The following is a 60,948-nucleotide window of genomic DNA, read 5'->3' on the forward strand; positions in this document are numbered from 1 at the left end:
TAAAGAGCTGTCATTCAATACAAGGCGCAAGAATTAGGACGCGTAACCACCAGAAGAGAATGGTCAATGAGCTGTGACAAAACGATAGGTTTCTTTCCAGTGAAGAAATAACAAAAATTGGAAAATAATTACAAGCGGGAGAACTCGCTCCTTTGGAAAGCGAAACAATCTAATCCTGCACCCTCTGTGAAAAACAACGACCTTTGTTAAAGCAACGCTCCTGCAATACAATGGTTGCCGTTTTAAGCTATTCTTTACATCTAATACAAAATGATAACTAAATAAGGGTCTGAACTATCTGCTCAGCTGAATCTTTTTGGTTGTGAATTTGTAGCAAGATTACTGAATACTTTTGGGATAGGACCTGGTTTCACTTGTATCTCAGAGGCCTTAATGTTTCAATATGACTGTCTCTTACATAGCGTACGTAACTTCTGAATAAGTGACTGTCTAAAGCCTCGAACTAAGGGTGCTGTTGTCTCCTAGTAAACACAGAATTGAATAAGCTCACAAAAATATCATTAACCTCTTAGCTATTTGCAAGTGGTAGGTATTCACCCTTCACTCTAGCATGCCGAAAGAAAAGAAGATTTTCGAGAAGTTAGCAAATCAAATTCCTCCTCCAACTTTGCATGGTGCTTGTTCAATGTTCAAACTTACTCGTTCCGGCCACATTCTGCCATCGCCGACTCAATTAGGAAATCTGTTGTGTCGACGAACATGACGGTACGTTTCACCAGCACAATCAGCTGCCAGAAAAGATCACTGAAGATTTCAAAACAGGTGCCATAAGCTCGCTTAGCCGGCGTGCTATTTTCGCTCAGATCAAGATTGTTTCAAAATTAGCAAGCTATCCCCCGCTGGGACTTCACTTAGCGACTCGTTCCCAGTGTTAGCCGAGAGAGCAATCTCAAATCAAACGTCTTCCTCCTTAATTTTTTTAAGCTATACAAAATGATATGCTATTGATAATAGTGTGTACAGGTCGAGTTTTCTTCAATTCATAAAATGGATCTTCGTCAAAATGAAGATCTACATCAAAATTTATCCCACGGAAAGGTAAAACTTGTTATGGGAAAGTACATGGTTCGACCCGCACTTGATAAAAATTGCACGTCAGTGTAATGAGGTTAGACACATAAATCTGAAATTAAATTTTTTCAGCTGAAGAAACGCGCGACAATTTGACCTTTCGCGAAATTTCCAAAGGAACTATGCTTATGTGGGTACTTGTATGTCGATATCCTAATTAATGGTTTTGATTTTCGGCCGTCAATTTAAAAAAAAAGGTCATTATCCGTTAGAAAAATTATCCTGCCCCAAATCCCTCTCAGACTTGTTGGTTAAGAGTCCGGGCCAATTCATTTGCTGAGTAACGCAAGTTACCTTGGTGGCATTATGATCATTCTCACTTTAGAACTAAAAATTTATGACATATGCAGGGATGCATATTATTCTCTGCATTAATTAACTTAATCCCATCTAGCGAGGTTATCACTACTTTGGTTTAAGAAACAGGCGCCTCGTAAATGGATTTCGAGTGATTTAGATCGGAACGCGCAAAGCAGGAAGTTTCTTCTTGCTGTTTGCTCTCTTACGCTCGTATTGCTCGCATTTTTCGAGAGCCCGACAGGAAGGTTTTCCATGAATGTCTTGGGAAGGTTCGACCGGGATATAATAAAAATTTATACATTTAATTTCTGGGCTCATTCTTCACTTGATTCTTTTATAATGTAAAACCACTAATTAAATTTTGTTTTGGTGAGCCGAAAATAGCCCCGATTTCCTGACATTGGGTTGTAGCCCTGTCCAACTGTTTTATCTTGTTATCTGAAACTGCATCGGAAAAACTGAATTCCAGCACGTAAAGATGGGTCGCAAATATATCAAAAGTAAAAATGTAAAGGAACTTCTGAAATTGAAATTTTTTCTCCTAAAGAAAAAATGAATCACAGTAATGCATGCGAGTATGATTAACTGATCGACGTATGCTATTTCGAGGAATTTTAGAGACCTTTGTGGTGGAGAGAATATTGAAACTCCCTACGCAAATCTTGTTAGAGGCCTAAGGCTTGCGTAGGAGGCGACAGAAAGAAGAATCTGGACTTGATCTTCGTTAATCAAATTGATAAATTTCATCACAGCGTCGACGAGAGCACAGGGTCAGACAGATTTAGACGATCTTTTTCTTACACAATGAAACTCAATTCCGGATGACTGTAGACTTCGCTGAATTCACCCATTGTTCATGGCTAATAATTTTCATTCTATTAAAGACTTACTTATCATTTCTTATTTTCGGACTTCAGCATTTTGTTTTAAATAGAAGTAAGGTTTCAAGCGCGGAACTCGAAGCGGCAGACATAACAAGAACTTACGCTTAGATTATTTGCATCGTCTCCGCTCTCATCAGCCAATCAGTGGCAGTTCTTTCATCTTATATTGATTTTATCAGTATAACGGTGCGGTCAGAATGAACACCAACCGGGAATGAGATTTCAATTAAAAATCTGAGAACGCAAACTCAATATTGAACAACTTATTCTGATAAATCGAATTTTTATCATGTGTCTATTTTAGAGCTTAAGCACTAATCACGTAAATCTGGCTCACAACCAGTGACATTTTACGTGAAAAATTAATTGTTAAACTCTCCGAATTAAAGTTTTAGATTTGTCATCTCTGCCTGAAATATTGAGAAATATATTTTTTCTAAGGACACAGAAAAATGCACCCTGCATCGAAGCATTGAAACTGATGAGCCCATAGAAGGGAAAAAAAAGAAAACCTCAGTTCTTTATAGATTTTGATTTTGAAGCGTAAATATGATGCTTTTGTTTTGTGGTCTGCGATTCAAAGTTCATTAAAACAATTTGTTTTTTGACAGTAACAATAAAGTTATTGAGATGGAAGAGACTCGCTGAAGAAGCGAAAACTTAATTAAGTTGCTTTAGTTTACAGCTAAGGTGGCAATTGTCGATACCTTTGATACCACATTTCCCCGAAAAAATTTCAGGCATCTTATTCCACACAATAACAAGACTCACTTTTGACTGCTGATGATTTTTCACCAATTCGAGATGAAAGATAAGCTTATCGGAAAACTGTCTTTACTCCATAAGCGTGATGTATTTTGAATTACGATAACACTGGACAAAATCAAGGAAGAGAATTTTCAAAGACAGATAGTTTGTCAGAATGAGGTGCGATGAATGCCTACATGGAAATTTATGAATTTTTAAGATTTTGTTCTGAAACTTAAATGTCTGACTCGAAAATACAATTTTCAAAATAAAACAACAACAAAGCACAGCGGCGAACCCGTGATTGATTTATTTTGTTCAACAAAGAATTATTTTGTAAATGTTTGAAAGTTCACGTTCATCCCCTTTCAAATACATGTGTGTTATTTAATCATATTCCTCTTTAGGTTCTACTAGAAATACACCATTACATTTCTATCAAAAGAAACAAACATGGATGTTATTGCTTTTCGCGAGATGGGGAGAAAATTCAAGCATTAATTATTGTCCTGCCCATTCGAAAAAGTTGTTTAATTATTAAAGTAAACATTCATCCTCAAATTGCTTAGAATGTTTTCTCAAATCTTTCATGTCTTTGGGGTATGAAAAGAAACGAAGATTGTAACTACGTTTGAGAATCCTTTGAGAAATTGTGTCACTAAATCTGAAAACTTTTGTTATTGAAACGGAGCTTGAAAAGTTCGGATTTGTTAGTGGTTGAAGTAATCGTCGATACAAACCTAATAAATTATTAGTGTTTTCGTGTAAAGTGCACTCCACAAAATTTCACTCACCTATCTTTTGTTCACTGTTGCCCCAAGCTTCATCGTTTACCCAAAGATGCTGAATACGTGTTCTTGAAAATCTTTAATGGTAAAATGTCCTTTGATCGCTGCTTGAAACAGATTTATGCCGCAAACACCGCAGACACGCTAAAGTTCAGCGAGTTCCTTCACATCGCAGTAAATTTGCGAGACAAAACACTGTTTTTCCCTTTCGAGAAGTTATAACTTGGTCAAAATTAACATATGAACTTGAAACCCTTGGGGATGCCTCCGGGATCATTTTGAACCAATAGGACTTCGCAGTGGCTCGCGCATGGCAGTTGAACTAGAATAATTGGTAGCGGGGTCCACTGATGTAATACGACCGAATTCACTCTCTCTGCGCCAGAGGTGACGTAATAGCGCAGTGCTAGTAGTTATATAAAACAAATTGAGAAATGCTCAGGCATAAATAAGGTGAAGGAAGATTGATGCAGCTCCTAAAGAACAAGAGTGATTGCATTCGGTTACGAGTATGGAAATTGAAATTCTTGTCAATATATTGTTTGCGATGATCGATGAACTGAATGGAGTGCAATTTTTATCTTTATGCTCCTCTGGAAAACTCATTCAATGCCCTGAAAAGTTAAAATCAATTGAAATAACTAAGATGTTATTTTTACAATACGGCAAACATATTGACAAGTTTTCATCCGGACACAGTTCAACTTAGTTAATCCTTTCAACCAAAAAAGGGCTCAAAATTCATTTACTTGGAAAAATGTAACTGAGTCAGCTTAAATGGACTTGAATTCGTCTAGTCCTTGCAAATGGACGAGGCTAGTGTTGCTTTTTATTTCGCATTTCGAAATACCAATTCTTTTGCTAAGAAACGTATCAGGCAAAGTGGTAAGCAAATTCTCTCGACTATTGACATGAATGTGTTTTTGCTTAAAGAGAGAATTGCGAATCAAATCTTGAATGTTAAAGGGATACGTAATGTTATAGTGTTAAAGATAGGACAATAGGGAACATGATTAGGTGCAAAAGTTACGTAAGGCATGTTACGTAACATATGTTTCAGAGCGCAACTTTAAAAAGTCAAGTTGCATGTATGTTTGTCAGTTGTAGCTTTAGGATTTAGTAGTGAATATTAAAGTTTGGTCGGCCGTTTTAAATCCACGGTGTATTGATGTTATTCCGCGCTTAGACACAACACGTAACACTAAAGTTCTGTCTCAAACGCAACCTTAGGTATACACCTTTTAACCCAATTATTAAGTTGTTATTAACATATTTTGAACCTTTCCAATAACAGGTCTTTTTCCAATTTGGTTGACTCACTGACGCTCGTTGGCAAGGTCTCTAGTGCTTGATTCTAACCTGAATACCCCACGGGTAAAAAACATTCCGATGCATTCTGTGGAACATCTATGAAGTCTTTATTAAAACTTAATCAATTACAAACCTTTGCAGGATCACTCAATTTTGATTACATTTGACTCCACATGATCATGTGTGTCTTGAATTTGTTTGAATACATGATTGAAATATTAACGCTCTTACAAAAAAATTATAAAGAAATCTTTCAATATGAAAAGTTATTTTGCACTAAGCAGTTTTTCATTCAACTTTCTTCATGCTTCTTTTCTGTTAACTGAAGTCTAAGTATAAGGCGATCGCCAGACAAACCTCGTTAAAATTAAAAATGATAGTAGTAACTTCTTAATATATAATTCCAAGTACCAATGTCAATCAAAAATCGCGTCTACAAAACCTTGAGTTTTGCACCCTAACAATAATGGATTCGTAAGCTGATATTTGCCTTGCTTATCAGGGCTTTCACTTTCATACCTCTATTTTTTCATCTCAATAATTTTAGTATAATTCTAAACCTGTCAGTTTGAAAAAATATAGCAGAAACAAAACTTCAGCCGTGGAGTTCTATCATGAGTTGAATTCTTTCAGCAGATTGTTAAAACTCAGCAGCCATCTTCTGTTGGAGACTTATACAAAACTACGGCAGCGAGAACGAGAACGAGGTGACACAAAAGTTGTAAGGAGCAGAACAATTGCTCTGCACGTGCGTTTTAAAACTTTGTACATTTCCAGGCCTTTCTATGAAAAAATAATATGGAATTTCACAATTATTTAAAATCATTTGCAGTCTGAGCCGCAAAGCCAAATTTACACGTTTTCAGCCCGAACTTAACACTTCATTCATATGTTAAACCGCAGGGGAGGCCTAGCGTCGGTAGAGACGGTTAACACATCGAGGTACTAGCAAAATGCCGAAGATAAACTGAACATCTCTTTTTAATCAGCTCTGTCATCAGCCTCGCTGCCGTGATATCTCAATTCCTCCATTATTCCTTACAGGACTGTGCATTAATAAGCTCTCTACTGATTTATTTCCATGAAAAGTAATGATTGGAATATTTGATTCAAAGCTCTGCACTCTGGCTCTGCTAAGTCTTTACGTCAGTCACAGGTCTTTCCAATAAGTGGTCGGATGAAACCCAAAAGAAAAATACTAATATCGAGATTCTTCGAGAGGCACCTAAACACTCCGCTTACAAATACTTCATCGGATCGGATTAAAGTCTTGCTCACACTATATAACCTATTAACAAAGGTAACAAAGGCCACGAAGACACGAAAAACTAAGCTAAGAAAAAATGAAATTCATGAAAAAATAAAATTTCGTTATAACTTATAATCCTGTTTGCAATTAATAATCACTGTGCTCGTTTTTCTAAGGCGCTATACTAAACAATGAGTCAAAGCTCCTTTGGGGATAAACCGGCAGATTGATGAATTAAATCATAGACGAAGCGATTCCGATAAATGCGTAGTCACTGTCACCCTTAAAGTTAAAAATTGATTTTGCTGCTGCATGACATTACACTTACTCTAGTATAGATATGTGGAGAAAGACGAAACGACAAAAATCATACTGTTTCCATTAAGATGTTCCTTAGAGTGACACTCGATCTAGTTCTTTACACTCTTCACCAGCTCTAGCCTTAGGGTTTAGGGTTTAGGGTTTACCTGGGGCTGTCATGGCTGACAGAAGCTTGCTTGCTAGCTTTCGAATTAAACATTTTTCTTGGATGGTTTTCTTCTGCTTTTCCAGCCACCTGTCGACGTAGTTCTGGTCTGTTCCTTCGGTTGGAATGGCGCGAAAATCGGTCCTGACCTGTGGTGTAACCGCGAAGAAGCCGTCACAAAGGTTCTGCACTTCTCTTGCTGATTTCTTCATCATTGTGTAGTACGCTTTCATTTCGCGGCTTTTGGCTTTCTCAGCTTTTCCTTCAAAGCTTCTTAACTTCTTTTCCATTACGGCGAAGAAAGCGGCTGCTTTTTGGAGACCAGTGATAAAGGCTTGCAAGGCATGGATCATGCCGCTAACTGCGAGTGCGGCAGCTTCTTGAACTTCTGCTTCGCTGCCTTTAGCAACTGCATCAGCCAAATCGTATTCAGCGGCATTACGCAAAAAAGGAACTACTAAGAAGTTCAGAAATGGTATAAAGGCAAATACAATCGCCCAGCTGCGTTTTGTCTCTGCCTTGTCTTCCAGCTCTTTCTTCATTTTTTCAAATTTCTGTCTAAGGCTTCTTAATTCACTTACAATTACGCGGGCCTGGTCCTCTCTCACTTTGAGTGGTTCTATGATGTCTTCGTGCATCTGCAGTAGCGTTTTGCACATTTCCCTGTGGCAAATAGTTTCTTCAAGGATGTCAGGTAGAATCTCACACCATTCTTCGTACTCCAGGGCTTCATAATACTCAAAGTACTCGCTGACAGATGCAACAAACGTGACTGAAAGCGGGAAGAGACCGTTCAAGTACACTATTGCGTCGTTTCTGGTTTTGTCTCGGAGTTCCCTAAACTTTTCAGCAGGCGCAGTATTGGTGCCAACAGCCACGTTTGAGTAAAGAGCTCTCATGCTCATGGAGAAAAATCGTATGTCGACTGGCATGCTGCGTAATTGTTCGAGAAGTTCTGTGATGAAGCCCTCCGTTTGATTTTCGGTGTCACTCATCTTTCTGCCAGAAACCAAGAAATAAATGATCAAAATGTTGTTCTCCTTTATCACCCCATGGATGATTTGACTTTTTCTCTTTTCATTTAATAAAAGATCAATTGCTTTAAAAATGTCATACAAAAGGCTTTAAAATTAAAGGACAAAGGAGCAGTACTTCTCTAGGCCGGGGTTTTCGACACAGGGGAAGGAGATTAGTTGTTTAGATTTCATGAAACGAAAGCTGCTGTTTTGTTCATCAGTTCTTGATGCATTAGACATTATTTAAAGATGGCTTAGGAAAGAATGTCATCACCATCATCATCATCATCATTATCATCATCATTTTTATGTATGAGCCACTTAAGATATAATATTTATACAGGTTTAACAGTATGGTTGGGCGGGGAGGCCACCTCGGTTGTAAAAAACTTAAGAGCTAATGTCAGCATCAAGCAAACAGCGGCAAGTCACCCAAATTTGTTTTCACTCCTACTTTCATATTTTTTAGCCCAATATTTCTAATAATTGTGGTGTAGTTATTTTGTAAAAATATATTTTAGTTTTCGAGAAATAATTTTTTTTGTTCGACCGCTTAAATATGCAAATTTTCACCGTGAATATTACCCGAGTTGTGTGACCTCATGTAACGAATGTACTAGACCTATGGTATTTCTGTGAGCATAATCCTTTGTTTTATTATCTAAACTTAATCCCCTGTCGTTATTGAAGCTGGCAAAGAAATATTTATTTTTTGGTGAATATTTTTGTCCGACATACTTTTCCTATGTCGAAAAGTAGCATCAAAACAAAGACAGTTTTAACAATGACCGATACGACAGAATCTACTGAGCTTCAAGCTTTTAAAAGACCAAAGGATAGTTATAAAGTTACTGTAAAAATTTCCTTGTGTATTTGTGTTGTTCTTTCTTGAGACGAACTCAAAGTCCGGCAAAATTTACTTGATAGCGACTATGGAATATACATGATGCGCCTAGTTGTTGCCACCGTTAACTGGCATAAATCACTACAATTTGTAAAGAAGTCTATCATAACACTCTTACCTTGTTTATTTATGATTTTATTAGCCGTTTCGATTATTATATTACGCCTGGGTATTACATTTTGACAGGAGCCCAGGTTTTGCGTTCTGTTTTCCCCTCCCTCATTTATATCATAAGCTAATCACGCAATAATTGATACCGACACAAATGAATATTTACCATGTATAAAGATTTTTGTTTACGTTGAATTGAAAATATTAAAATATGTGCTTTCTACCCTAATCATTGTTTCAGCGGAAGCGAAGCAGTTAAAAGTGGGTTGTTGCTTCAACGCTACTGAAATTGTAAGTATTCAGACAGGCGAGCAAAGCGTGATGCTCTGGGAGTAAAAACTTTTAGGGGTCTTTTACATGATATCCGAATGAGTTTTGTACGAGAACGAGTTCATACCGGTTGCCACATAATAACCAGCGTAAAATTTATTCGAAACGAGTCATTTCTGAGTGAGTTTATTGGGGTTTTCATTACAGAACGAAACACTCATTCTGGACGACCTTTTCTACCTGTACAATGTAAACGCGGCACGGCTCTCATATTTGAATGAATCCTCTGCATGACAACAGTTAACTAGAAAAATCTTTCAGGAATTACTGCATTCAGAAAACTAAAATGTCTAGATCCATCAATGATTCCTTTGCCAGCTGCAGTCAAAGTATGGCTACAATAGTCAATTTGATTGACAAGCTACATACTAATTTTGCTAACTGATCTGTTTTATAAGCGTCTCATCTTACATGCTAACATGGAGATTTTCTGTTTAGTTAAATCGTTCGCTGGTGGAACTTGTGGGTTTAGTTATCGAGAAGACCAATTCGTTTTCTTGCGTGATTGTTATAAAGACATTTCAAGTCACTTGCGGAGTTGCAAGTTTTCAGATCCAGAAAATGAAGTTGATCTTGTTTTGTCTCGTGCCGGTGTCCCAGCGGATTTGGACCCCCCCGGTCCAAATCCGTTAGCGGAAATGGACCCCCCGGTCCAAATCCGCTAGGGGATATGGACCCCCCTCCGCGGATTCGAACCCCCCAACAAAACTGAGTGAAAACATCATCCTTAACGTTCTAATAAAAATGGATGATACTTTATGTTCCAGAGCGTACTAAAGTATGTTTTCAATTCAAAACATGCGTACCGTTAATGCATACAAACTGGCATCCCGTCGGATGTTTCTTTTGACCAAGGGAAAATGGGCAAGAATTTAGTTTAATGTCTGGAGAGGGGTCGTTTTTGAACCTTTTCCGCGATAGTCGAACACCGTTAGATTCAATAAGAAACAAACTTGTGACACTAGTTTGACACCAAATCCGCTGTGACACCGGCATCTTCGAGACGCCAAAAGATATCGATGATTTTACTAATTGCCCCACTCACAGATCAAATCTCGGTGTTGGGTGGAATCGTGGTTCCAATAGCAGATGTAGGGTACCAAAAGAAATGTCCGGCCATGTTAAAGGTATGGTTAAGTCGATTCCAAAAGCTGATGGGGAATTGGCAAGCGTGTATCACAGATAGTACTCAAGATGTCTGGAAAATTCGTACAATCTGGCTTCGCTAAGTGGGCTACTTACCACCGTGAGCAAAATTACGCGTGACATCAGACTTAAGTTTCGATTGGGGATTGGTCAATAGGCTACCAAAAATTCAGACAGAGGCGGAATTTTCTGAACTAATGTCTGAACACTTTGTTGGCTTTCTACCGTCTGGGGGGACGCGTAATTATGTACACGGTGGTAAAGGGCCCTTCCGCACTAGCAACTAGACGCTGACAAAACTTGTTTCTCTTCGCCAAAAATCACATTAGAATTTGTCCTTGCTAAATGTCAAGTGTGCTGCACCTATCAGCATCCCCGGGGGGGCCCCTTTACATAAGAGGGCGGGGATGCGCGCCTAGAATTTCGAAAACGACCGCTATAAAATCATAAAAGGTACTTAAGTCTTATCCGTGTGGGAGTGGCAACAATTAGCCTGTAAAAACAAGTGTTTATGTCCTTTTCTGTCTTTTTCAATGCTTCCCTCGCTCCTACAGAGGATTCATTCAAATATGAGAGCCGTGCCGCGTTTACATTGTACAGGTAGAAAATGTCGTCCAGAATGAGTGTTTCGTTCTGTAATGAAAACCCCAATAAACTCACTCAGAAATGACTCGTTTCGAATAAATTTTACGCTGGTTATTATGTGGCAACCGGTATGAACTCGTTCTCGTACAAAACTCATTCGGATATCATGTAAAAGACCCCTAAAAGTTTTTACTCCCAGAGCATCACGCTTTGCTCGCCTGTCTGAATACTTACAATTTCAGTAGCGTTGAAGCAACAACCCACTTTTAACTGCTTCGCTTCCGCTGAAACAATGATTAGGGAAGAAAGCACATATTTTAATATTTTCAATTCAACGTAAACAAAAATCTTTATACATGGTAAATATTCATTTTTATTGTTTTCTTAGAGGGCACGGTAACGAATCTTGCAATCTGATTGGTTCTTTACCCGGTCAGTATTTTCCTATCTCTGCCCACGGGCCACGGTAACGCTTTCGTGAATCGCCGAGTACATCCCAACTTTCGTTGTCATTTTTTCATAAATATACCTCGTTTTCCGGCTGGGCAGTATTTTTAAGCAAACACGTCGGTCACTACCTCAAGCCGATAAATAACTTATGAATCCTCTCTTTTCTCTCTATCAAATCACTTTGGTTGACAGAAAAATATTGGTTTCAGAATGAATTTGTATAAACAATAGTGTCATTACGTTGGTTGACAAGCGGCCTAAAAACCGTCTGCAATTAATTTTAATCGTTCACAAAAAGTACCCAGAAAGTTGAAACGTGAGGTATTTGGTTACAGTTAAACTGAACGATGGAACTTTCATTCATTTAATATCTGAATTTTCTCGAGCAATTTGTTCATAGTGAAAGAGCGAGCGAAGTTTTAATTTAAGTTCTACAACAAATATAAGCTCCTGTTGAGTCTTTCCAATTCCGTTCAATTTGGACATTTGTACCTTAAATTGCACAACAGAAATTGAAGGAATTTTTTGAGAAAAGGCCGCATTACATTCCCTTGTGTCTCGTTGGAGTGTGCCGTTCGAATTTAGTTTTTGTGAAGGAAAGATTAGAGTTAAACACGCCATTACAGCAAACAAACGAGCAAACTCTCACAACTTCAAAATAAAAAAATTGAATTTACTCACATTTATTTTCCTCGCCGTTTACTTAATGAACAGAGGTAAATCTGCGTACATGAATGAATGGTCGATGAGAGTGAATAATACTTTCCGTCAGATCATGAACTAATTTTGAAGAAAACATTGTCGTGACAGTCCTTGCCAAACTAGTTCTGTTGGTTTTCAAATGTTCCTACGCCTTTTTTTTTCTTGTGCGCTCTCTAATTGACAGGTGTCAGATTGTGACAGATACTTGTAAAAATAATGTTTCAAAGTTTGTTTGGAAGCCTTTTAAATCACCTTTATCGTTACGGAAATGAAAATGTTTCACTGAGGCATCTCTCTTAAATTTGCATCACCTCTATTTTAACTACCATTTACTCACTCAAAAATTGTTCAGTTTATGGAAGATCTTGCCGTATTTACGGCCATAAATCATTCGGGTTCTTTCGGAAAGAATTTCGTCAAGTTTAAAAACAATAAATATGTTATTTACCGGCTAAGGGTCGGTCCGTATGGTGAAAAACTGTGACCTCGGTCTTGAAAATGCTGCCCTCGGCCTACGGCCTCGGGCAGTATTTTCAAGACCTCGGTCACAGTTTTTCACCATACGGACCTCCCAGCCGGCAAATAACATATATGTGTCGGTATCAATTATTGCGTGATTAGCTTATGATATAAATGAGGGAGGGGAAAACAGAACGCAAAACCTGGGCTCCTGTCAAAATGTAATACCCAGGCGTAATATAATAATCGAAACGGCTAATAAAATCATAAATAAACAAGGTAAGAGTGTTATGATAGACTTCTTTACAAATTGTAGTGATTTATGCCAGTTAACGGTGGCAACAACTAGGCGCATCATGTATATTCCATAGTCGCTATCAAGTAAATTTTGCCGGACTTTGAGTTCGTCTCAAGAAAGAACAACACAAATACACAAGGAAATTTTTACAGTAACTTTATAACTATCCTTTGGTCTTTTAAAAGCTTGAAGCTCAGTAGATTCTGTCATATCGGTCATTGTTAAAACTGTCTTTGTTTTGATGCTACTTTTCGACATAGGAAAAGTATGTCGGACAAAAATATTCACCAAAAAATAAATATTTCTTTGCCAGCTTCAATAACGACAGGGGATTAAGTTTAGATGATAAAACAAAGGATTATGCTCACAGAAATACCATAGGTCTAGTACATTCGTTACATGAGGTCACACAACTCGGGTAATATTCACGGTGAAAATTTGCATATTTGAGCGGTCGAACGAAAAAAGTCATTTCTCGAAAACTAAAATATATTTTCACAAAAAAACTACACCACAATTATTAGAAAATATTGGGCTACAAAATATGAAAGAAGGAGAGAAAACGAATTTTGGGCCACTTGCCACAATATTTCAAATTTGTTCGATGGATGCTGACATCCTCTCTTAAGTTCATGGTAAGGATCAAATAAGAGGAGTTGTTGGAGTTTGCATGAATTTCTTTCAGATTTCTGTTACACCTATGTAATCGCCACGTGCTTAGCCTCCAGTGAGCTTAAAAGGGCTCTAAAAAACGTATCCTTTTTCCTTCGCCAAACTTCACTTCTAGCCGCATAGCATAATATCTTTCACACCACTATAATAATATTCAGACTTTATTCCCTCCCTTAAAGAGTTCTGTTCAACAAAGGAAAAGCTACCTTTTGTTTTTCAAAATATTTTAGTTTCGATCACACGTTTCCTCGGTTCGAAAAAAATAAGATACCCCGAGGAAAATCTCATCTAGGCAGGTTAATTCTTTGACAAACGATTCATTTAGTAGCGCTATTCAAATTAACCTTCGTTTTGCCAAGTTTTTTTAAAAGCATCTCGAGTTTGCTTTTCCACTTTTTTGCACAGCTTTTCCTTCCCTATGTGTTGCATGGAATCGATTAACGGAATTCTGCTGTAGACGCGCCAAGTAAGTACAGTAGCAGTCTGTCATCACTAATGCGCTACAAGTGCAGATGGTTTGTCGCCACTTAACAAATTTTGGTCGAAGCGGACAAATCTTCAAATGCACCCCCGACAAAATCAGTCTCAGGTTAAAACTAGACAAAATCGTCCAAGTAAACAGTCATTTGTCTAAAAAGCTTTTAAGGGGTAAAAATTTAGCATCTAGAAGATTTAAAATTTCCACAGCGGACAAATTGAATCCCAATAGTTGGAACTTACATCCAACGGCAAACTATGCCGGTCATCCTTATGAATTGCCCAACTCTGTATGAAGCTGGAACGTCCCACCTTTCGACGACCAGTTTGGCCATCAATATACAACCGGGAGAATTTACGAGAACGGAGCAGTATTCCAGTCACAGTCACGTTTTCCCTCCGACGAAGTATAAGAGATTGCTCAAGAGGCACAAGCTTAAGCGCCTGGAAAAAAGGACAATTGAACACGCTCCATTATTCCGCCAAACTGAGTCGATGTTTTAGCGCGTAGAAAAATGCAATAAATTATAGTGAAATACGATACTGACAGTGTCGACAGAATGAGACGACTTTCACCGCAGTCAATGTGGTTGCAACAGACGAGACAAAAATATTGTCACAACAAAATTTGTTGACGGATTTTCTCACGGACAATGGCAATTTTGTCTGCTAGTAGTGATCGGCCTCTAGAATAAGGCGAAAAAAGGCAGCATTTTAGTCTTAGTAAAAAGCAATTCAATTTATGTCGATGTTACCTTCAATTGTGGTGGTGGGTCTGTAGGATTCGTTTTCTAGTCACGTTTTCTTACAAAGGTTGCTTTATGTTTCCTAACAGACTGAGCAAGGAACAAGTAGGTAAGGTCTTACTCAACTGTAATTATTCCTAACAATCGTGGTTCAAACCCTCTTGCATAGCTTCCAATTGCAGAAACTACTTACAAGAACTTTAAACGAGTGGGAATCCATAAATTAACGGTTGACGGGTGTATCGGAACGACGTTCGATTGGAGGTTTACGTAAAATATGGTAACAGACCCATCTGCATTCACTAAAACCTATGCCACCTACATTCGGCGAGGAGCTCCGAATCTTGTTTGCTCGGAATCCAGTTGAACTGGATGCGGTTGTTATCGACAGAAAAGAAGTAGAAGTTGTAAGTGTCGCCGATTTGCTGGAGCTTACTATAAGCGCTAATCTAACTCAGACTGTACACATTGAAGAAGTAGTTAGGAAAGTTAGTAAGCGATTGTATTTCCTAGTACAGCTCAAACGCGTTAAATCATCGCAACAGATCTAATTCTTTTCTACAATACGTGCGTAAGGTCCGTGGTCGATTATGCCGTTAAGGTATTTTATAACGTCTTGCCGCAATATCTCATCAACGAGCTTGTTCGTATAGAGAAAAATGCGATCTCGATGAAGATAAATACAATATATAATAAAGATCATACGCTGAACAGCTTACTTCTGCCATTATATAAGAATCCAAGGTACAATTTAAGAAAGCATAGCCTTTACAATATGCCACATGTCCTCACCTATCAAACTTGGAATAGTGTTTCAATCGCGTGGTAATTATGACAAGGCACAAGATTATTACAAGAAAGCACTGGCGATTAGACTGGAAATTGCTCACAGAGAAGGAGAAGCAGCGGATGACGGAAACTTAGGGAGACTGTTTGATTTACTCGGTGAACATGACAAGGCTCGAGAACATCTAGAGAAAGCATTAAGGATTAGTAAGGAAATTTGCAACAGAAATGGAGAAACAAGTTGTTATGCAAACCTAGAAGCTTTTTTCTGTTACTCGAAATATACCCTAGAGCAGATAAATATCTAGTGCAAGCACTGGCAATAGCAAAGGAAATTGGCGATAAACGTGGAGAAGCAGTAGTTTACAGTAATTTTGGGAGAATTTCTCACCGTCTTCATGATTATGAAAAGGCTCAAAAATATCAAAAGAAAGCCCTTGCAATCTATGAGGAAATTGGCGACAGAGATGGAGAAGTAGTCGAATACGCAACTTTGGGGGTATGTTTCCAATCGCTTGACATATAATGTTGCCGAAAAATACATCAAGAGGGCCCTATTAATAAGCAAGAATATTGGACACAACTAGAAAAACTCTTCTGTGAACGATTAGTGTAACAATATGGAACACGACAGTTCATACACCATGTGGAACGGGTTGGATGCTCGACAATAAAAGCGGCAGAAACTGGCGACATACCCAGACTAACTTCTAATTTCTCTTGGATCAAATAGATTTTGTCGAAGGTCTTCAATTTAGAATGTCGAGATATGTTTCCTGATGGCCACTGATGTGTGAAAATTCTTAGAGACGAGAATTCCCAGAAGAAGTTTCGACCAAAAACATTTAACTGACCGACTTCGAGTTACTCGAATGTCATCACGATGATTTTGTAGGAAGTGCCTCAATCTAATGTCGATGTAAGTTCCATGACAGCAAATAAGAGTCTGAAGAATTAGTTGCCTTGGCGTGCCTTTTCACGAAGGTTCTTCCATGAATAATTTTGGAGGGGATTTCAACCACAGGTCCGACAGAAAATTATCAACGATCCCTTCCCAAGCTAGAAAACCAAATGGAAACCTCAGTCATCCTAAATGGCGATAGGAACGCTTGGGAAGGAGAGACGAAGCGACAGCAGTCTACCATGTTGAACGGGTTGGATGCTCGACGATAAAAGCGACAGAAACTGGCGGCAATGCGATCTCTTAACAAAGCTTAGACAACCAACTGAAAAAAAATTAGATCCTAGCCTAAAAACGAAGACAGTCCTCAAAAAGATAGTGAAATACCAATCCACATTACTTTTCTCTCCGCTTTCAATAGACGGTAGAAGTTGGTTAGGAAACACAGCAAGCTCACACAAAGTTTAAAGGTAAAGTTGTTCACATGCCTAGAAATGAAGTAGCTGGTGAACTAGACCTGAACTAAACTAAGCTATAATTATGTGCACTTTAATTTCTCTCCTTATGAGTTTCAAAGCAGCCTTAATGACTTTATTCATATATACACAAACTAACCTCCAATTCCTCTCAGATCAAGTAGATTGTGTAGAAAGGGCTTCAACTGATGGCGTGCGAGTGCCTTTTGAATTAGTTCATGTATCCTAACAGAGAGCGCTTTGTGCTTCTCCTAGACCTATCCTTCTTAGGGCATTGATAATAAGTTGAAATGTAAAACCGGTGTAACCTGACCGAGAGGCTGATATCGATTTCAAGTTTCCACGAATTGTAGGGGGCAAGGAATTGTCAAAGTCCACCTTGTTATGTAACTCGAGTTTCTCGCTTAGATTTAAGGTTTCTTGGAAAAAAAAAAAGACATATAAACGATATAGGCCCATCTACTCTTATTATATTTGAAGGCCGGGATCCGGGAATTTAGGGTAACTTAGTGGGAAACTGCTATCTTATTTGACACGTAAATAAAGTTTATTATTATTATTATTATTAAGGGAGAGAGATGTGGGATTGTTATTATAAACGGGACACGGGAATCGGCGGTTTTGAGGAGCGGGATTCGGGGAATAATCACTAAAACGAACCTAGAACCGGGGTCCGTTTACGAGACTTTAAAAATCTAAAACTCCAAAAAAGCCTAGCCTCCCACGCAGCCGTTTTTAGGAGATCGCGTTTCACTTCTCACGCAAAAGTGACACGCGATCCCCTAATGACGCTTGTGGGAGAGGCTAAGAAAAGCCGCACAAAGGCTTGTTATGACAGTCTTATCTGCGCTCGTGCCGGTCACACGGCCTTTTCCCTGCCCTGTTGTTTTATTGCAACCCATTGGTGATATCTGGACATTCTGAGCCTTGCTGTGTCCTGTAATAGTGACCCTGGATTTCTTGGTGACCGACCAATATATCAATCGGGAAAAAGAGCGGTACGTTGCTCTGTGAGGTTGTCAGCTACTATTGAAAATGATGAGTCAAATCAAATCGACATAATAAACATTATGAGTTGTGTCGCTATCTCTTACGAGAAGGGGAAGAGCGGATGATGCTCTCTGCGGAATAAAAATTTCGTGCTCAGCCTCCACGAAAGGTGACCACTTTAAAGGCTCTTAAGGAAACAGCATAACAATATTGTGTTCAATTAATTTTTCTATATTTCCCTTGTTATGGAGCTAAGGGATCACCATCAGCTTTTTTTGTTTTATGCACTTGATATTGTTATTGTGTCATTGATACTGACCTGTACTACTACATCTTATCGTTATCGAAGTTAAACGGAAGGAAGTCGTTACCCTGACTAGCGTACGTTATTCTTGCAAAACTTTGGAAACTTCTCAAATGAACGATGTCATCGTTTTGGTGCAAAGAGATAAAGTTACGCCTTACAGTGAACAAAAACTTGAAAGGATAAATGCTGGTTGAGAAAATTATCACCCACCGAAGAGGGCCTTTTAAGTTGAGGTAATGAACTGAGAAAACTTTTATGATCGGGATCGGGATTGGCCGGTATAAACCGTCGCGATTACGGGATTGTGAGAAAATTTTAGTCTGGATCGCGGGATAAAGAACCCTCTATTGCATAGCCTCCAATTGACTAAAACTGTCAACAAAGTCTTAAAACGATTGGGAAGCCATAGACTATTGGTTAACGTGTTGTTCGGACAGACATTCGATTGCAGGTTCCCATGAAATATCATGGGAACAGGCCCAAAAAGTGTTCACTTAAATTCCACCTAAAATCACGGTTGGATAAATCAGCATTACTATTTCTTTTTCTAGAATGAACCGGACTAACTGTATGACGATGGGGCGAGAAGCCAAAGAGCACATAGAAATTACCAGAAACATAGAAACGTTATGAGAAAGAATCTTATTAGGTGGATTAATTCCTTGAAAAAGGAAACTGTTCCAAAGAAGGTTAAAATTGTTCCATTCGTTTTATTTGGAAGAGATAATTCTAAGAAACATCTCCAGTGTAAGGCAAATTGTTTCTTTCTGATGCCTCCGGTGCTTATGTTGAAGGCAAATTATACAAAAGAAACATTTGCAGGTGCAAATTGTAAAACAATTTTACAAGAAGAAATAAAAGCAAAACTATTTCCCTGAGGAAAATTTCGAGGTACCAGCAAAATACTGATGATAAACCGAAAATCTCTTTTTAATAAACTCTTTCATAGGCCTCGCCGCCGTGATATCTCAACTCCTCCATAACTTCTTACAGGACTGTGCATCAATAAGCTCTCTACTGATTTATTTCCATGAAAAAGTAATGATTGAAATAGTTAATTCAAAGCTCTGCGCACTGTGCCTGCTAAGTCTTTACGTCACTTAGAGCTCTTTCCAATGAGTGGTCGGACAAAGCCCAAAAGAAAAATCCCAATATCAAGATCCTTCGAGAGGCACACTCCGTCATTAAATACTTCATCGGATCTGGTAACAGTCTTGCTCACACTACATGACTAATCAACAAAGATAACAGAAGCTGCGAAGACTCGAAAAACTACGCTAAGCAAAACGAAATCCACGAAAAAATAAAATTTCCTAATAACTTGTGATCCTTCGAGAGGCACACTCCGTCATTAAATACTTCATCGGATCTGGTAACAGTCTTGCTCACACTACATGACTAATCAACAAAGATAACAGAAGCTGCGAAGACTCGAAAAACTACGCTAAGCAAAACGAAATCCACGAAAAAATAAAATTTCCTAATAACTTGTGATCCTTCGAGAGGCACACTCCGTCATTAAATACTTCATCGGATCTGGTAACAGTCTTGCTCACACTACATGACTAATCAACAAAGATAACAGAAGCTGCGAAGACTCGAAAAACTACGCTAAGCAAAACGAAATCCACGAAAAAATAAAATTTCCTAATAACTTGTGATCCTGTTCGCAATTGATAATAATTGTGTTCGTTTTTCTAAGGCGCTACACTCAACAATGACTCAGAGCTCCTTTAGGGATAAACCGGTAGATTGATGAATCGAATCGTACACGAAGCAATTTCGATTAAATTCGTAATCAGTGTCACCCCTAATGCTGGATTGAATAACGTTAGATAATGGTTTTGCTGTTGCATGTGGATTATGCTTACTCTAGAATACGTATGTAAAGAAAGAAAAACGAAAAAAATCAAACTGCTTCCATTAAGATGTTCCTAGAGTGACACTCGATCTTGTTCTTTCCACTCTTCACCAGCTCTCATCTGGGGCTGTGATGGCACACAGAAGCGGGCTCGTTAGCCTTCGAACTGAACATTTTTCTTGAATGGTTTTCTTCAGCTTTCTCAGCCACCTGTCGATGTAGTTCTGGTCTGTTCCCTCGGTTGGAATGGCGAGCAAATGGGTCCTGACCTGTGGTATAGCCGCGTAGAAACCTCGGCAAAGGGTCTTCACATCTCTTGCTTGTGCCTTCATAACTTTGTAATACAGTTTCTTCCTATCGCTCATGCGTTTCTCAGCTTTTCCTTCAAACTTTTTTAACTTCTGTTGCATTACGGAGAAGAAACCGGCTACTTTGGAGATACCACTTAAAATACCCATCATGGCAGGGATCATGGTGTTGCTGACTGTGTTTGCGGCAGCCTCTTGAACTTTTGCTTCGTAGCCTTTAGCAGTTGCCTTCAGCAAATCTGAATGAACACCATGCAACAATACAGGCACTATTAAGAAGTTTAGCAGTGGTACAAAGGCAAATACAGCCGCCCAGGTGCGTTTTGTAGCTGCCGTGTCTTTTAACTCTTCCACCTCCTTTTCAGATTTCCGTTGAAGATGGCTAAATTCTTCTACAATTACGCGGACCTGGTCCTCCATTGCTTTGAGTGATTTCATGACGCCTTCATGCATCTGCAGTAGCGTTTGGCACATCTCCCTGTAGCCAATAGTTTCTTCAAGGATGTCAGATAGCATCTCACACCATTCTTCGTACTCCAGGGCTTCATAATACTCAAAGTACTCGCTGATAGATGCAAGAAACGTGATTGAAAGCGGGAGGAGACCTTTCAGGTACACTATTGCGTCGTTTCTGCATTTGTTTAGGAGTTCCATAAACTTTCTAGCAGGCGCAGTACCGGTGTCAAAAGCTGTGTCTGAGAAAAGGGCTTTCATTCTCATGGAGAAAGTTAGCATGTCGACTTGCAATTGTTCTAGAAGGTCTTTGATGGACGTCTTTGCTTGATTTTCGGTGTCACTCATCCTTCTGCTGGAGACCAAGCAATAAATGATCAAAGAGAGTTTCTTCTTTATTATTCCATGAATGGCTTCTATCAACGCAAAGTGTTTTTTATCTTTTCGTTTTATAGAAGACCAATTGCTTTAAAACAGTCCCACAAAAGGCTCTAAACATAGAGGAAATAGGGGCAGTACGTCTCCAAGCCGCGGTTTTCGTCACAGGGGACTCGGAGATTAGTTATTCCGTAACAGATGAAACGAAAGCTACCGTCATCACAAGTTTTCTTAGTTTGAGAAAGGTAAGTTACCCGAGGAAAATCTCATCCGGGCAAGTTAATTCCTTGACAAACGATTCATTTAGTTGCGCTATTTCAGTTAACCTTCGTTTTGCTAGGATTTTTTTAAAAGCATCTCAAGTTTGATCACAGCTTTTCCTTCCCTATGCGTTGTATGAAATCATTTAACGAAATTCTGCTGTAGACGCGCCAAGAAAGTATAGGAGTAGTAGGCCCTTCCCAAAGCAGTTAGACTTCCAACCGACTTGAATTTAAGAATTTTACACATCAACCTAAATAGCGGCGAGTATATAGTAGCCGATGCCAACAGGCGAGACAAAAATTGTCACGACAGAATTTGTCAACGGATTTTCTCCTGAACAATGGCAATTTTGTCTGCTAGTAGTTCAGGATGACTATTTTCGTTCTCTCGAATATACCAAGCTCACGGCGACGGAACCAGAAGCCAAAGTGCACGCAGAAATACCAGAAAAAGAATATCATAAGGTTGGATTAATTCCGTGTAACCGTTCCAAGGAATTTTCAAATCATTTTTTCCTTTCGTTTTTTTTGTAAGTGATTTTTTGAGAAAATAATAGGAATTGTTTCGTGCCGATGTCTCCAGTACTATAAAAGTGACAAGAAACAAACCAGAGACAATTTCACTCATAAATGAAATGACGTTTCAGAAGCAAGGGAAAAAACGACAGTATTTCCCTGAGGGAAACTTCAGTTAACAGCGTTGAGCTGAACTGCTTCGCATATTCTCTTTCATCAGGTAACTTTGTATAGAGCGCCTCACTTGACGTCTTACTTTGGTGTCGATACCCGCCAGTGATAGCGGGAAAGTGCTCCTCGGCGTATTTTCTAACGAAGGTTGTTTCATGTATCGAAAACCGATCGGGAAAACTTAAATACTTATTTACACTTTCATTGCAACGAAGAGGTTTTAACGCACCGTATGGAGACTAAAAATATCATACACGGACTAACCTCCAATTTCTCTTAGATCAAAGAGATTTTGTAGAAAGTCTTCAATTTAGAACGTCGAGACATGTTTCCTGATGGCTACTGATATGTGAAAATTCTCTAAAACGAGCATTCTCTGAAGAAAGTTTCGACCAAAAACATTTAACTGACCCGCTTCGAGTTACTCGAATATCATCACGATGATTTTGTAGAAAGTGCCTCAGTCTAATGTCGATGTAAGTGATAGCAAATAAGGGTCTGAAGAATTAGTTCCCTTGGCGTGCCTTTTCACGAAGGTTGCTACGTGAATAATTTTGGAAGGGATTTCAACCACAGATCCGATGGGAAATTATCAACGATCTCTTCCCAAGTCTAGGCAACCAAATGGAAAACCTCAGTCATCGAGATCATCCGCAATGTAGATAAAATGGTGACAGCAAAACTCAAGAAGGAGCAATTTTACTTGTCGAAATTTGTTGCGAATTCGGTAATAAAAGCGGCGGAAACTAACAGCACGCTTCTTGCAAAGCAAGCAAAGACAAACCAACGGGAAAATGACTCTGGTTCACGGACTAGAGACAAAAGAAGCTCCCGAAAACATGTAAAACAGCCATTCAACTTTTATCTTCATCTTTAATGCTCGGTAAGAAATGGTTAGAAAACAAGTCAACTACCCACAAAAAGTAATGTTGCATACATGTTCAACAACAAAATAGCTTACTTTTAACTGTTTTTCCTCATGTATCCTTATTTACACTTTCATTCCAAAGCACAGGTTTCAATGCAACCCTAGAGACTGAAGTTTTTATCACGTACAGACTAACCTCTTATTTATCGTAAATCAAGTAGGTTTTGTAGAAAGGGCCTCAGTTCTGAATGTCGACTTCTTTTCTTTAATTGCGTGCAAGTGCCTGTAGGATTGAATGAATTACTTTAATTACTTTTGTTTTCCAAAATAAACCATATGGTGACCGAACGAGAAGCCAGATTAAATATCGCGTGCGCCAGAAAGATAGCTATGGAGGATCTTGCTGGCCTAGTTCCTATAAAACCTTTGCAATAACTAGTCAGAAAATAGTGTCATTCAAAATATTTCTTTCGTTTTTTGAGATACTTTCTTAAGATTCTTTCGCCGATGCCTTAAAAAGATGTGTTGGATGCAGATTGTAGGATGCAACTGACGTGCATATAAGCAATTCCTTCTCGAAGCTTGGACATTCCATTAGAAAAAGAAATGTCTTCTAACCCTAAATAACCACAGAAATACTTAGAATAAGCGAAACAGTGTCAGCTTTCCCTTTTGAAATCTTTAATTAAAAAACACTTACTTGGCTAGCCTCGAATTACTCTAATATTAAATAGATTTTTTAGAAAGCTCCACAATTCATTTGTGAAAGTTGTTTTATATATCTATTTCTGGCCCTTTCATTTCATATGGGATGTTAAATTCTTTATAAACCGCCAAAATAATTAGCGCCATGCTAAGTGCTCTTTTCGCTATGCAAGACATTTTTCCGAGAAATATCTCGAGTTCGATATTCATTGTTCCCTGCCGATGTCAAAAAATGGAAATGTTGGATTGAATTTCTACCTCATTTTCGTCAGTAAATTATCAACAATCTCTTCCCAAACCCTAGACAACTGACTAAAAAATCACAGGAAAGCTCGGGAAGGAGCAACGACGCGACAACAATTTACCATGAGGACAGCTGTTGCAAATTCGACGATTAAAGCGACAGAAAACTAGCGGCAAGCTTATTTCAAAGTTAACCTTATACCACAAAGTAGAGACGACGGGAAAAATGTGAAACAGCCATCCACATTACTTCTGTCTTTATCTTTAATGGATCGGTGAGAGCTGGTTAAAAAACTCATCAAACGGTCACAAAGCATAAAAGTAATGTTGCATTCGTGCCCAACAACATAACAGTTAGATCATATAACTTTAAATGAACTGTACTTATTTACACTCGCTTACCTGTGTTCATAGGGGATTGATTTCTGGTTAAAACTTGATAATGTGAAACCGGCCTAACCTGACATCACGACAGTGAATATAACGAGTAACAGAATTATTCTTATTTGGTAGGCATAATTCATTGAAAACATTTGCGTTAAATAGTGTCATTTCAAATATTTCTTTCGTGTTTAAGATGGTTTCCTACCATATCTTTGGTAATGTCTTGCATTGTCAAAGATTTTGGATGTAGATTATAAGATAAAACTGACTTGCAAATATAAGCAGTCTCCTCTCGAACTTGGACATTCATTACAAAAAGAAAATGTCACTCAACCCTGAATAAGCAGAGCAATACTAAGAAATAGGCGAAAACACGGCAGCATTCCCTCTTGAAAATTTTAACAAAAATATTGAAATGGCCTGCCTCAAATGACTCTCGTATCAAGTAGGTTTTGTAAAGAGTGCCTCAATTCATTCTATAAGCAAGTTCCATAATGGCGAGTAAGTCGCTAAAGGACTAGTTCCCACAAATTGTTTTCCACAAAGGTTGTTTTATGTATGTAAATGATCCATTATTTCTCATCCAGACATTTTAATCCCTTATAAACCGCTACAATGATCAGCGACATGCAGAGTACCTCTTTTGTTTTGCAAAAAAATTTTTCCGAGAATATCTCGAGTTTGATAGTCGTTGTGTCCAACCGATGTCAAAAATAGAAATATTGGATGTAAATTCCACCACAGATTATCAACAGGAACTTATCAACAATCCCCTCCTAAGGGTAGGTCAGCCGATCGATCATCGTTTTTGTAAACCTACATGGCGATAGGAACACTAAGGAAGGAGAGACGAAGCGACAGCAGTTTACCACGTGGAACGGTTTGAATGCTCGATAATAAAAGCAGCAGAAAACTAACGACATACACAGACTAACCTCCGATTTCTCTTAGATCAAATAGATTTTGTAGAAGGGTTTCAATTCAGAATTTCGTGACATGTTTCCTGATGACCACTGATGTGTGAAAATTCTCAGAAACGAGCATTCCCAGAAGAAAGTTTCGACTAAAAACATTTGACTGACCGACTTCGAGTTGCTGGAATATCATGACGATGATTTTGTAGAAGGTACCTCAATGTAATGTCGATGTTAGTTCCATGACAGCAAATAAGGGTCTGAAGAATTAGTTCCCTTGCGTACCTTTTCACGAAGGTTGTTCCATGAATAGTGTTATCAAAAATCTCCTCCCAAGCTTAGAAAACTAAATGGAAAACCGCTTTCATCCTAACTGGCGATAGCAACACTCGGGAAGGAGAGACGAAGCGACAGCAGTTTACAATGTTGAACCGGTTGGATGCTCGACTGTAAAAGCGACATAAAACTAGCGACAATGCGATCTCTTAACAAAACTTAGACAACCAATTGAAAAATAACATTAGATCCCAGCCTAAATACGAAGATAGTCCTCAAAAAAAAAATATGGCAAAAGTTTGTTGGGAAACACATCAAGCTCTTACAGAGTAAAAACATGCCTAGAATGAAGTACTTGGTGAACTATAAACTTGAATAAACTAAGCTCTAATTATGTGCACTTTCATTTCTCTCCTTATGGGTTTCAGAGCAGCCCTAATGACTTTATTCATATATACACAAACTAACCTCCAATTCCTGACTGTAGACTGTGTAGAAAGGGCTTCAACTAATGGCGTACGAGTGCTTTTTGCATTAGTTCGTGTATCCTACTAGTAACAGAGAATGCTTCGTGGATCTCCTTGAACTATTCTTCTTAGGGCATTGATAATTGGTTGAAATGTGACATGTGAAACCGGTGTAACCTGACTGAGAGGCTGATATCCATTTCAAGTTTCCACGAATTGTAGGGGGCAAGGAATTATCAAAATCCGCCTTGTTATGTAACTCCAGTTTCCTGCTTCGATTTCAGGTTTCTTTGAAAAAGAAAAGACATAATGATGATATAGGCCCATCTACCCTTAAAGGGGATTCGATAACATTCCCCCACCCCTCTTTTCATGGAATGTCAACTAACCTTACTAGAAAACTTCATCCCTTCTTTTTCTTAAGCAGAGTAAGCTTATCGAGCTCATCCTGAACTTGTCTTCTCAAAAACAGAGGTATAGTCCTCTTTATTGCATCGCTCGGCGAAGTGTTTGAGCCATTAGAGGATACAAACATAGGCATGCGTGACATGCAAGAGTTATTTTTTGGCTGAGTGGGTTGAGATGGGACAGTTTGGGTTCTTAATGTTTTTATTTTTGTCACTGAAAAGAGCATAACTTTCAAAAAACGAAAATATCGCAGAAATACAAAAAAAACCGAATTTATCTGAACTCACACAAACATTATCTGATCTACTGTCTCTATTGTCTTGATACTTCTAGGTTAAAATGAGATGCATCGATACCACGTTTACTGCAGTCTCCACTGCAGCCGTTGTTTGGTCTTGTCACACAACTCCCTCTATTTCCCATTTGAGAGAGAGCGCGTTGCGTGACGAGACCAAATAACGGTTCCGAATGAGACTACGCTTGCTGCCGTTCCTCCAACAGAGAGAGAATCAAAACTTTTCTTCTACAGTTAGTTACCTCAAAAATATTATTCCGCGTAATTTTGTTACAAAAAGCAAACTGAAACTCTGTTATACCTTTAATAGACCCTAACCAAATATACATTGCGATCTCGAGTAAGTGAAGATACATTGAACAAGACGATCTAAGATCGTAAGTCGGGCTACAGGTAGACGCGCTGTTACAAGTGTTGACCATTCATGGTGCGCTGTGGTTCTATAAGAAATACAGAGGTACCATGGTCCTGGTTTGTGGGCGTGGCGTAGCTTTTTTTCACCCCTGAGAGGTACCAATTCTACAACAACACACTGTCACATATTTTTGGTGCAATACAGGTATCACAGAGGCTGCTTCTATGGACCTTTTGAGGCTGAACAGCCCAAGAGGTACTTAACCCGCCCTTTTTAACCTCTAAAAGCTATGATGAGCACCTCAGTCCCTTTTTAACAAAGCGTAGTCAGAACGGGTCAATTTTTCGGTGTTTGTTCAAGCGTGAAATATTCAACTTTGTCTAGACAAACTGTCGCGCTCTATCATTTACAGTTATGGGAAATCCGTACTGTCAAGCACCGAATTTAATTTGGGCTGTGACTAAAAGTGGGACGGGGACGTGGGACTGGGACTCGGGGACGTGAGACTAGGGGACGTGGGACTAGAGGAAGAGGGACTAGGGGAAGTGGGACTCGGGGACGTGGGACTCGGGGACGTGGGACTCGGGGACGTGGGACTCGGGGACGTGGGACGCGGCACGCGGGGACTCGGGGACGCGCGGGAACTCGGGGACGTGAAAAACAAACAACACCTGAATTTGTAAAGTATACTTTTCGGTGGTCTCGAGAAAGGTGCAATATGCTGGAGAGCTTGTCGGGTGACTTTACATCGAAGGCGTTCGTCGAAGGTAAGAGTGTTGAAGGCCTAAATGTAATAACTGTCCTAAATGTAATAAAGTCCTAAATGTAATAACATTTGGTCCTAAATGTAATAAAGTCCTAAATGTAATAACATTTAGTCCTAAATGTAATAAGCCTCTAATGCAATCGTTTAACTCCTTCAGTGCATTATTGTTATGGCGGACATCCACCTTGAGATGTTAAAGTGGCAGCTGTTGCACCAAAAAACCGCTGACCAGTATACATATCACACTACGGGCTCGCTGATATCAATGGGCGTCCTTTTACTTGCTGGACATAAGAAATATCAGCAGTCGAAGTATGGTCCTTTGAGCGGTTTATTGATCGAGTTGGAAAAAATTATTTCCAGCCTAAAGTAGGCTTGTGCTTGGCTGGAAGCTCAATAGGATGGAATCGATTGGTACGTAATCATTAGGACTTTTTGGAAAAGAAATTTACTACAATTGATGATGAACTAGCATGTTATTGTTGATGTTATCGTTCGTGTGAAAGTCCTAAGTACTGATGTACCATTTTAGAGCAGTCTGAATGATTTCGCTGTCACATGTTAATCCAAAAGAAAAGTGTTATCATCAATAGTGTTACTGAAATTTTGCACATCTATGTTATTCAGTGTCAATTGATTTTAATGAAGCATTTGAGTTCGTTTTTAAGAATGACTACCTTGATTTATTCAATTTTGAACCTGGGATATTGCATTTGTAGCCCTCTATGGCTTTACTCCACCTCAGTAATCAGTTCATGTACCATATGACTATAAATGGAAACTGTTGAGCTTTCCTTTTTCATTCATCTATTTATCTATTCATTTTCTCCCCTCACGGCAGGGAGAAGAGATGAAGTCAAAAAATGAAATGTAGACTTGAGATCAACTGTAAAATATATGTTTTCCCAATATTTCGGTTCGGGAACTGATGAACCTGTCATAAGGGGATAAAGGAAAAAAATGAATGGTTTATCAGACCATCAACTGACCATCATGCGTTGAATGTTGTAGCTCAATGCTCTTGCGTGGAAAAAAGGCAACATGTCGAGACCTGTGATCGTGAAATGGAATAATATATGATTGGTCAGTAGATATCTTGCTCTGTAAGTCACTTTATCATATAGCTAGCAGCGCGCGCGGGCAAGATGAAGTGAATCCTGTGTTCTGACTGGCTACCTGAGCGGGCATGATGGGCCTACCCTCACCCGCTTTGGATTCCCCGTATTGACCCCACGCAAGAAAACTTACAAAGTTCGTAACTTTTGGACAATTTCGGCATATACATAGAAAAAAAATAAACGACCCTCTTGGGTTTATTGTGTTGCAAACACAGTTGGCTTTCACTATCGGTTCTCGAAATAAACAAGCCATTCTTGATTCTTATCAAAGCGAGATCTTTTTCTATACAATGAATCCTTTAATGATTAAGCCAAGAGAATACAAACTCTCTTGACCAAGCTTGTTCGGTCAAGATGACTGGATGTTAGCCTCGTTCTTTTTTTACCTTTTTTACGGACCGAGACTTCGTCTCAGTCCATAAAAACGCAAACAAAAAAAAAACAAAAAAAAAAAAGAACTCGCCCAATATCCAGCCATTTTGACCTCACGCTTGGTCAATAACACTCATGAATATGTTTTATGCAGACCCATACAAATCTGGTAAGGAAAGACAGTACAAAAAATGCACTTACGAGCCCGGAATTTGTCTAACGTATAGGTCAGTGGACTTCCTTTTCCTTGTAATTTGGTTCATGAAGTGTTAACTCCAGCACTGATCACACAAGTATATCGTCAAAATCTGTTACACTTAATTAAGAGTCTGAGCCCATGATATAGAGAGAGCTATTGATCAGCGTTGTCATTGCTTTTGCGTCCGTCAATTTGATGCCAAAAGCACATCAGTATAAGGTTTTGTAGCCAATGCTTCTCAACCTACGTCTTTAGCAAATAAAAAGACCCTGATTAATATCAGCGAGCCCGCAATATGCCATGAATACAGGTCAGAGGATTCTTTGGTGCAATAGCTGTCACTTTAACATCTCAATGTTAGCACAGTTAAACGATTGCATTGGAGGCTTATTACATTTAGGACCTAACGTTATTACATTTAGGGCTTTATTACATTTAGGACCAAATGTTATTACATTTAGGACTTTATTACATTTAGGACAGTTATTACATTTAGGACTTCAACATGAGTACACGGTAATTTTGGTCGGCGGGGAAATTATGAAACCTGCGAATAAAACTGAAGGCAATCTTTGAATAAGACATTAGAATGCGTAATGATGGCGGCGACCAATCAATCTTCTTTAAACAAATCGGAGATTGACTTCCTTGAGGAAAACCCTTTAAAATTGTTCTGTTGAAAACCGGTACTTCGTGGGTTATTTCGATGGAAAAAGAGATGAGTTCGAGGATATGCTCGAGATTTTTCTTCTTAGTAGTTCCACATGCTTTTTAAAGAAGTCCTTGCACTCAAAGAAAGGTAGCGGCAATCTCTTCACAAAGCTCAGACAACTACCTCGAAAATGACATTGGTTAGGCATTGTATTTTGATATCTGATATTTGAAGAACAAATTTAAATTTAATTGTTTAAACTGAACAAATCTTAGATGCTGTTTAACAAACTTTGATTATCATTTTTGTGTCCTTGATATAGCCTTATTGTAAAGCGCCGATAAAATGCATGATTCCTCTGCGGAAATTGAAGTTAAACAGGAAGCCAGTTTGATTCTCATCGTTTGCTCTGAGGGAAATGTTACTTGACCAATCACCTCTGATTTAGCCGATCATAGCGCTCGAAAAGCATTATTCTCTTGCTTGGTATATACTAATGAGACACAAGACAACACAAAATGGGATTCACATGAAATCTTCATTTTAATATAGAACTGAGAATCCAGCATTTCAACAAGAAGCTAATTGATGCCTCTTTTACTAGCTTCCGTACTTAAGGCATTTATGTACAACACTCCACCTTAGTCCTTAAATCGAATATAATTTTTGTTTAAGTTTATAAAGTCAAACTATTCCTGCCTCTAAAATTGCGCTTACTGGCGAAGCTTGGTCCTGAGATTCTGGTGACAAATCCTGAGCCTGCGGATTACACACCGTTCGGCGGTACTTCGCTCGAGCGTTTTGAAACCAAACCTGTAAAACCCTTTTAGAGAGGCCGGTTTTTTGTGAGAGTTGTTTCAAGTCTTTTGCGTCAGGATTGTGATTCATTGCAAAATACGCTTTCATTGCTCGAAGTTGATGGTGCTTGAACGATGTGCGCATGCGTTTGGGTTTTGTGTCTCCATTGTGCTGACCGAGATGACTTTCATTGTCCGAAATTGTAAATCCTGGAAAAAAGAAAATGACGAAATTTTTGTTAATACAAAACTATTTTATTTGGTGACTAGTCAAAGCTAAAATATATTTAAGCGAAAGCGGGTGAAAAGTCACAGTATATATTTGCGCAAACGCATGCACAAAAAGTTATTCTGATGTTTGAGTCTTACGAATAGCACAAAAATTTCAATTCATGTCTGGAAGAGTACCACTTGCGCCGTACATAATGAGTATTATGTATAAAGTTTAGTTTGTTTAGTGGCGAAGCATTCAAGGCCATCGTCAGTTAGTTACCCCATTCACAAAGCAAAACATTTTTTAAACGGGTTTAACTAACATAACCTCTGCCTCAAAGAAAAATTACTTGTCATCTGCCGACCTGAATTATCATCACTCAATAAACGTAATGAACTCGTGTCCTCATGCCATCATAGAAACAAAGCGTTACTGCGTAACAATTGGACGAAACATTTAAATTTACCGCCACGCCTATTATGCAAATTTGTAAATTATATATACAACGATGGTTACGAATATTCTTGACAATAAAATCCCCTGATAAGTGAGTAATCACAAAACAGGCTTGTAGGGATGAAAGTATAGTCTCTTTGTTTTTTTCCCTATCTCAATATATAGATATGTTGTGTACATTAAAAAATTACGCTTTTCTAATTGGCTGAAAACGAGTGCATTCTCATGTAACACCGATGCGAAGTTGTGACATGAGTGCAGAGTCGCAACAAGAGTACAAATTACAAATAGCACGCACGCTTTAAAAATTTATTTCGTCTTGCCTTTCTGTGATACTTTTTCATGTAATCAAAACTTTTCGTGGGAAGTCAGTCATTGGGGGCCTACAGCAAATTAAGACGGCAACAGTTATGGGAACGTGGCAAAACAAAAGACTTAATGGGCAGAACAATAGCTCAGCACGTGCGTTTTAAAACTATGTACATTTCTTAGCCGCCCTCTGCAAAACGACAACCTAAAATCACCAAAATTTGCGTCGTTTTCGAATGGAAACCGTAACGGCAAATTATTTCAATTTCCATTTGGAACTTGTCGCTGCTTACATACGTTAGACTGGAGTTGAGATGTGGCACCGTATGAGAAGTTTTTCACATGCAGAAATTTTCGAAATTCGACGTCTTCCTGAGTGTTGCTGTCCTAACTGCTTGAGCTTAACCTGCTGTTATGATACGCGGACTTACGTCGCTAAGACCTGTCAATGGTACGAGGCAGAAGGATATCAAAGTATACCCAATGGTTTTTACTCTTCTAATGTGTAGTGGTGTAATAATAAACGTGTTTCAGGGATCTTCGTTTATGTCAGTTCGGGACGAGTATTCAGTCTAAGTAACAACTATCGACTACAACCAGACCGCGGCGCCCCAGGAAAAAGTCTGTAATTTATTAAATTACCGCTAGCGATGCGTTCAGATTTATCAACTTTGCACAATTTAGGAGCATATGACAGACACTTTTCTGCTGAATTTTTGAAGAGTTTGTTGTTTGGAACGTATCTGTCTTGGTGGTTTGCGAGAAAACAAATTGCTGCCTATTTTTACTCTGAGAGGCACTCCTGACTCTTAGTGTGGTTTTTTTTTTTTGTTTTTTTTTTTTAAATTATTTTTTTTTTTAATATTGTATAACCATGGGTCTAAAACATATAGACTACGGGTGTAAGCTCTAAGCGCCAGGCCCCCGCCGTTCGAAGGTTGGATAACGCTATCCACTGGATAAATCGCTATTCGGTGGACAACGCTGGACGTTTAGCAATCACTTATCCGCCAGATAGCGATTTAACAGTTGGATAGCGTTATTCTCCCTTTATATAACTGGGCCCGGCTTTCAAAATTCGTTACGGCGGCTTATCAGCTTCCATTTATTTAACTCCTACTTGATAATGAACAGTATGATGTTTATTTAGATTACATTGCTTCCACCTATACACCAGACCACTTATTTTTCGATAAACACATAAATTATCGTTTTTCGGTTTTTCTTCAGTTCATTGGAAAGTTAGGTTAACCATAACCATCTTTGCAAAGAAAACCAGCTCTCCTTTACAGCCAGGCAAGATAATTTACTACGTAAACAGAATTTAAGAAAAAAAAGCTAACCAGCTTTACGTTTCGTTTACGCTATATGCTGATAAACAAAGTAAAAAAGCCTTTTGTTGGTTTTAAGTACGTCCACTTACACTTTTTAATGTTAATAAACGTCGAGTAATTCTATTCGAAAATGCACTTATTTAGAACATAGTCAAGAATACTTAACACTGGCTCAGGTGTAATAACAGCGCTTTCGGAGATAAATATCTAACAAAAGAAGTAAATCGTTTTTACCAAGCTGTCTATTGCAATAACGCTTACAAATCCATATGAAAAGTAACTACAGAGACAGCGGCAATTTTTTTTTGTAGTTACCGATGAAGACAGCTGTAATGTCCATTAGTAAGTAACGCCTCGGCGCTCGTGCAAAAAGCCACTTTCACTTCATTTCAAAAATACTTTCTTTGTTGTTTGAATTCGCATTGACGTGTAAATTAAGGACTCGACGGAATTGAAAAGTAGTTGAAAATTACGTGCAAATTTCCTAACAAAACAACACCGCAGTTGTTAAGAAAAACTATTGTGTTCGGTGGTCCCACGAGGGAACAAAAAATCCTGAATTAAGTTGAAAAAGACGCCCATATTACGCTTATTTTAAAACCTAAAGACTATTCATTTTGCCGTCCAGATGTCGCCAGTGCATGAAAAACGTTCTATGGCGTATCTCGTATAAATCAAACGTTTCATTCCATCCATTGTCGCTTAACACGCTTAAGGCTACACACATTGAGTATAAGATATTACAGCAGATGTCTTTGCGAATCAAATGAAAAAATCTGCCCAAAAGATAAGTCATGTATTAGGGGCGCGTACAAACAATAAAAAAACCGATGCCTCGGGCAAATGAAATGAAAGACACTCTAACAGCGGAGTAAAAAGCTTCATTCTCATCGTCAGATGGTCGCTCCAGGCGAAATGGGTTGTATTGCGGCAGAGCAATGGCAACAACAAAACGGAGAAAAATAGTTTAAAACAAAGTTCTCGGTTGTTTGAGAACCATAACTGAAAGCTAATAAGAGCTATTATCACCTCTCATTAGTCAGCAGTTTGGGTAATCAGCGCGCTTTGTTTACTAAAACTCACCTGATAAAGCCGCTACGCCTTCCAGAGGTACGGACATTTTCTTTTTTCTAGGTCTTCCTTTAGTTGTCGAAGAACCTAACGTCGTTTTTAAAGCCTGCGCTTCCTCTCGAAGTATCATCTCGTAGTCCGCTTTGCAGAAGATTTGCATTCCACGCATACCAAAGTATTCGCCAGTGGCTAAGATTCGTTTGCAGCGATCGCAGGCGAAACAGCTGATATGGTAAACATGTTCGCGGGCGCGCATCACCAGCTCTTTGCTGGAGATACCTTGGCCACAAGCAGCACATCTATTCACTGAGAAGCGCCTGGCAGAGAGAGAATGAGGACTGGAGTTAGCCTCTTGTCTGTAAGAGGCAGATTGAGTGCGTTAAAATAACTTAAGGTAGTCTTGTAATCAAAGAACCCGACAGAACAACAACCAGTCGTTATCAATTCGGAATATCATAAGATAAATATAATATACAGAAAACAATCTAAATCAACTGAAATGTTACTTTTGGATTTATCAAAAAAACAAAAAACAAAAAAAAAACGCACATAGTTTATTGTTATTCATAGAATAAATGAAAAATCACGCGCGCTCTAATTAGTTAAAATCTATCTTCTATTGTAGGGTAAACTGCGAGATGTTTTGTAATACTCACAGCCCGCACTTTTCATCGATTTAGCGGCGTACCAATCAATTTAAGGATATTATGAGAAGACGACGAAAAACCCATACGAGTCAACGGCTAGTGATTAACAAAATTTTCCTCTGTTCCCCTGGCATTTCAGGCGGTAAACCTTTTAAAATTACGCTCTCAATATTGCTTACATCATCGAGGAGGTGAAAGTTCACTGATCATCGACAGCACTGCACAATTTGAAATTTTTTCACTAATTATGCAATTAGGTATTAATCAGCTCATAACTTAAGGTAAATCGTAAGCAGCAACTGACAGTAAATAAGGATAGACTTCAACGCTGTCCAATTCAAATTCTCACCGTTTGTACCATTACTGGCTCAATTTTTCTGTCGAAAATTTTTTTGCTTATTTTCTGGCTTCCATGGGGAAAAAAAGTTGAAGAGGCTACATATTACGAAGCTCTGTTTTTCCTCTTTCGATAAAGACCAACTTTGAAATAGAACTTGAAAAAGTTTGAAGATGTTGAATACAAAGTTGTTACAGGGAATTCGATATCCTGCGTGTACCATCGCTTTCGCAAAATTTGCAATCTTCGCGACTGTACCAGGAAGATCGAACGGTGAGGATTGCGTGTAAATAAGGTAAAAAATTCTTTCCGTCTGAATTGATTTGTTTTGTCTCGCAATTACTGACCCTATTCAGGTACCCTTAATTTTTCACATTTCTCACACTGTGTTGTGGTGAACTGAGTAATTTCTCGATTTTTCTTCGGTTGACGAATTTTTTTTTAGCTCGCTTCTCGCAATCACTGAACTCGGCATCGAAAAATGTGAAAAGTGAAAGTTTTACTGCGCGCGAATTACTCAACGCGGAAAACCAAGGAAACTAGATGTTGAACAAATGTCTGAAAATTTTTTAAACGAACAGAATATATTCCTTTTCTTTCAATACAACACAATACAACATGTTCACAATAAAGAATAGTCCATAGAATAGTCGGAAACTTCCTTAAAGATAAAATGTTTTGATTGAGGGTCCATTCTCAAATGAAAAATCCTTATCAACATTAAGATTTTTTATAATATGCCAAGTGCTTTTCAAGTGCATTCACCGTATTGTCAACACTGCCGTCTGTTGATATCTCGCAAACCCGCAACAAACAGTTCGGAATCTTGGGCATAATTTGGACGTAAATCCGCGAGCTATTTTCATTACTTACCAGGCTTTCTGGCGTCTAATTGATGGCATAGAATATAATTCGGTTCATCTTGACCGATACTAACTGATAACCTACAAAATCAACCTTTATACTCTTAATAAAACAACGAGGAACACTTAACTCCTTTATCGGAAACAATGATGTATGGCATTTTTGCCAATACGTAATTTTTAAAAAAATTTTAGCAAAAAATTAACGCTTTAGCAAGTAATATTAATTTTTTCCCAAATTTTATTTGGACTTAAAAATGTATCTCATTTTATAGATTTTTGTTAAACCATAAACATTCCTAGGCTTGTCGAATCAGAATCGAAAATTTCATTTATTAACGAGCGCCGGAATATGTATTTACCCTTTCCAATGAAGAATTGGTAATTCTTCAAACTTTCCAATATTATTTCCGTTATTAAAATAACGCTAGCTAGCTAGGTTAAAATCTTATCTAATATTTCATACCTGTGTTACACAACTACAGAATAAATATTTTGGAAAACGTCGGCGCCTTTGAAGGCTTAAAGAAAAGATGTTTTAAGAAACAGTTGGACAAAAAAAATCAACCTCGTTTTTTCGTCTTTTATTTTTTCGCTCTTCTTGTTTGTTTTTTTCTTCTAGGGTATAGTTTTTGTATTTGTTTGGACTAAATGACCATTGCTATACAGTCAAAATTAATTTCAAAAATTTATCTTCAAGTGTTATGACGTATAACAAAAAAGATGTTTTTATTATTACAAGAGGACTTAACACGCAAGTAGATATCTCGGTCAGCGCTATATATCTGCATATGCGCGTGATAACAGCCACATATATATGTATATGAAATAAGTGAGTCCCTTTCAGAGGAGAAGAAAAATAAAACAGAATGTTCTAAAACAAACTAAAGATCACTATCGGCAAAACCATTTTCAAAGAATTAAGATAAAGTTGAGAGCATGGGAAGCAATCACTCGTACATAGAAAAAATCAATTAAATTCGCACGATAGCGACTTACGTAAAAACTAAGGGTCACTTGAATTGCGAAAATTTGAAGAGAGATGCGATTGATAATGACTCACTTGTAGTAATCTTCTCGACACAATATGGCCCCGTCCCTGGTAAAACACGTAAGCTCGTTGTCCAGCCTCAAGCTACATTCGCTGCATTTCAAACACTCGACATGCCATTCTCTATCGACCGCCATCAAATAGAAACGCTCGATAATCCTTGTACCACAACCTGCACAGAAGGAGGCTTTTTCGTCGAGAGTGACTTGATCTGCCGTAGGCATGGCCTGGAAGGGAAATTTAAGAAGAAAAAATTATTTAACAAAAGAAGCAATATTTTATTGTCAGTCAGCGTATCTATACCGAATGAGTAGAATATTGTGGTTTCGTTGTCGCAAGACCTAAAATACAACCAGAACAGACTTCTTCACGATGACAAGTTTTTGTAACAAATTTTTCTGAAGGTGATGGACCACGATTGTGCTAATGTCGCTTATCCCTGCAGGGAATTTCGACTTTAGAGCAATTTCGCTGTGGTTTTCGTAGGAATGCATGAATTGTCAGAGCGTCAGTGGTATTATCTTTGTTGCTGAAATGGCTTCCAAGAAACTCCTTGAAACCAAGGAAAGTTACACTAAGATAATACTCTCAGTCAAAAGTGATCGTACTGTCCGGAAAAATTCTCTCAGTATCTTACACTTTTCAGCCGACTTGTTCTCTAATTGAAGTAGTTTAGGGCTCCTTTCAACTTTGAACAACATCATAAACAATTACGTTCTAATCGCCGACGAGAAATCGCCACTGAATTAAACAGGACGTCGAGACCATTATGACTTATTTGCTGTGTCCTGTATTGTACGGGAATTAGCATACTTTGTGTTAATTTCAAATGCAACACAAACACAAACACTTCGCACAGTTACACAAGGATTCTTTTACCTCTTGAAAGAACATTTTTTTAAATGGAAGCAGTTACAACTTCTCGGTGGTTGAATCTCTTTAAATCCTCTGCAGCGTTTTGTTTTCCGGCCGTCGTCTTAAAGTTCACCGAGTTAAATGGACCCATACACAATGCATGAAACCAAACAAGTCCTTTCTTTTCGCTTCCTGGGCGGTTCGATAATTTTCCACCAAGATACACCACATAATCTCCAACAATAACTACATTATAGCATCTGAATTCTTAAAATTTCAAGTAGATTTGTAAATCGCCATGCTACAAAGGGCTGCGTAGAATCGGTAAGGTTTCACATGATACGCGTCCGGATTTTGCTAAACTTAATATTACCTGCTTAAGCTTACGTACCAGCGATGTGAGCTGTGGTACAATTTCCAGAAGGCACCGCGCGAAATTAGGTATTAAGTTGAGGTCGTACGCTTCAACAAGCTTACAAATAATACGTTATATTCCCTAATAACACAGTTTGTTCTTGTCACACGTTGGGAGAAAATCCGTTACGTGCTTGCATGGGGAGCGAAGTACTCTTGGTTTGTTCGTTAGCAAGTAGAACGAAGTGAGCAAGAAAGCGGAGGTCGATTTCACAGCTTTACAACCAATCAGATCTCATTGCTTGGCCGTGATTGACGTGTGTGTTATAAACAGTGAACTGGGTTCCGCGTTTGATACATCATTGTTACCTATATTTCCGTTTTCCTCCCATGTTTACTTTTAATAAAATCTGATAAATTTTCAAGTGGAGGAGTAGCACGTCTTTAAGTGTCACGAAGAAAGCGGGAATAAGCGCTCACGCTTTTTGGTTGCCTTCAATACTCAATACACGTATAACTGGTATTAATTGTGCACAGAATATTTGATGATGTTTTCTTAACTCGACTAGTACAAAAGAACTTAAAGGACCTTTTGATTCTATGCTAACAGCCTTGAAAGGCTAAACAATGGGTCTGAGAAAGACAAAGTAATATAAAGGAAATTTGACATGCGTAAAATCGAGCCAAACTGTTTACCTTTTGAAATAATTGACAAGTTTTTGAAATTGATTACATTTCACCTGTGATTTAATTCGGGCGCTAAAGAACTGTATTTAGCGATCAAAATGGCTTTTCCAAAAGATTTCTGAGCCCTCTTAACAAAGAAAATCAAATGCGCATGATTCTATTCAATCTGATTGTAGAATTCACTTTTCGCATTCAAATTTTCAGTCTCTTGATCTCAATGCTCGCCAAATTAACTCGAAAACCATTAACATCATTTTTACGCTCGTTAAAAGTGAAATCTCAGTCTTTCGGCAACTGAAGGAGCTAGCGGTGTGTGCATACATACAAGGCCAACCTTGGTCAGTATATCATATTAATTCCCCTCCTTCAGAAATATAAACGAAAACTTGCACCGCCTACGCATTCTGTAAATACCTCAGCTAGATACAGCCAGCTAATAAATAAACAAGCTTGACAAGAATATCGACAGCGAATGACATCGAAAAATGTAAAACTTGAATGAAAGCTACGACGTAATCAATTTCAGCTTATTGCCTTGTCAAAGGGGGGTTTTCTAGTTATGAACACATACGACATTCAATTCGAGTTCATAAATGGATAAAACTAACAGGAACAAGTGTTAGGCACGTATTTGCATCAATTTTTTTTCAAAAAAAAAAGTTTTGCTCGTACCTTTCTCTTAGCAAAACGAGGAAGAAGTTTTGATGACCACATTGAAAACAAGCTGAGCTGGTAAATCGGATGAGCGCTCTCCTCTTTAAATGCAAAAAAAAAAAAAAAAGTCGTGGATGGTCAGATTAAAGATCTTAATCAGAGCCGAAGCAGATAAACTAAGAATTAAGAAGAATGCATTATACTTAAGAATATGCTGGCCCGAAAAGTTTTTCAATTAAACCATTTGCGCAATGAGTGAACAAAACCCCGATTTACGATTAAGATAAAAATTGAAAACCGTTTCTCTGAACGGCTGTATTTCCACAAAAAACTATAATACATGCGATTAAATAGTATTAAACAAAAAGATATAAAATTTCCGCTAATTTAGCATAACTAAAGCACGGATCTTCAAACATTTTATTAATCTTTGAAAAAATTCGGACTTGTTTTGGTTTAGTTACTGAGCGCTCGAATCAAAGATGAATTTTAGAGAAGCACCTTGAAACACTAAAATGAACTATGAAAAATGAACTACACAAAGATACATCATTCGTTAGGCATTCAAATTCTTTTGAAAGCTTGTACCACTAATAGATAAGGTAAAAGAAAATAAAATTTGGTTTTAAATTATCGAAACTCAAAACACAAAGATCTGGTCGTAATTAACTTGTTAGTGCATCGGTGTTTAAGTTTTACACTAAATTACTGTGGCTAAACATTACAAGCGTATAAACTTGTGTTCCTTTGACCTTTTTTTATAATTCTTGCGAAATAAACCTCATTGAAAGTCTAGTGGATCGAGTAGAATTCATTCGGAAACATTTCGTATCATTTAATTACCTACACAGTACAGATTTAGAAATCTCTAGACAAAAGAGAGAAAGCTTTTGTATCTGCGGCTGATCGGTTCGCAATGATATTTTGAAATTTCCACGACATACAGATCTAAATCGGTTCACGGGCTTGAAATCCAAGGAATAATTCAATTTCAGACTCGCAAAAAAAAGTGGTAAACCTTTTCTTATTAACACATTGGCTTGAGAGGTACCGGAAGATTTTGAGAAAGGCAAAAAACCATTTGATCTTTGCATTCAGAAGGATTAACCTTCAAAACAGAAAACTCCTGCTAACCGTGCACGTTTATGGACTAGACGAAACAATCACACTTCCTTAAAAAACCCTTAACCTTGCCTCGATAAAATTGTTTCAAGTTCAACCGGAGTCCCTTATCACTTTCGCGCTCTGTGAAAAGCCATTATTTTGACGAGCCAAAATTCGCAAAAAGCGATGGAAACCACTGAAAGTTCAAATCACATCACTCTTTACCTGAAACTGGTCTCGAAACATGTGCACGGGTGAAAGTGGACTTCGCTTCCAGCTGGCTCAGGCAGATTGATCAGAGTCGATAGTCGCGTAGCTTTGCTAGTTGCGGTGAATACTTGCCCTCACCACTAGCTAAATATCTCGCAACGGTTGCAGCTGTGTATTTTTAAGGTATGGAACCCCTCCTGAAATGAACCCTTTATTTAAATATTGCATAGTAATTTCCATATGTTTTAGGCTCGGGAACAGGTGAATCGAGAGCACTCAGATGATTCTCTTTCCGTCATTTCGCTTTTAAGGACGATGAGATGCACAGAATATCGGCCCGTTTCCGACTTCTCTTGAGAGTAAATTGCATTTAAATGGGGAAATTGTTCTTTGAGTTACAAGGGCACTTGACTCACGATCCGGAACAAAATACGGCCACACGTGTCTGTCGTACAAGTGTCAGTTTTGTTTCCGTTTGAGAGAGAGATATGTCTATTCAAATTCAAATGTAGACACAATGCTTTTCATGCGTTTGTGGAGAGAGAATAGTTTCCCCTCTTGGTAGTATAGGACCTCTTAAACGGGGCATTGTGATAAAAAGTTCGCCGAAACACAACAAGATCTCGTTCTAAAGAGGAAATTTAAAAGGAGTCGATTGAGTGTGGTTGTTTGAAACAAAGATGCCTGAAGTTTACTTATCTTGATCAATATAATGTAAAACCTATTCTTAATACATTTTGTTTGAATAATTTTGTGTGTGAAATGAAAGTAATACTTTGAATAACACTTCATAAAATTATTGCAATGCGACAACTCGTGCGCATGCGTTCTTTCAAAATAAAAGTGTGCCTTCAACAGGAAAACCTTTTAACTTGATCGATGGGAAGGCAAACATCTCGACCGCAATATTCGTATGATTTATTGTTGTCAAAATTTTAAACATATCATGCCGTCTGTAGGCGTCTTTGAGCGATTACGAGCGTCAACACGCTGCCTTGCATATGTCCACGATGGCGTTTTTACTGATTGGAGAGGTAACAACAGTGTGTAAGATGTACACACGGTGTATTGTTGCTAAAAGTATTGACAGAACGTATTGTCTGAAAAGGATTTTTAATTTCGTTGACGATCAGCGCGTCCAAATTCTGTACCAAGTCCTGATCTTTAATCAATCGGCAGTGCGAGTATAATTAACAACAGTAATAAATTCGTTCTGGTGGGTTGGTCACTCGCATACACTCTAAAAGCTATACGTGCCCAAGTATTTTCTTCTCGGCGATATGCAAGGTGTTTAAACAAAAGCTCGACCCTTTTGTTGGGTCCTTTGCTAACCTCGGGGGCGTCGCGTGGCGGCACGTGCCAATTTCTGACGAAAACAACATTGAAATGGGTTCCCTGGCGGGAATAAAAAACTTCAAGGCCATTGAAAGGGTTTACCACAATTTAGTCAATGTGACAATACTTCGTTCAAATTGTGCCAAGGCTTTTGGTTTTCGGTTACTTTTGTTTTTTTGTAATGAAAAATAAACACAATATTCCGGAAAGCTGATAAAAACAATAAATATTCTGTACAGTCGAGGGGGAACTGTCATTGTTTTCACAAAGAACCGATTACCTGTTTCTTAACGTTAAAAAAGCAAGAATGCTATTGTATGGGGCGCCAACGAGCGACAAAATCCCGCAAGAACCAAGATTCACGACAGAATCTCAACGGCGGCTCGCTAGTCGATGAGGGAATTTCCTCAAATTTTCAGCTTCCCGTTAATTAATAAATTATATACTCTTAATTAGCTTCTAGCGATGTGTCATCTTGGGACGAATTTCAGCTGTGAAAATTGAAAACATATTCTTCCACCTGCATTGGACTGATAAACAAATATAATCTAATTAGGAGAAAGATACATTACCGCACATTGAAAGTAGCTTAAAAACGAGCCTTGAATAATCTGTGTTCAATGCTACAGTTAACGATATACATTTTTAATTCTAATTTCGTTCCAACGATTTGGTTTCCCAAGGAAATGAGTAAATGAAAACATACAGTTGGCACCTCGAATCATTAAGTCAGCGAAAGATGTATACAATTCTTGTCATTTCCGACTTGCAAACTTTAAGAAATTTCTCAGCGAATGTCATAGATTGCTAAGGGTTAAAAATATGTTTTGCAACAAAATTTGAGAAATATTAAAGAGTTATACTTCGATGGGTGGGCTGCTTTTTCATCGGGTGAACGTTTTAGATCGAACGCTTATTTAAAATTCACAACTTAGGAAATTTTCGCACTTGGCCTGAGACGTAAGCAGTATGGTTTAGGTACGTTTTTTCGTAAATAATTGATATTTTACGTTTTTACTAAATCATATTTTTTATATTTTCAGGGGCTGAAATGAATTGGAAAAATTTGATACTGACTCAGGATTAGAGTAAAAACGAGATTTAGTTTTGTTTGACGCAATCCTTGTCCCATTCTTATGCATGATTGAAACTTGATACCGCCGAGCCAATTTTCTTGCAACTAAAGAATATTCTTCTCTTAATTCGCTATATCAAATTAAACTTTTAAGCCCTCAAATAGACACAAATTAAAAAATAAAACCTAACAATTTCAATTTGTTGTAGCCGTAAAAAAAGAAATGCCTTAGTTGTCGCCTTAGTTTTCAGTGAAACCGTCTATCAATTAGATTTGTGTTTTATTTCTGCAAACAACACACTTAAGGGGTTATACATTAAAAGGAAATTGTATCATAATTTTAACACGTTATTAAGAAGATCAGAATACTCTTAACATAAACCACCAGAGACGGTAAAACTTTAATTGTAAATTATTTTATTCGCATTTTGCGTTTAACACTTGAAAAGAAACTGTAATTAATCAAATTCTATTAGTGAAATAAATGGCGAATTGGGCGCGTCAGCAAAAAAAAATCGTTTAAATTGTATCGGCAATTATATTTCTATGTTTACCATATTTGCCAAACGTAACTTTTCACTCGCTTTTTAACCAAACAGCGGGAAATTTTTGCTCAAAGTTTATGGGTGCAATCTAGAAATCTAAGAGAACTGGAATCTGAATTTGTCAAAGCGATGAAAATTTTACTTGGTGAGAATAACAAGTAATTAAATTCGAATGTGAATAAATTCTGGCTGTTTCGTCCTGAAGTTTCTGTAGACTAACGCAAAATCATTTGAGCAATGAAAGTTATTTTTTACTGGATTATCGTCTGAGTTGGCTTCTGTTTGTGGCTGATTTAACTTTATTTTTGTTTAGAAATACTCTTCAGTGTTCTTAAAGCTTCATTAATGGTTGTATTGGGGTCTTGTAATCGAAGCGAAGTCAGGTGGAATGTTAACGAGCCTGATATTGCTGAACTGCCACGGCTGCTCCTGTTTTCCTCAGGATTTACCTTTTTTTCTGTCTGCTTTTACCGGCCTTGAATGGAATTCCAAACAATCACAATTCGTCCCAAAATGTTGAAAAAGTTTTTACTTAAGAAATGAGAGGTACTCATTGATACTCCAAGCTGATTTGGCAAAGGACGTCGATAGGTTTTCACGTCTTGGTCTGTTGTTCCCAGATCGACTTAGATTATGGAGGGTTGGTTTTTGTTGAGTATAGAGACCCAAAGACAAAAAAAATATGGAGATGAAAAGTGAAAGAAATTTAAACTTAATTTGAAACCTAGGTCAAGGGGTCAAACGTGGCTACAAAGGAGTCTCACAAATGCAACATCCCTGCGAGCTGTATTGCTCCCTCATATACCTCCCTTGTATCCCCTCCCCTATATGCCCGCCCTTGTGTTCTCTCCCCTGTACGCCCTCCCTCAAGTCCCTCCCCTTGTATCCTCTCCCCTATATGCCCTCTATCGTGTCCCTTCCCTTGTATCTCCTCCCCTATATGCCCTCCCTTGTGTCCCCTCCCCTGTATGTCCTCCCTCAAGTCCCTCCCCTTGTATCCTCTCTCCTGTATGCCCTCTATCATGTCCCTTCCCTTGTATCTCCTCCCTTGTCTCCCCTTGCCTTTTTGCCCTCTCTTATGTCCCCACCCTTGTACCCCCTTGCCTTTGTGCCCTCCCCTATATCTCTTCCCCTATATGCATCCCATTATATATCCTCCCCTATGGCCAATCCCCTATATTCCCTTTCTGATATCTCCTCCTACCCCCAACCCCCCCCCCCCCGCCTCACTATTTGACAGGGTCCCAATGGCAAATAAAAAAAACAAGAAATGGATGTCATCCTTCTTCAATGTCACTAAATTCTTGATTTAAGCTTCTAAAAAGGAAACCACTTAACGAATCTGACCAAAACAACAAAGTGATGGGGACAAATGCCAACTTGTTTATTTGTTTGTTTCATACCAGAGGATTTAAATACATAAGCACAGACTGAGAATATCGCTTGAAAACAGGAGTGCTATCACATGACTCACTCACATACACACATATAAATTATGTCGTATTTCTTTTAGTTTGAATGTTTGATAATGATATAAATAAATACCAGTAACCAATACAAAATATTATTATTGCTGTTATAATTTCCACATCCTTGTTACATTGAGAAACCTTTGCATTATGGTTACTCCCTAGTCTCTCCAATATAGAGAAAGCACAAAGTATAGAAAACCATGATGCTTCAGGCTGATTTTTTGACAATCCAATTTCATTTCAAAAGACTGAAATTTGCTTCAGGAAAATTCATAATTATTATAATGAAGTGTTTGTCTCAAACATATGTCTTTTCCTGAAGCTGTATACATTATCATTTCTGTAATAATTTAATTGCATGACTGTCTGTTTGATTTTAAACATAAAACGCTGAATTAAATTTCTTCTTGCGTTGACTGTGTGGTACATTCTCATGACCAAATGGACACTGAAATAAAGATGAAAAAAGATTTTATAAAACATACTCTCCAAAACAAATCATGTTTTTGCATGATACAAGAGTTAACCCTTTGGCCCTGTGAGTGACTAGCATCTGATCTCTCCTTACAGTTTCACCCCTGAGTCAAACATTAAGGTCAGGAGAATAAAGGATATGATCTTCAACTATAGAAGCTCTTGATCATTAAATAAATTCTCCATGTCAGCATCTAAGGAAATGTATAGAGAACAGCATGGAGAATATGCATATTGATGTTAGAATGCTTGATGATGAGTATGATATGTTACTCACATGTCTGCAGCCATTTCCACAGCAGGCCCTACGCTTGGAAAGAAATTCTTCAGTGAAGACCATATACCCAGTGATTGGATCTGAATAACTATTTTTCCCATTCTAAAAAACAGAGAAGAATATATCAAAAAAACACTTCCATTAACCTGACAAGGCTAATGTGTGAAACAGCATTTAAAGTTCAAAATGTTCCCATGAAATCTGGGTGGCTGTGTTATTTCACAGACCTTAACTCTTAGGATGACTGTTTGAATGTTGTTTGCTAAAAAAGGTTTTCTATTAAAGTAGATTATTTTTGTGGTATGTTCAAAACTAATGAGTTAGACAGATATTCATCAGATAGAGAATGTTTATAACAAAAAAACACAAAATTCTGTTCAGAGCACTGATTTTGTGTCACTACATGTTAACAATTAAGGTTATGGCATACTTTACATTCATTTCTATTTAAGGCCTGATCAAATGCACAAAAAATTAGCAAAGATTGGAAAGATTTGCACCACTCTTCCAAATTGGGAAACAAAACAGAAAATTTGATCCACTCAACTACCTTACTAACAACAGTAATTGCCAGTCAGTGTAAGTATTGCCCTTGGATTTTATCTCTAATAAATAGCGTGACACTGAACGGTAAATCAAACTTCCTACTTAATATCGTTGTTGGCTAGGGGAACCGTTAAAAAAAAGGGTCAAGGATGTGCACTTAGATCTCCTGGTCTGGAGGGTACGAAGAACTTTTTTGAGTGAGCTCAGGGGGGCCCAAGCTTATTAGGTCCCTGCCAGTTTGTGTTATCTGGGAGAGTATGATTTTTGGGGTCTTTGATCTTAAATTGGGATTTCAACAAAGCAACAGTGGTTTAGCATGGTGTGTACTCTTATTGAAAATGATTATCATCTTGGTGGTCAAAATTCTGTGGACACAAAGGTGCAGCGGAGTAAGTTGGTGACAAATTTTGACCACTGTGATGTCAGTAAGAGTACAGACCACACTAAACCACTGTCACTTTGTTTGTTACCACAATACTGATGTCAAATAAAACAATTCTTTCAGTGAGAATCATCCATGTTTCAGAGCTGATAAAGGCATCACATAACACACTGACATGAGCAGCGTTGTCAGTTTTCTTATCAAATGGCAAATTGGCGAATCAGATTATGACATTACTGCTAATTGTGTAGTTCCAGAAAATATCCATACCCCCACCACGGAGGGAATTTCATATAGGACCCCCCCACCCCTTCGGATTTTCCATTTTGGGGTAGCAGTGGTAGCCCCCCCACCCCTCTGGAATTTCCAAAGAATTTTCTACCACCCCCTATACCCCCTGGAAATATATAAAAACATTTCATCATCCAGATTTTTGGCCTTTATATTTTTCTGAACTGGAAGTATTAAACCATTTTGGTGGTGTGATGCACCTGTGCAATATTAACATTCTCTGACCATGTCATATTAATCATCTTGTTTAAATGTGTGAGGTGGCTCTGTGAGATCCAAATGCCACAGTTGTATACATATATGTTCTCACATACATGTATGCAGCCAGTAAGACCAGCAAAGGAAGTATCTAGTACCAGAAAAGATGCATACCGCAAAGATTCTATGAATTTACACAATTTCTTTGCCCTTATTACAGAGCTTTCACTCTTAAGATATCATTGGTAATTCTTCTTATTGTCTGTCATACAGTTTTTGTGTTGTGAGTTTGGAGAATTTGGTGTGGGATAGAAAAAAAATTTCCTCATTGATGTTTTTCTTTATACCCATCACTTGTCTGCTTGAAATTGTATTGTCAGTATAAGGAGAAATTCTGTATTGGTAAATCATTAGAGTTAAATTGTTAAAAAAAAAACAATAATAGTCTCATAAATGGGGGTTTTAACCCTTTAGCACCTAAGAGTGATTAGCATCTAAATTCTCCCCATAATATTATACTCCTGAATTGCACATTAGGGTCATGAGAATAAAGGAAATGATCACTAGCTAAAGAGGCTCTTGATTATTGAACAAATTCTCTTTGTTGACATCTTAAAAAATGTTAAGAGAGCCGTATGGAGAATACAGAAACTAATGTTAGGGTGTAAAGGGTTAACCACCCAAGAATCTTTTTATCAATGATCCTGTATTTTGTCTAAAACAGTGTCAGGTTTGAAGAGCACATGTCATCAGTGACATTCTTGGACAAAACTTCCCTGTTATGCTCCCCTAGCCATAGGGAAGTATGAAAACACAAATATTCTTTGATGATTTTGAGTTGTCAGTGTGATCACTTTGGCAAGAGTTGCCCAGAAATGAACTGATGTTAATGACAATCACATTGTCACTGTTAATAACAACAGTCATTCAGAACTTGTCTTAGCCGGATGATTACAGTTCATGACTAATTGTTACTCACAAAGAAAATTATCTCTTGTAAAATGATTGCAGTAAGTACTAATTGGCAATTTATCTATCTTACAACCATCATTATAAACCAAGATGACATTACAAATGTTCTGTCCTTACCATACATGCAGTTTTATGAGCAAGATAAATATTCTTCTCATCATCAGAGAGTTTTTCCCATTGCAATTCTCCTCTTTCTCTCGATCTAGAGTCCCCAGACTTGTCAATTACCCTGTCTTTACCATTATTTAAACAGCAAGAAGAAGTTGCTCTTGTAAACTGTGATTTCCTACGACCGCAAGGACTTAGAAAACCATTAGCTTGCGAGGACATAACACCACCAAAATGTCGGACACTATAGATAAAAGACTGTAAAGGAACGCCACGTCTAAGCATAAGTAGCTGTGCTTGGGTCAAAGATAAATTAAACTGTGCTCGAGATCGATGAGGAGATCGCGTGAGGTAATGCACGTGACTGTAAAATTTTGTTTACTCGTGAGTAAAGTTTACGTAAAATCAACTGTTCACGTTTTTTTCTTTGATTTCACGTGTGGAGGTTTCGATCACTAAATTCACTATCTAAGTGTTTCTCAAGTGAACGACAATACTACTTATTTCCTCTATTCCTTGACTAAAGTATTCAGTAAATCACACGGCGGTCAGCTAGTTCTTCTCAGATCATGTCCATGTAATTTTACAGGTAAATTTCGCAACTTTGCGCGGTTACCAAGGTCTCGATTACGTGCTCCAGTTCATTTTAATTTCGCATCATTGGTCCAAAGAAAACCAGAAGCATTCAAAATTCCGTTCTGAACTAAAGTTTCCTGTTGATTTCTTATTTCAAACATAATCACATCCGAGTAATTCACAGCTCGCGCCGATACCATTTTCATGGCAAACCTATATTGCGGCAGGGAGCGGGAAAACAGGTGCGCGATGCTTGATGGTTAAATTAGTTTGCTATGCCTTGTGATAACGCCTGGTTAAATTATTAGTTAATTTGGTGGAGGTTTCGTTCGAGCGCTGACCAGAATGGTCGATTTTTCTCCTCTGAAAGCTGTTCTTTCCGGGCGTGTCATTGTTCGATCAGAAAATGCGAAAGATTATCAACGGGAGGTTGATGAAACATGGAATGCCGCTATTCGAACGCGCAAACCGAATGCGTTTGTCCGGGTAGCGACTGTGGAAGATGTCGTGAACACTGTCAAGTTTTGTGTAAAAAACGAGGTAATGGAAAAAGTTATAGGTGGAATTTATTCCGTTTACACCTTTATACTGGAGGAAAATCTATTGCGATTTATGTTATCAATTTTACGCTTAGAGTTTTGCCTCCACTTCTCGAACGTGCACACAAAGTGATGATACCTGTACAGTTTCAGGGCGCGGTAGCCAAGCCTCTGTACCATTTATTTAGCACCAATATGCCTAAAACAGTTTATACGACTGAGGAAAATTAAATGCACCAAAGCCGGACATGAAAACCACAAAGAAAAAGGAAACACCACAACTCAATCCTTGAACCCCTAAGATCTAGAGTGTCCAACATCTAATTTCCCCAGACAATATCACTCCTGAATTACACATGAAGGTCATGAGAAAGAAAGAAATGATCTCCAGCTAAAGGAGCTACTAATTTTCAAACAAATTCTCATGGCCAGTACGGTGGAAAATGTACCGAGACCTGTATGGAGAATATGCATACTGATATTAAGGGTCAATACCTCACCCAACTAACAATTGCAAATTAGAAACTATGATCCTACAACTCTTCCTGCACCTTGCACCCTTCTCTGCTCTTCTCATCTGTGCCAGAAAAATGATAATATATGCTAATTAGAATTATCACAAATTACATTATGTCTTGAGATGAATTATCATCTGATGATAAATTGAAATATGAATGAAAATATAATTGTAAATTAGATTAATTAACTATTATCAACTGAGTTCGGCCCTTTGTCGGAGCAAATGTGGAAGGGCTAATGCTCTCACAAAGGGCTAACCCTTGAAGCATCAGCTTTGAATCTCTTTACAGTGGCCAGTTTACATTATCAACTAAGTTGATAATACTAAATTACCTTGTTTTACTGTCCCACCAACACAGGATAACAGTTTCCAAATGCCAAGTTTACAAATTTCACTGGGCTTTTGGACATAATCCTTGTCAAATTTAGAACATTTTTGTTTTCTATCATTTCACATTTAGATACCTGTATGTCACTTTTGTTAGAAAAAAAGGTATTCTCTCAACAGTGGTTCAGGTGTTGGACTGATCCTTTGTTACACAAAGTAATGTTTCACAAATCAAAGTTGGGATAGTGAATAACTTCAAGAAAAAATACTGAAACATGCATAAAATGCACATTTTGCTGCACATTGTTCAACATGCATACAGGCACCATGTAAATAAATAATGCTATACTTAGATGACTATCTATGACCTGTACATTGAAAGAGAAACCGTACTCCTTAACATTAACTCTGAGTATATATGTTCTCAACACATTTATCCATACATTCCCTATGGTACTGACAAAGAGAATTCACTGAATATAATCAAGAGCTTCCTTAGTTGGCAATCAATTCCTTCTTTCCCATGTCTAACTTAAGTTGATACTGTCAGGAGAAATTACAGGGAGGTCACTCAAAGAGGTTTAAGGGTTAGATTTGTACACTTCACAATGTGTTACCTTGTCATTATGGATGACATAAGTTTGGGAAATATGAAAATCAAAGAAATAGGTTAGAGGTATTGCCTTTCATTATTTTCTTTGTTTGCCAAGATCTGCAGTCTTTGTTATACATTTGCTTTGTTTCATTACAACTCCTTGTTTAGTATTTTATTTTTAGGATTTGAAATCATGCCACTAATTTTCATGTCATTATCACACCTTTTTGCTTGAAAAATATGTTTGTGGTATATTTTGCAGTTGGACATGTGTGTTTGTGCTGCAAAGAACAGTGATTTTGCAATGGCTGATGATGCTGTGGTAATTAATCTTTCTGATATGAACAGTGTAACAGTGGATGTGGAAAAGAAGGTATGTGTTGTTATCATCCTACTGCACTAAGTAGAGTATAAATAACATGCAAATTGAGTACCTATACCTGGCAATATTTTACAGTTATTTGGATTGCACTTGAATCACACTTTGCATCTAATTATCCTCTACTCTAACAGTTGGATAGTATATAACTTACAAGACATTTTGGTGTTTGGTTTTGCTGAGTATTTTAACTTGTTGTTTGTATTCTGACTTAAGGAAATACTCAGCCATACCACACACCATAAGTTCTAACAAAATAACATACATTTCCAACTGAGAATGAACATTAGGTTGTCATTATTAGGAAAGGTATGTAACATTTTCTTATAATGGAAACAAAAAAAGGGCAAAACACTAACAACATCCCTATTTTAACTAACTTAACCTTGCATTGCAACCTTCCTTGTGACATAAAACTGCATAGTTATGGAACAGTTTGTGACTATATTTGTTAACTCAAGATAATTGTGTAAAGTTGCTGTTTTTTTTGTATGCATAACAAAACTAGAATAGACTCATGCAGGTGTCCAAAATATTCCTATCTAGGAGCTTGGTGAAGTTACAGGCTGTTAGGCTTAAAATACATAACCTTTGACCTATCTCAAGCCAAATTCTGAGAAGTAAAATTTTAGAGTTTGCAATCTATGAAACTGTTTTATCTCTTGACTTTTACAGTGTTCTCCCTTATTTTAAGCATGACAGGTAAAATAAATTTTCAAACTAGTAAAGCAATCCTTCTACCTGTTGAATTTTCAAGAATTCCAAGCAATTTTAAACAGTAATAAGAGGTTCTACAGGCGGTAAATGTTACTGGTTACCACCTGAAAAGGAGAACACTACTTTTATGATGTAGGCAGATTTCACAAGGTGTCAATTTTGTGGTCGTGCAAAAATTTTTTGTACACTGAGTAATTTAAGTTTTGCACTTTTTGAGTTAGATCTACAAAATTTCTAATACCAACCAGGTACAACTGTAAGTACCCTGAAGAAGCTCACCTGCATCATATTTCACAATTTCAGGTTGTTGTGGTGGGTGCTGGTGCAAAATTGAGTGATATTGACAAGGAAACAGTACATCATTCACTGGCAACACCCCTGGGTAGTTATTCTCAACTGGGTGTGGCAGGGTACACTTTGCTTGGAGGAACAGGTTTCCTGAGCAGATCCTTCGGCTGTACAGCAGATAATTGTTTAGAGTTTGGTAAGTCTCGATTTTGGAAACCTCAGAAATTTAATATGAGATATTTGCTTTGTATGTTTGTGACTCAAATTTCTTTTTGGCTTGAAATTTTCTTATCATTCTGATGGTCAATTATCATCATTGATTGTAGTATCATATAATCTTTAACAAAGAAATAGACGAATGAGATGGGTTTGCAAAAATGTAAACCCTCGTTTTGAAGAGAAAAAAGATATTAAATTGTTCTTTATTCAAGCACGAATAAGCAGTTCCGCAACAATGAAGGAAATCAAAAAAGCAGGTTATGTTCCCATTCACCACATCATGGACCTTTCTGGAAAAAAAATGTATTAATTTTCCGAGTCCAGAGCCACACGAAAGACCCAAGGCTAATTTGTTAAACGTCGCGTTTGAAACCCTACTAGTGTCAAAGAGAGAATTTGGCTATCTGGTCTTGTAACACAAGTGCATTTCAAATAATTTTGTACTGTACCATGCAACAACTTGAAGAAAGTATTTACCTTATTCAAGTTGTTAAATAGCACTCCAAAAAATTGGAAATGTTGTTTATGTTTTTGTTCAACAGAACTGGTCACGTCCTCTGGAGATGTTATAAGAGCAAGTGAGAATGAAGATCCAGAACTATTTTGGGGAATGAAAGGTTGTGGATTCAATTTTGGGTAATCTTCAAGATCACATTGTTAATTGTACCTTATATACAGGCTTAATTCTAAATTAAGAAGAGTTTATTTCAATTTTTTGCTAGTTGGAAAACTGTTCGATGGAAATATCAGTCTGTCATAGATTTAAAGCAAATGTCCGTCACTTACGTTTGCGAAAGCTCCAAAATATGACATAAAGTGCAATAACATTTCTATTATCCGCAAGGAGAATACGGGTTTACTGTAAGTCTTTTGAAAGAAATCTGAAAATACGGAAATGATGTGTTGGTGCAAATGTTTGATAACTCATTGTATGACAAAATCAACTCACGGGAAGCTGAGGTTTGAATGTAGTTTGTCATCCTCTAAAAGTTCGCTTAAGTTATAACAAGACAGCTTTTACCTTCTTTTACAACCTTCTGCTTTTCTCGTAGCGTAATGCTGTTCACTGTGTCTTTCCCATTGGTTTTACAAATTCTGTTGTTGGTCCTGTGTAGGGTCGTTACGTCCTTGAAATATCAACTTTATGACATTCCAGAGTTTGTCGTAGGAGGAGATCTTTATTATCCCATGTCTAAAGCAGCAAGCGCTTTCAAGATTATCAGAGACTTTGTACGCGAGAAGGAAGATAATCGGCTGGCTGTGTATATGATGTTGCATTTCAAGCGAAGCGGGTGAGTGCTTCAAGAGTGAGCCAAAAATAAGATTCTCAATTTGAGTACGACTACTTTAATCTCACAAGGTAATTTGGTGTCAACTTTGTTGATAATGTAATTTGGCCATTGCAAAAATGTTGTAAAGGTGATGTCTCGACAAAGGGCTAACGAAACGTTAACTGTAGAAACTCTTTACTTTGGCCAATTTACATTATCAACTCAGTTGATGAAACAAACTTTTCTTGTGATGCAGTTTCGTGAAAAACCTACTTTTTTGACTTTTTCACTCTTCGTGTCTTCACAATAATACAAATTATTATAGAAGGAATTGACGACTAAACATACTAAGAAAACGCAGTAAAATGTTGGAAAAAAAGGTAATAAAACCTAACAGTAAGGCACCATTTTGCAGAATACCTGTACTACTAAGTAAGAAAAAACATTGGCGCGGCTAAAAATCCTTTTGGTGTGTGAAGACAAAACCAGATAATATGTTCTTCATCAGACATCCAGCGGTGAAAACAAGAAGAAACTCACCCCGTAAACATACCTCACAGGATATTATTGAACATTCATTGCATTTAGCGAATGTACTCCGCGCAAGCAGCACTTAATAAAATTTTATCGCGGGCCACACTGGATGAATTTAAGGTAATTTAGAAAAGAGTAAATTATCGAAGGGATAAAACAGTAAAGACTCTGACAAAAGAAAGTGCGTAGTTCATCTTGAAAAATCAATTTGAATTCAATCATTCATTCTTTTCATTCTATTCGCTCTGACGATGGGGTAACCCTCGAAACGCCAGCTTAGAAACTCTACGTTGGCCAATTTACATTTTCAGCTCATCTGATAACACCAATTTATCTTACAATAGCCCCAGCCCCCACTGACGCAGCACCGCTGTTTCTTTACAAACTTACCCCAATTTTTCATTTGGATGTATTTAAATTGAGGCAAGGTCACGTGATCCTTTCCTTAGACCGCAAGCTCTCTGTCGCTTCTTGTTCATTGGTTCCCCTAAGGAGGGAGGGGCTCTACTGATGGAGCTGACAGACTTAACAAAACCGTTAGTGAACAAAGTGAAGCCTTTACCATTGGACGAATTCCAGAAGAGTGGGGACTGGATGGTGCAGAGAGGAATCACCTACTACGCACCTATGGGCAATTTTGTCGAAGGTTAGTAATACTCCTCATTAATCGCTTCATGCTATGGAAACCGGAATAAGCTACAGCTGGGTGAAGCACTCGGCTTGAGTAGACACTTAACCTTTATCGTGTTACAGAACTCACCGATGACGGCATTGATATCATCTTTGATGGGGTCAACCAAGCGCCTGATTCACGCATCATCACAGGCAGTAACATCTACATAACAAGCCTTGGAGGGAAAATCAAGGAAATACCGGCTGAAAGTAGCCCATACCCCTTCAGACAAGCAGAGTAAGTGATAATCACTGTAAAGCCGCTCTTGGTTTTGTATCATTGAACGCGCAAACTAATTCCTATAATCTACGTTAAAATTAGTACAATTACTTGTGCCACGCTTTAATCGTTTCTAGCTACTGCACATGCGTCATGAAAGTGCTTTAAACTAATGTTCATATCAAATTTACAGCGTGAAAATTGTACGTTTTATTTGGTTTAGACGAAAGAACGAAAACCGCTTTTGATTTGCCATTCTGCGCCTTTCTCCCCGCCTGTGTCTTGCCTCTTATTTCCAGCCTTTTTGTGTGCCACTGTATTACTTCTCGTTACGCAGTGACGCTTGTTACATATAACGCCTTTTCCATCAGTCACAGTTCTTTCCGCTCTTGTAACTCGTCATATTTTTCCCATCTGTTAAATTTCTCTGGCGCCCGTCACATGTTTATCACTATTTCATCAGTTACATTTCTTGTCTTGCTGATAGACTGACAGACTGACAGACTGACAGACTGATAGACTGACAGACTGACAGACTGACAGACTGATAGACTGACAGACTCTTACTTCTTCTCACCTTTCTCTTCAGTTACTTTTCTTATTCACGTGTCGCGTGTTTTCTCCTTTTCAATCTGCTACATAACTGGCGGGCATGTCTCATGTGTTCCCAGTTATTTCATCTGTTGCATTTCTTATTGTGTCACCGGTGCTTTTCTTCCTGCGCATGTGAAGTATTGTTGCGTTTCCTCTACTTTAAGTATGTTTTGCTGTTGTATCTGGTCTGCGGTGTTTAGTGTAAGCAATGTTTCGTAGTCTAATGGCTTATCCATTCCAGGCATTTCGGACTCAAGCACCGGCCAAGGTCTTTGTTTTGTGTTCTTAAGACATCCTAATTTTACCAAAGTACCGCTCCTATGAGATTGAGTTTTGGCGAAGTCTAAAATCCCACATGATACTTGATAGAAGATTCTGTTACCCCGACAGTTTTTCTCGCAATTTTTCATGCCGTTGTTTGCACTGTTGCAAGACAGTGTGCGCGAGATATAATCTATGGTTACACCTTTGGTGTTTATTTGGCAACGTGTAGAGGTGTGTCGCCGCGTTGTTGCTATCGTTGCGAGAAGACGATCATGTCTGCTACTTCCTAAAAATAACAGTATACTTATCAGTACCATTTTGCATCTTTCTATGTCTGAACCGATGAGTTATCTTGTTACTTGGTTGCTGAACAGACTCTTAGGATGAAATAGATTCTCATAGCTGCTAACACGTTGGCTTACTCTGTCAAATTTTTTGTGGCAAAAGATGCCAAAATCGCCACTACTTATGTCACCTCTGGGCAGATTCCGTAGCTGCAACGAACTATTGAATCATCCAAGAATATCACCCGTATTTTTTTAGCGGTGCGCCGTAGGCGCCTGGATTAAAAGCCATTACGTAATTTCTTTGATCGTGGTTTTCATTTTTTGCTTAGTTTCGTTTTCGCCTTCTGTCAGCTTTTAATAATTAGTCTTTTATTGTATGTTTTTTTTGTTTGTTTTGTATGTTAGGTCTTATTTGCATTTTGTCTATTTGGGTTTCTTTAATTATTTTTTGTTAGTTCACGTTTGAATCATCGTCAGGTCAGGTTTAGTTTGCGTCTGTTTGAGTTGAGTTCAGGTTTATTTCTGCGTGATTAAGTCACACTAGCTTTGTTTCGTTTTGCTTTGTTTCGCTTCGATCGATTCGCTTCCTTCTTGCTTCGTTATACTATGTTTGATTCAATCGTTTTGCTTTCGATGGTAAAAAAAATAAATATAAGGGCGTAAAGACATCGGGTTGGTTATTTAACAAAGTTTAACCGTTGTTAACAAAACCGCGTTGTAAACTATCTTAAATTTAGCTTAATCTTTTATCCGAAAATTTGTTTTTGCGAACAGTGTCAAGAGGGCCGAAAGCTAGCAGTTAAAGGATATATATTTCATGAAAACAACTCTCTTATAGAGAATCCCAGAGGCCCACTGCTTGCGGGAAACCGCGGTTTGGGTTAGACCTCGTGTAAATAACCGGCCTATTGTGACTACAAGGCTTTTAAGGGAACCTCGTTAAGATTTTTCAACTCTATCCTTGGATGTTGAATGCCACGATTTGTTTTTCTTACACGTAACAGATACTGGATTGGAATTGTAGCTGGGACACCTGACTCCAATTTCTATGAAGATGTGAAAACCTGGGTGGACAGTATGGACAATCGACTATCCAAATATGGTATCTTCCCATATGGCCCTGAGGCGGAAGAAGAACATGAAAGAATCAGGGCGTTGAAAGTCAAATACGATCCCGAAAACGTCTTCCATCACAACTTAAATATCGATCCAAAAAAAGGGATTCAAAAGGATTAACTGTAGCACAGCCCTTTTTTGTTTCCGCACATATCGCTGAATATAGTGCAGTGACTTAACTAGAATGACGTTAATTGTGGCTCTCTATTAAGATAGCGTAATGTGCAGATATAGTCTACAGTTTTCGGTGGATATTTGTTTCACGTTTGCCATTTGCCTTCTTGCACTTAAGAGTATACTTTTAAGAATATCGAGAATCGATGGACAGTCTCAAAATATTGGATTTCTAGTTACCTTTACTCGACACGAAAAACAGAATAATATATCCTTTCACTGAAGGCGTGAAAGAAAAAATATGAGTCAGGACAAACTTCTTTTTCATCAGCCAAACATTACAACTCTAGTTACTCAGTGATTGCTCGTTCACCATCGCGGCGTTCAAACTTTGGAACAGTTAACGCGCAAATATTAGCTGTTATGAACTAACTACTTAAGGTGGCTCAATGAAGTTTTAGCCTGATTACGATGCGTACGTCGGCGTTGTGTTTTCATGGAAAATCTTTGAAGATCTTCGCTAGAAGAAGACTATAAGTATATATGCTGTCGAAACGTCGTGATTCACATCCGAAGTGACAACATCGTGAGACAAACGATTGTATTCTCTTTTGAAAGTGTTATTTACCGCGATGAAAAACCGCAACCTATTTTACGAGATCACTAACTGTTACCAGAATTTAGTAAACAAAGGTTGAACTAGAGAAATATGTTTTTATTCGTCTTGTCACGAGCGTAGGACTGTTGTTAATATTCACATAGAGGTTTCTGTGTTTGAGCTTAAGCGCTGCAAAGGAAGGTGCTCACCAGCGGTAATTTGGCCTTGATTTTGATTTTCTCAAATACGCTTCGATGAAATATTCCACAGTTTTTACAATTTGTGAAATTTGTCCTGCCGATCTTTTGTTTACTTAGAAAAAAATAGGGGTTATAAAGGTATAGTTTCTTCGCTTCTTGCATATTTTTTCCTCCTCTAACTTAGCATGGGTCTCATGAACTTCTCATTAATTAGCGGTAGATAGAGCACAAATATGTTAAACGCTCAATTAAATGTTAGGACAAACTCAATTAAATGTTCTACAGAAGGAAATACGATGAATTCCACTCAAAATATTTTACGTCTTTCTCTCAAATCATTATGTCATTAAATTGGAATTCGCCAAGATCGATTTTTGAGCATACGCAAACGTTCGAATCTGTAGCCCTTTCGCATTCTTTCGCCCGGTGTTTTCTTTTCTGTCGACCCCTTTTTCAGGTGAAGAAGACTCATGAATTTATTATGGGTATGTTGCTGATAAACCCTAGAGTTCATTACTAGAAACTGCATTGTCTTATACACCTTTTGAAATAACAATCGTGCGATCATATCGAGCTGCCAGTTTTGTTGACATTCCCAAAGCCCGCGCTATGTTCGCATCCATATCTCGCGCGGTCAAAACCCTACGGAGCCTCCTTCCAGAGGGATCTAGCCGCCTCTTGCGTACAGCCCTAACTTTTGTATACAATAATTATTTTTATTGATGCAATGATTAACACAAGTACTTAGAACCTTACAGACAAACGGAAGTTTAGGCCCGTGTTCAAGGCAACAAGGTGACAGATTTACCACTTTTAATACCCTTAGAGCCTATACCATTTTATTGGAATTTTATATTTAATCGACATTTTATTTACAAACATAACCGATATACAAACAAATTTTTTATACAAACTTGCTTTAAACCATTGATAGTTCCTTTTAATGGTATTATTGATATTATCCTTTGTAAAAATCGTGTAATTCAAGTTTTTAGTCGCAAGTTATCAATAAACTGAATATCACTTCTCTATCTATCGATTACAATTAACTTATCAATTTGTATTTCTTATTCTTAAATTTTATTAAACGTTGTTAACCTTGATTATACCTAATTATTTAACAACTACTCACTGGTGGTTATTTACCGAGCCGCAAAGCGGCGAGAGAATAGAGTAGTATTGCTTTCGGTTTTTATATTTTCTGCTGAAGTTTGTCGCATCATGCTCATCTAGCATTGGTTGAGCATTGTTACTTAATTCTGTGAGTGTCAGAAACGATATAAAATCTTTGACAATCGATGTGTCTTTTCCGATAAACATTTGAAAGACCGGACCAACACTCAGCTTCTTAAAATAACTGAGGAGAATGTGCTGCCTTTTCCATGACATCTGCAGTGGTTAAATATCCTAGTCTTCTCGGATAAGGACGATAAACCTCAGGCTTCGTCTACAGCATCTTCTCGGTACTAGTTAGGAGGGGAAGTTAAAGAGCCCACGCACTTCTCGCAAAGAGTAAGGAACGTAGCTCCCGCCGCTGTGGTCTGGCCTTGATTCCGAGATTAGGGGCATTTACATTCGTTGTCTTTAAAACATAGTGAAGATGCCTTATTCTTTTAATTGCATATAAGGTAGAGGCAATATTTTTACAAACGCTCTGTATATGACAATTCCAGTTTAAGTTTTGATCAATATGTACCCACGCAAAGCGATTTCGCGGAAGGAACCTGCATCACTGGATGGTCATGTATCATGAAATATAGTATTTCAGAGATAGTTGGTAGCCCCTGCCTCGATGCAAGTAACATGAATTCAATTTTTGTTAAGTTAAGGGTGATTTTATTAGCAGCTAGCCATAGGTGGATCCTATTGAAATCGTCAATCATGAATACGCTTTAAGTCTCCATTTGCATGGTATAAACTAGTGTCGTCAGCATACAGACTAGGTTTTGAAAAAAGTAAGCACTCTGATGCACTTGATGCATAATCGAAATAGTAAAGGTCCTAGACTTAATAGTGCCCTGAGGAGCACCACATTTCACTAATTTAGGACTGAACATTAAACAGTTAGTTTTGCAAATTTGGGTACGATTGTTTAAATACGAAGCTAAGCAGTCGTGATAGGGACCGCGTAAACC

General features: G+C 38.0%; 4 protein-coding genes across 8 annotated transcripts; 1 reads left to right on the plus strand and 3 right to left on the minus strand.

The window, feature by feature from the left end:
- Nucleotides 1-20,025: 20,025 nt before the first annotated feature.
- LOC131796071 (uncharacterized) lies at nt 20,026-26,112 on the minus strand. Its single transcript, XM_059113718.2, has 2 exons — nt 26,002-26,112; nt 20,026-21,170 (listed from the first exon to the last, which is right to left on the minus strand). Exon 2 carries the CDS (start codon nt 21,161-21,163, stop codon nt 20,162-20,164), a length of 1,002 nt encoding a protein of 333 aa, XP_058969701.2. The 5' UTR covers nt 21,164-21,170; nt 26,002-26,112; the 3' UTR covers nt 20,026-20,161.
- A 4,648-nt stretch (nt 26,113-30,760) lies between these two features.
- On the minus strand, nt 30,761-41,263 carry LOC131778795 (LIM/homeobox protein Lhx9). 5 transcript variants are annotated; one of them, XM_066164786.1, is made up of 5 exons: nt 41,124-41,233; nt 39,813-39,895; nt 37,257-37,471; nt 34,359-34,663; nt 30,761-31,172 (listed from the first exon to the last, which is right to left on the minus strand). In XM_066164786.1, exons 2-5 carry the CDS (start codon nt 39,852-39,854, stop codon nt 30,850-30,852), a joined length of 885 nt encoding a protein of 294 aa, XP_066020883.1. In that variant the 5' UTR covers nt 39,855-39,895; nt 41,124-41,233; the 3' UTR covers nt 30,761-30,849. The 5 variants fall into 5 exon arrangements, with proteins under 5 accessions (XP_066020883.1, XP_058951227.1, XP_058951229.1 ...); XM_059095244.2 differs by lacking the exon at nt 39,813-39,895 and having other exon boundaries at nt 41,124-41,263; XM_059095246.2 differs by lacking the exons at nt 39,813-39,895; nt 41,124-41,233 and adding an exon at nt 38,473-38,693.
- A 4,160-nt stretch (nt 41,264-45,423) lies between these two features.
- On the minus strand, nt 45,424-49,353 carry LOC131778789 (uncharacterized protein C1orf53). The gene is made up of 3 exons (XM_059095237.2): nt 48,793-49,353; nt 46,287-46,388; nt 45,424-45,983 (listed from the first exon to the last, which is right to left on the minus strand). Exons 1-3 carry the CDS (start codon nt 49,066-49,068, stop codon nt 45,912-45,914), a joined length of 450 nt encoding a protein of 149 aa, XP_058951220.2. The 5' UTR covers nt 49,069-49,353; the 3' UTR covers nt 45,424-45,911.
- A 194-nt stretch (nt 49,354-49,547) lies between these two features.
- Nucleotides 49,548-59,914, plus strand: LOC131783095 (FAD-linked oxidoreductase DDB_G0289697-like). Its single transcript, XM_066164783.1, has 8 exons — nt 49,548-49,899; nt 51,603-51,713; nt 52,740-52,920; nt 53,486-53,579; nt 54,059-54,235; nt 55,198-55,394; nt 55,502-55,658; nt 57,790-59,914. The coding sequence occupies exons 1-8, from the start codon at nt 49,705-49,707 to the stop codon at nt 58,019-58,021; spliced, it is 1,344 nt and encodes a 447-aa protein (XP_066020880.1). The 5' UTR covers nt 49,548-49,704; the 3' UTR covers nt 58,022-59,914.
- Nucleotides 59,915-60,948: the final 1,034 nt, after the last annotated feature.

The sequence above is a fragment of the Pocillopora verrucosa genome, chromosome 4 (genome assembly GCF_036669915.1).
Source record: "Pocillopora verrucosa isolate sample1 chromosome 4, ASM3666991v2, whole genome shotgun sequence".
Classification (NCBI taxonomy): domain Eukaryota; kingdom Metazoa; phylum Cnidaria; class Anthozoa; order Scleractinia; family Pocilloporidae; genus Pocillopora; species Pocillopora verrucosa.

Coding starts and splice junctions, on each gene's coding strand:
- LOC131783095 (XM_066164783.1), top strand. CDS start 49,705: ATGGTCGATTTTTCTCCTCTGAAAGCTGTTCTTTCCGGGCGTGTCATT. Junction 49,900..51,602: donor AGTTTTGTGTAAAAAACGAG/GTAATGGAAAAA, acceptor TATATTTTGCAG/TTGGACATGTGTGTTTGTGC. Junction 52,921..53,485: donor AGATAATTGTTTAGAGTTTG/GTAAGTCTCGAT, acceptor TTTGTTCAACAG/AACTGGTCACGTCCTCTGGA.
- LOC131778789 (XM_059095237.2), bottom strand. CDS start 49,068: ATGCTTAGACGTGGCGTTCCTTTACAGTCTTTTATCTATAGTGTCCGA. Junction 46,389..48,792: donor CTCATAAAACTGCATGTATG/GTAAGGACAGAA, acceptor TCTGTTTTTTAG/AATGGGAAAAATAGTTATTC. Junction 45,984..46,286: donor GTGGAAATGGCTGCAGACAT/GTGAGTAACATA, acceptor TCTTTATTTCAG/TGTCCATTTGGTCATGAGAA.
- LOC131778795 (XM_066164786.1), bottom strand. CDS start 39,854: ATGTGGTCATCAAAACTTCTTCCTCGTTTTGCTAAGAGAAAG. Junction 34,664..37,256: donor TGTCGAGAAGATTACTACAA/GTGAGTCATTAT, acceptor TCTCTCTGCCAG/GCGCTTCTCAGTGAATAGAT. Junction 31,173..34,358: donor AGGCGTAGCGGCTTTATCAG/GTGAGTTTTAGT, acceptor TCTTTTTTCCAG/GATTTACAATTTCGGACAAT.
- LOC131796071 (XM_059113718.2), bottom strand. CDS start 21,163: ATGAGTGACACCGAAAATCAAGCAAAGACGTCCATCAAAGACCTTCTA.